Below are 63,256 nucleotides of genomic sequence, written 5' to 3'. Positions count from 1 at the left end.
ATGACTTTATGCAGCTCCTAGCAGAGAAATTCAAGAAGCTCAGTAATGTTCCATGGTTTGTGACCACCCATCTTCCTGCAGAAGTTTTCAAAGTGGGTTCAGGTCTGCAGATTGGGCTGGCCATGACAGGGTCTTCATCTGGTGGTCCATCATCCACACCTTTATTGACCTAGCTGAGTCCAGGAGCATTGTCCTGATAGAAAAACCAGTCCTCAGAGTTTGGGAACATTGTCAGAGCAGAAGTCGAGCTGTTTTCAATTGTTATTTTTTTGATTCCAATTACTTTTGCAGTACTAACAGCACTGTTTTTGCCTAATGTAAGTAGACAGTGATGGCCACAGTAATGTTTTTTATACTTCTCCTTCTTAAATAAGACATGGATCAGGTGTTTATTCAGTAGAATAAGGTGTGTTTGTGTTGGAATTCAACAGACACAGGAATGGAATGGCTGTCATACACGCAGACATGCTGATTTTAGAGGAAATTGCAGTAGTTTCTGATTTTTTTTCCAGAGCAGTAAATCTAATCATGCCTGACTGATGGGCTGGTTGTGTTTGTATACTTACATTTGTTGAACACAGCTCCATCTTCTTCTCCTCTGGGTCGACTATGGAGTGCTCCTTCACGTACGTTTGTGTGTGGTTTGTTCCAAGAATCTACACACAGTAAGACACACAATACATTAGAATCAGCCTAAATATCATCTGATTGTTATGTGACATTGTAGATGCATGGTGTAAATTTTACAGCAGCACCTGTCTCTGTTTGTCTATCTGTACTCAGTGTGTGTGTGTGATCACTGACCGCTCGGACAATCCCTGGGAGGCCCCACTCAGTGCTGAGGAGTCTGTGGCTGTGGAGGCGTCCCTCTGCGTCCAGACTTCGGTCCAACACGTCCACACCGATCACATTGGGGTTCATAGGGTTAGGGTACTTCCTCATCGCAGCCTTGATCACGGTCTCCCATGGGTAACTGCAAAAAGAACACAAATATGACCATTTTAATCAAAATACACACGTAAATAACAAAAGTGTGGTTTAAATGACAATGTTGGGAACAGCTGTATGTACATTTACTGCTGCTTTCTGTTCCTATGATACTGTTGGACATCTGTCTACTAATATAAAGTAGATGGAACTTAATGATGAGGGTCATAAAGTGATGAGATTTAGAGTTTAATTAAAATCATTCATCTCAGCCCTACATCCAGCGTAGGCCTAAAAATGGCATGCAGCTTATTCCTAATACAGTGAAATGACAAACCCAACCTGAAAACATGTTCCGTGCTCCAAATCTTCATTTTCAATCCAAAAAATGTTGACTTTAATGGTCAAATAATCCTCCTCATCCGAAACTCTTCCTACCGGACCATTTTCAGATATGGAAACAGCTCCAGTCCTCAAAGAATAAGGCCTTTGATGGAAGCTCTCGGCCATCAATGAATTAAGTCCTGAGAGCGCATCGGTGCGTTTTTACGCAAATGAGCGACTGCGTAATATTATCTGATCACCTCTGGGATTATGTGCAGAAGGCACAAATCATGGATCGTGTAAATTCTACAGAATAACTCGGACACTGTAGGACAGAAAAGAGAAGCCGGTGCAACGGCAGATCCACCGAAAGTGAAGAGTGACCGAGTGAAACTGCAGTTTGGACAGGGATTTCACAATAAACACCTCTTCCATGCGCACGATCAGAACTTTAGGGTCACAAACACGTCCTTTTCTGCAACATTCACTCAGTATTTATACCTCAGGTCTATTAAAGACTAACTATTTTCCATACTTCCGTGAAAATATATATTTTTTAGTCATTTAGTTCGGTTTACTTCTTTATTTTGAAGGCAAACACACTGCATTTCCTGCATTGCTCTGACTGTTTCTGCCTGGTTCACAAAATTAATAGCGCTACGCCGCCGCATCCGCCTCCACTTCTGCGCATGCGCTTAGCATCCTTCCATCATCCGAAAAGGTAGCAGCTGAGGAGCATCAAGCTGGATAGAAACAGATGGGATGAGACAGGAAGAAGACCAGCAACATTTACAGATTAAAGTGTAGCATACTGGACAGTCAACTGGCTTTACGCACAGCCCCACTACTTCCTGAACTTAAGGCAGCTCCTTTATTTCCTGTTTTTCATTATTGGACACACTGATTCATCCAGGTGTGTCTGTTGCTTCTTGTTGGGACTACTGTGGTCAGACACACCTGGATGAATCAGTGTGTCCAATAATGAAAAAAAGGAAGTAAAGGAGCTGCCTTAAGTTCAGGAAGTAGTGGGGCTGTGCATACAGTCCATTTATGAAGTAGAAGTTTCTGTTCCCTCAAAATAAGATCTTCACTTCCTCCCTTCTGGTTATGGATTAGGCTATATATATATAATTGCATTTACATTTGGGATAGAATATAATAGGCCTATAGGTGTCCTACAAGTGGAATACATCTTTATATCATATATATTATGTATTGTTTAATTAAACTAATATAGGTCATGTAAAACACATACTTCAGATAGTCATATATATATATAAGCTATAAGGAAAGTTGAATACAGTTAGAAATTATAGCACATTATATATTGTAGCCTATTAATGTGGGTTTATATTTAGCACATAGTATATGTTGGAGCCAAAATACAGTTTTGTTTGTTTATTCCTCTTTTTTGTTTTGACCTTAATTTAATAATTGTTTAGTGGGTGTGGCTGTGATGATTGTCACAGGTGCAACTCATCTTGGGTGTGGCAAACTTACATATACCTGCTGTGTGAGGTGGGCGAGGTGTGTGTGAGGACAGCCCCAAACAATTTTCAGACCATGAAACGTGAAAGCGTGAGATTGAGTTGGTCAGCGTTTGAATGTTTTCTTTTGTATTAAGAAGCCTTTTTTGTTTATATGTAGAGAGTATTTGGAAAGACACTTGTGAACTGTGATGAGCTCTCGGACTTTATACTGGAAAATAAATGGATTGGCATATCCAAACATAAAGAAACCCAGCCGGACATTCATTCATTCACGCATCGAAAACACAACAGGTTGAACCCTTCCACACCTATATGTAGTGGATTATGATGTAGAATTAAATAAATGATTCTTATTGTATTTATTGATATAAACATAAATACATGTCATATTAATATAAATTGATACATTTTGTGTGTCGTCTTAATAAGCTGAAATTGTGGTAGGAATGAATAAGATTTTGCTTCAGCTTTTGCTTCATTTTGAACACATTACAGAAATTCAATAAATGTATGCATTTATTTAATTGCATCATTCTAAATGTTTGAAAAAAAAAAAAAACAAAACAAAAAAAAAACAGATTTCATTCAAAACAGCCACTGAAAAATGTGTGCATGGTTTAGTGTAAAATGTCAGCAAATCTCAATATATTACATTATTCCCCTTTCTAACAGGCTTCATGTACAAGGAGAAGGTCTCATCAGTGTCTCTTCAGAAGAGTTCAAAAGCCAAATGAACTGCTCTAGAAAGGTTATTAAAAAGGTAGCACATCTTGTATTTCCAAGTCAAATCCATTACATTCATTTGCATTCACACTCACATTTCATAGAACAACAAACATAATGTGATTTGACTGAGAAATATGAGTATTTTGCATGTTTTCTTGCCATGTCTCTATATATTTCAATAATGTAAAACCAACACTGTACTTATAGATTACATCAGTGGTTCTCAAACCTTTTACAGTGGAGTACCCCCTGAAATATACCTTTTAAGCCATGTACCCCCAACTCTCGCTTCAGCATTTTTGATTGAAAAAGATTAGGTAAAATTTGTTCCTGTGCCAAAGATGTCTGCTTATATTTTCAAAACTTTGTAAACAAACAACATATATTTAACAATAACATATAAAAAAACTTTTTTAAAGTAAATTGAGTGTGCAGAATATAAACTGAAAAGTGCCCCCTTTCATTCATGAGAAAAATAAATAAATTGGTCATTTTTTTTAACCCATAAAGACCCAAACATCCACCGTTGACCAAAAGCATCTACTGATCTAAACTGTTGATCCACTAATCCTATCAATACATGTAAATAATTGGTGTAAAATACAATTTGTCATCTTTTCATGGTCATATGACACATTTGGACGTTCAGAGGCCCCGTAGTTACCGTGGAAACACAGCCATCTTCTACAACACTGATTCACCAGTAAAACCCATGGAGTTGGATCAGTGACAGTGGATGGAGACACTGGGTTTATTAATGAGAATTTTTTTTTAAAAAAAAAAGTTACTTTTTCTTCATTTTTTTTCTGTTTTGATACAATAACCTTTGACTTCAGTCTGAGCTTTTATGAACATCTACATGATCAGTCAATTAAACATAGGAGAATAAATAATTTCCACTGGAAAAAAATAATCAATTCAGATGATAATACAATAATAAAAGGTAATAAATCACTTATGAAAGGTTAAATAGAGAGAAAAATTCATTTGGGAACTGCCACAAAAGTCACACTAGGTTAATAAATGAACCTTTCATTGACAAAAAATAATTACTTAGCCACTCAAATGAACTCATTTTGAAAGATAAAAAAATAGAAATGTTTTAAAATGTTACCAAAGCTTAAACAAGATGACAGACAATAAAACTATTATATGAATGTATTTATTATGTTTAAATTTCAGCATTAATTCTCATTATTTATTTTGTATTAAAATAAGATAAGATAAGATAAGATAAGATAAGATAAGATATTCCTTTATTGATCCCACAATGGGGGAATTCACAGTGTTGTCAGCAACAAACATACACATACACGTAAAACAGTCATATAAATTTGAATAAAAAAGTGTTTAAAAGGAGAGTGCAAATACGGTTTGATATGAATATAGTGCAAATGGTTATAAATATAAAAAAATATATATAAATACGGATTTGAATATATACAGATTTGGACAGGTGCGGTTTTAGATATATAAATATGGTGCCTATAGACAGTGATGCATATAGACAGTGATAGACAAAATAAATGAAATGGAGGGAGGGAGGTACAGTAGATGATAACTTATTTAATTTAAAATCAACTACCCCCTGGGCTTCTTCCAAGTACCCCTGGGGGTTCGTATACCCTACTTTCGGAACCCCATGATAGATCATTTTTACGCATGTATTTTTTTTTATTTTTTTGTTTTATTTTTTTTTTATTTTGAAGGGTTGATCGGAAGTCCAGTCCGTGTTGTGGTTGTCATGACGTGGTGCTGGTGGATCAGAGGAGAAATTTCCTTGAACCAGACGCGCAGTGGAGGCTATGGTCCCCTGACGAGAAATCCGTCCCATCGCCGTTCATTCAGCGGCCCAGTAAATCCACACTGGACACGAAGGAACTGATCCATTTATAGAAAACCTCATCAGTCGATTACAAAGCGAGATAGCTCACAGTGTATGACCTTGCATTGAAAGTCATCATAGACGGATTTCTGAAAGCAGCGTTACGGTAAGGTAATAAGCATCTTATACGCACGACATCCAAACCACATCCTATGGATCTGTACGTTTCCAGTGCGCATCCTTTAGGAGAGCATCTATCTTTACTCCTGTTTTCCAGATCTAGAACGGAAAAAATTTATAGATTTAGAGAAATATATATATATATATTTATAGCTATAGTGTTGATGAAGCCTATTTGCAGGCCGGGCTGTGTGCCGCAGAATGCAGATTCGCTCCTCAAATGAATGAAACACCATGTTGTAAATGTTGGATCATAGACGGAGTCATTTATATGTGTTCAGGGTTCATTCAAAAGGAGGATGGATTGTTCGTTGTAAAGGGTGTTTGTTCGGGGTGTGCGTGCAGGGCTGTATGGCAGATGCTGCTGCAGAGCCTGATCCGCTCCGGGCTGGAGAGAGGGGGGCGTCATGTTTTTAGGATCATTAAATAACACCGTATGTGCGCGCCGCCGCTTATCCATCTATGCGTCAGTCTGGCTCTATTGGAGGTGACCCATTTCAATGGAAAAGTGGGCCACCAGGAAATCCCACCCAATATAAGATCCACCAGGTTGGATGGTGGTCGTGCTCAAGCCAAAAATCTGCTGACACATGCGCTCTGCCGCCCGGTGCGCCCTGCCTTTGTGCGCAATGAAGCCTTTGGCCCATCTATCACGGCCTCATGGGGCCTCAGACTCCTATAGACTCACACCCAGCCCTCTGTTGACTTAGAGTAGTTTCCGGTAGGGCCTCCTGTTATTAAAGATGAATGCTATTAACCATTCCAAATACAAGAATTTAACAGTGTGTTCCATGTATGGTGTCATATTTGTTTACTTACCACATATGGTCTCAGTGGATAACATATTTCTATTTTATATTTCAGGTTATTACCACAGACATGGAGATTGTAACACATCTGATTAATGACACCATAGAGTTCTACAAATGGACCCTAACTATTGCAGGTAATATTTTTGTGTATGTGGTGTGCCTGAAAGTGAGCTTGAGATGTGTTTTACACACACTAATGTATCTCTAAATACACATTTTTATTGTGCCTTTACTCTCCGTGGTAATAATCTCCAAGGTTTGGATGAATGATGTAAGAATAATGTAATGGAAAATCAAAGTAATGGTGCTTCAATAAGATGTGAAGAGTTGAAGTTGCACCGTAGTTGAACAGTGTGTGTGTGTGTGTGTGTGACAGAGGATGTTGTAAGTGACTGAAATTTCCTCTTTACTACTTTCTTTAAACTTGCAAACTTGAAACAAATGCTCCAGAAAATGTGAGAAGAGAACTTGTTTTATTGTTTCTAGGTACGTGTTGGAGTAAAATTAACTACTAGCATTTTTTACCCTAGAATTCTATGTAAATATATTGTCATTCAGAGCATTTATTTGGGAAACTGGTTAAGCTAACAAGAAATGCAGTGTATTCAGACCTTGACTACTGCAAAGAAAGGTGACTCATGTTCATTATTAAGCACAACACTAATGTTTTAATGCAGGAGGAGTTCAGAAATCAGTATTTGGTGGAACAACCCTGATTTTCAGTCACAGATTTCATGTGTCTTGGCATGCTCTCTGCTTGTTTTTCACATTGCTGTTGGGTGTTTTATGCCTCTCTTGGCGTAGAAATGAAAGCAGCTCAGCTTTGTCTGATGCCTTGTGACAGTCCACCCTCCTCTTGGTTATATTCCAGAGGTTTTTTTTTTAAACATATTCAGGTCTAGAAATTGACGAGCTATCCAGAGCTATTCTCTCAAAGTCACATATGCTATTAAACCTGGAGGCTGAGCTCCAGACAGATCAGCTGGAGACCTGTACTCCAGTTCAGAGTCTGTTTGACCTGCACTTCCCTTCAAAAAACTGACACTGAACCCACACAGTGCAGGTGAACGTGGAGAGTAGTTATGTAATGCTATAAGAACATCTGTCCCACAGACAAGCGAGTGGAGAAATGGCCTCTGATGGACAACCCCCTGCCCACGCTGGCCATCAGCACCTCCTACCTGCTGTTCCTCTGGCTGGGACCCAAATACATGAAGAACAGAGAGCCTTTCCAGCTCCGCAAAACACTCATTGTCTACAACTTCAGCATGGTCTTCCTCAACTTCTTCATCTTCAAAGAGGTAGGTTACTCATAGGCTAGGTGTTAGTGTTTACATACATGTGTGAGAAAATTACAGTGAATGAGTTTCAGTTTTTTTTTTTGTTTGTTTGTACAGTTTAAAGCTACAGGGACAGTATATTAAACCCAGTGTGCATCTTTTTTGCTTTAAAAATATAATAATTACTCGGCCTGGCATGTTTTTTGACATGCATATACTTCACTACAAATTCTGAGAAATATGTAATTGAGTCACTATAATGGTATATTTCATGTATGCTATTTCTAAATTAGCATTATCCATTAGCATTATTACCCTGCCCCCTGAAGAGGAGGCAAGGGGTATTCTTTTTAGTTCGGTTTGTTTGTTAACACTCTAGCAGCAAAACTATTGGCTGAATTTTTACCAAATTTGGTTAACAGATTGCCAGTGACCCACAATAGATGCCATTGCGTTTTGGGAACAGTAGGTCAAAGTTAACATTTTTTATGAATTTTTAAATCTCTTTTTTTCCCATTTACTTATAATGGGTGAAATTTCACATGTCTGTAGCAGCAAAACTGTTGGTTGAATTCATGCCAAATTTGGTTTATAGATTGCCAGTGACCCACAATAGATGTGATTACATTCTGGGAAAAGTAGGTCAAATTTCACATTTTTTATGCATTTTTAAAATCTTTTTTCTTCTCCCATTTCCTTATACTGGGCAAAATTTCATATGTCTATAAAAACATCAATTTTTTTTCAATTTGCTTCAAATTTGGCACATACTAAGAGGCAATTGATATGCTGACATCATACGCATATACGTGATGACATCAGCTGGATCGATGCCAAAATAAGATACAATATGTGCGAGGGGTGGGGTTTGTTGTCCCTGGCACCACTTGTTAACATATGTTAAGTCTTTTATTGTGAATACATGATGGATCTTCAATGAGCAGGCTTTAACATCTATGTTTTACTATTGTTTTAAGTGATATTTTTGTGAATGTGCAATACTTACATACATGTAATGATGCTCAAAACCCATTGAAATCCACTGAAATAGGAGCTACAGTACAATAATAATAATAATAATAATAATAATAATAATAATAATGATAATAATAATAATAATAATAATAATAATAATAATAATAATAATAATAATAATAAAGATAAAATAACATAGAGACAGATCCAGGGTGTAAATGGGTGTAACTGGAATAGGTTGAAGTGGTTCAGAAAATGGATGGATAGTTGGATGAATGGTTACACACGTGATTGTCTTGTAATCATGACTTTAAATTAATTTTAAATGAGTCATGTGTGTCCTGTCAAACTGTGATAATGCATCCGGCGATTAAATAAAGGTGTTCTGTTTTCATGTTTTTCAGCTTTTCATGGCGGCACGAGCAGCAAGCTACAGTTACATCTGTCAACCAGTGGATTATTCTAACGACCCCAATGAAGTCAGAGTGAGTACTTTCCTCTGAAGTGGTTTGTGGACTCATATAGTCACATTAAACACATGTCGTTACATTTAATCAATGATGGAAAATTTACCTTAAGTCATTTAACCTAAGTGGCCCTCTTACGTAACTTGATCTGCTTTTACTGACATGTGTCGCAGATAAATGATCTCATTTAACTGTAGTCCTCTAATGATTAAGAAAAAAAATGTTTGTGTTTGCCAGCAAAGCTTCACTCTTAGTGGTTTTAGAAACACGATCGGCTTCAGCTGTTATCAGAAAGCAGGAGCAACGATCATGGAGGGTGTTGGGTTTCACCAGCCTTTCTAACACTCCATGACGTAGTGACACATGAAGCAGGAGTCGCTCGGTATCAAGTCACCCTGAGGTTAAAATGTTACAAGATAGAACGGAATAGATAGGCGTATACATGGCACTACAGTATATATCTTATTGTCTGTGCTTCTGTATTAGCTTTAATCCTCATTTCCTGTGTGTCCTCATAAGGTGGCAGGAGCTCTGTGGTGGTATTTCGTTTCTAAGGGGATTGAATACCTGGACACAGTGTTTTTCATCCTGAGGAAAAAATTCAACCAGGTTACCTTCCTGCACGTCTACCACCACTGCACCATGTTCACGCTCTGGTGGATCGGCATAAAGTGGGTGGCAGGAGGACAGTGTGAGTACTTCATGCAGCACTAGGTTTTAATAGTATGACTGTAAAAGTTCACAGAAATGAAGTCTCAGCCTTGAAGCTCTAATAATTCAGCTTCCTATGAGGAAAACCACAGGGCTACTCAGTGCAGACCAGTTGTTTATATTAGCACAATAAAGTAATTATGCATGTCATTGGTGATAATTAAGTAAACACACATTTGTAAAGACAGAGAAACCAAGAGCTTAAAAACTCACTATTTCCATTTCCACTTCCATCTTGTATCAATAGTGCAGCGGTGTCAAACTCATTTTAGTTCAGGGGCCACATTAAGCCAAATTTGATCTGAAGTGGGTCGGACCAGTGAAACAATAACATAATATATAAATAATGTCAACTTCAAACTTTTCTGTATGTTTTAGAGCAAAAAAAGTAAAATTATGCGATGAAAATGTTTACATCTACCAACTACCCTTTTGAACAATGTGAATGACATGAACAAACTGAAATTTCTTAAGAAAACTAGGTGTAATTTTAACAATATTGTGTCTCAGTTTATCATTTACACATGTACATTACAACTTACAGATCACAGTGGGTCAACAAAAACACAAAACATTTAATAACAGGTAGAATATTGGTAAACTTGCACTTCAGACATTTCAAAATGTTCATATTTGTTCAGGTTATTCGCGTTTTTGTGAAATGATAGTTTATTTTAGTATAAATACAGTAAAATGACATGAAAGTGTTTTCATTTACAAAGAGAAAAAACTGGAGTTGTGTGTATTTATAGGTTATTTTGATAGTATTTTACTGATCTGACCCACTTGAGATTAAATTGGTCTGTATGTGGAACCTGAACTAAAATGATTAATATCTTCAGTGAATTTCACAAATTCATCCCAGGGGCCAGACTGGACCCTTTGGTGGGCTGGATTTGCCCCCCGGGCCCCATGTTTGAGACCTCTGCAATAGAGTCTATAAATGAATACAGTATGTACAGTCACCAAAAAACAACAGTAATAATGTCAAATGTAAATAAATCAACATAGAGAACCTGTAAATATCCCTTTCATTTACTTAACCCTGTAATTTAATGTTATCTGCTGTTATGCATTTTGTCTTTATAGCCTTATATTTTGTACCATTCACTCTTGAAATTCAAATTTGTGTATGTCCCTTTTTGCTTTAAGTGATATATGAGACTACAGTGCCAGTTATTTTATAGATATTATAGCTATTGTATTTATTTTGTCTAGTTTTTGCAGAGAAAAGCAGAAAATTGTGTGAATATCGATCACAATCCAAAGAAAATATAAAATAGGTACAACGTAGAAAAAGTCCATCACACATAAAACTATAACACATCATGTCATATCACTGCCAAACAAGATACAGATACGAATATTACATAAAAACAACTTTATAAGAAAATATATTTGGGTTATTCTAATGAATAAATACATGTAAAATGCTAATTAAAGGTGGCTATGATTACTAATCAAGATACTTTATCGCCACACATGCAAATGATTTTTTGTAGGTACTTTTCTTTCCACAGGGTATTCTGTGTATTTTCCCATGAAAACAGTCGTGTTAACAGATTTTACTGCTAGTTTAATTACTTTAGAAAGCTCTGACACACAAACGACACAATTAGTGTATATACATGCACTTTAAAATGACTAATATTGACTAAATAATAGTATTCTGAATTTGACCGGTGTATTCCACTTGGATATTCCAAATTAGGCCTTTTATTAAATGACCACTTTCTGATTCAGATGTGGGCTCAGCTGATATTCTGCTTTCATGAGGATTCTTGGGACCTGTACACGGTACATTCAGAATATGCACTGTAACTGGGATTTGAACAGCAGTTTGCAACACATGGCTGCTTATATTCATCCCACGCTGTGTAGTAAACAAATCACAGTTTAGAATGGCTGTTGCATCAGTTGTAAGTGTTTGTCCTCATGCATGGCTGTAAAAAAAGATCAGTCGTGTAGAATTCTAGAGCAATCACAACAAGGGTTTACGGCAAAAAAAAACTACGATTCTGGTTTGAAATTCCTTCATCGGTTATGACGTACTACACATTCCATGACTGACGATGTTTATAGGGGGTGTGTTACATTAAATAGAATAGACATGTAAACAAGAATATTAGAGGAATTTGAATTTTTAATAGCCATGTAAACTGCTTATACAGGATATTGTCTTTTTTTACTTTTAGAAGAAAAAAAATCATGAATATTAGTGTGCATGTAAACATAATCAATGTTAAAAGTGAGTATACTTTAAGACAGGGATTTGTTTTAGCCTGTAAATTTAAAAAAGTATGCACTGACCTCAAAACTCTACACAAAAAGTCTTGGCTTTGCTTGTTTTTTCATATGCAATCTGCATATTTGTTCAGGTAAAAGACTGCTTTATAACAGTCAGCACAGTTTTACATGTTTTAGTTAATAACCTACTATTTATTCAGAAATTACCACAAGTTGTGTGAGTGATTAGTCTGACATTTATGGGACTGGGCAACGTGTGCTTTTAGCATTTAATTATACTCATAACTTGTACTTGTATTTTCTTTTGCTGATATTTTATTTATTGTGTTATATTAAGTATTTTTAAGTGGACCTTGTGGAGTTCCCCCAACAATCCCCCAGTTGTGCAATCATTGGAAAATGTGTCTATTCTATTCTATTCTATTCTATTCTATTCTATTCTATTCTATTCTATTCTATTCTATTCTATTCTATTCTATTCCGTTCTGTTCCATTCTATTCTATTCTATTCTATTCTATTCTATTCTATTCTATTCTATTCTATTCTATTCTACGAGACCTACATTCATAACATAACTGTACTGTTTCTAAATGAATGTTAATGGTGATAATTTCTTCTCTTTGCAGCATTCTTTGGTGCACATATGAATGCAGCCATCCATGTTTTGATGTACCTGTACTATGGTCTGGCCTCCTGCGGACCTAAGATCCAAAAGTACCTGTGGTGGAAGAAGTACTTGACTATTATCCAGATGGTAAAATGTTTAATTCTGGTGTGATCGTAGTTAGTTTGATAAGAATCATGTTTTAAAAAGGTGCGAATGCTTATCTGTTCCTTTCTTCTCTTTTGTATTAGATCCAGTTCCACGTCACCATCGGCCACACGGCTTTGTCCCTCTACGTCAACTGCGACTTCCCCCACTGGATGCACTACTCCCTCATCTGCTACGCCATCACCTTCATCATCCTCTTCGGTAACTTCTATTACCAGACCTACCGCCGCCAGCAGCCCAGACGCGACACCTCCTCCTCCAAAGCCAACAAGGCCCTGTCTAACGGGACTCTCAATGGGCTCAGCAAGGCCGCCAACGGAGCAGTGGTGACGGGTAGCAAAGAGGAGAAGGCCCAGGAAAGTTCTGGAAGGAGGAAGAGGAAAGGAAGAGCCAAAAGAGATTAGGGGAAGGAGAGCGGTAGAGGTGAGGTAGGGCTCACAGGCCTTGCTTTGAGGTTGACTTGGTGAAAACATGAGGGACAATTTAACAAAGATATACATGGATGGATGTGTAATGGTGTGTTTTTTCAAGCCGTGGTCTGAGTTGTTGTAGATAAAATATGAGACAGACCTGCCTTGAGTGAGCTGTGAGAGAAAAAAAGAGGATTGTTCTGTCTGCAAGATGTGTCAAAGGTAATGCCTAAGGTGATCACAAATAACCTGAAATACAATAGTGTCTGGTTTGGGATAGATCTTAGTATTCCGTCTCTTTATTGTGGTGCCAAGTATTGTACATTTGGTTCAAAAAGTGGATCTCAGCTACTAAAAAACTGAGCCTGAAATGGAAATCATGGAGTTTTCCTTTACCGGGCCGATTTAGCATGCTGGGAAAGCTCCATTTAACGCACCTGAGCTGCTTAAAAAGATTATGTACAAACGTTGCAAGCAAACACTGCTGTACTGAGACAGGAATACACATCATAACACACGCACAGATATTTTACTTTATATATGAGCTCTTTTTTTTGTCGTTCACCTTTAGAGATATAAAACAGATGATAATGTACAGTATCTTGTCATATTCGTCCTCGTCCCAGCATCTTCATTCATGCTATTACTGATGTGAGGGAGACTTAAGTTTACAGTATGTTTTTTTAAGACACACATCTGCTTTTATCCACTTGGTGTGACTTATTTATACTTGTTTATTTAAGGATGTGAACCAGCTGCCACTCAACTGTGAGCTGCCATCCATTAGACCACAGTATCACTGAAAAGAAGCTAAATAAATCAATATCCAGTGGAAATACGGATATAAGAATAGGAAAAAAAAAAAAAAAACATATTTATAATCCTTTGAGACTTGGATCTGATTTATCCATCACTGGTTTAAGGTGGAATAATCATCAACTGTAGCTCACAGAGGACTATAAATGACATTTTCTATTTCTGTAAGAATACAGCCTGCAGGTTTTATATATCTTTACTTGTATGTCATGTGATGAAATGTAATGACTATTAATCACAGAAATGATGGATCTGATGATAATCTCGACATTTACCCTTCGTTGACAGAAAACGGTGGTTTTGTCTAAAATGTTTGCAGATGTTTGTCTTTTTATATCCTCTCTGACGTTGTCGTTTGTCTTACATGCTGGTAAATATATTGTGTGCCGAACAAAGAAGTGGTGATCTGGGTTCCCTTTGTGTTTATGGAGAATTCAGAGATGTCTTACAGCCAGTTCTTAAATCTACCTTCAGCACTACTGTCCTTTCAGTGAAATATCTTCCTGTAGTCAATCAGTTACCTTTTTCAGGCATAATCCATATCCTCCTCTAGCTGGAATGAGCTTGAATGTAAGTTTATCAAGGGGATAAACTTGGATTAAAAGAGGATAGAGGTTATGATTGATCTAAAACTTGAGATGGTTAACCTCTATGGAGTTATAGTGTGGTATATCACTTTGAAATATCCTGCTCTGCCTGTAGTATAGAGTATAAATCAATGGTGGGCTCTATATCTGCAATCCAGCTTTACGTCATTCGTCAACCAATGCATTATGATGTTATTTATAGGCTGTTATATTTATTCTTTTTTTTTTTTTGTAAATACCAATTGTTCATCCAGCTAAGAGTGATTGTCTATGTATTTGTGGTTTTTTTTTTTTTTTTTTTTTTTTTTTTGTGTTGTACATATTACATTGTGATATTTTGTACACGGCGCATTTGGGAACGTTCCCAGCTTGTTAGCTTGGACATTTAAAACGTCCATGTTGCTTCTGTGTTTTTTTTAAGTATCATAACTTTGAACTCCTCAAATTAAATTAAACTGAATGCCTGTATAAAATGTTGGCTTCCATTTCTGCTTTAATATGTGTCTCATAAAAATAGTACATGCAATTGCAGTTGGGCATTAATGGCAGGGTTTCAACACTAGGGGGCAGTGTGGTTACATTATAAAAATGAAGCATCACAATCAACATGTTCTTCAGTTCAATACCATCTACTGTAATTATGGAAATGAGTTTTCCTTCAGATAAGGAATTTTATCTGGTTTTATTATAGATAGTACAACATAATTTGAAAAGTTTTAAAGGACATTTCTAACCCAAACTTTAGCCTCATTTCCTGGTTATCTGTTTTGTCATGTATGATCAAATTTCATTTCACCCAAGGTCTGCTAAGTAGTTTTGGCAGCTTCTTCTGCAAAACTTTCTCACACACACGCACACACACGCACTTATACAAATCAAATGTACCCAGTTTTGTCCAAATTCGTCCAATTTGCTTAAACAAAACCAGATAAAGTAAAAATCATTGCACAAACCTGTGCCTCTCTTCCTAAGTAATAATTAGTTGTTTTATCTTCTTAAATGACATTAAATATTTCTAAAGTTTTTAGTGGTTTTTCTCAAACAATAACCTTTTCAAATGGCAAATAAGCATTCCAGTCAGCATAAATAGCAGCAGCAGGACCAAATGGGTGTCTCTAATAAGGGGCTGGGTCACGTCTGTCATGTTGTGAATCATATGTTGCTTTTTAATATAACAAAAAAAAAAAAAAAAAGCCACATACACATCTCTTGCCAACAGTTCTCTGAAAATACAATAAAACGCTCTGATTTTTTTGTTTTTACTTCACATCACTTTTTTTTTAAAATCATGACAGAATTCCTAACGTTTTGAGGACTTTAGACAAAGGTTTCCATGGTAACTGTATACAGCAGCTGTTCAACCCCCACCGTCACCACCCTCAAAAACCCCTCCCACCTCCACCCACTTACCCCCTCCTCCAGCATCTTCTCTTCTTGATTCATACTGGGGTGTACGAGACAAACGGCTCCAGTGCTATAAAGTATTTAACAGGGCTTTTCGTGCCTATATGTGTGTGTGCGTGTGGGTGGTTGGATTTGTAAGTGGAGGTTTTGTGTGTGTGTGTGCTTGTGTAATAGGTAGAACGATTGAGAAACACACTTGTATGTGTGTGTGTGCAACTCCCCTACAGAGTTTATGAGTGGGAGGCCTTCAACACGCAGCAGAGGGGCATTACATAGATGATGTTTGTGTTATTCTTCTGCCCAGAGCAATAATTTCACAACGAAAGAACTGAAAACTATGGCCTCGTGATCAGCAAACTTTCCTTTGGATGTTTGGCCTCATTTCCCATAACTGTTTCAACCCTTTCCACTCTGTTGCTTCTGGTTGACAGACATGTCTCCATGGCATGATATCTCCATGAATATAGTTACCACTGAACAAATGATTTATAGCTGTTCGCCTATCTGTCGCTGCAGACTTGTAACGTTTTTCATGTATGCTCAAATGCCTCACAGTACTTGTCAACGCTAGCAGCTCTAAAGCAAGAAAGAAGACTAGTCTATTTATAATGTTAACCTTAACTTATATGCATACCATCCATGTTCAGTCTTCATGGTCATGTCAGGGAGACTTAAGTTTACCATCAATGTTTTAAGACACACCTCTGCTAACAATGAAGATTACTCATTTGGACTTTATTATTATTATTATTATTATTATTATTATTTGGGTATGCAAACTTGGCTGCTGCTCACCATCCATCCAGCAGCATTAAAAAAAAAAAAAAAAAATCATCATCTGTAACAAATTGCAACATTTTTCATGAAATCCTTGGGTATTCATGCTTAACTTCACTGTCAGTCGTGTTATTAATGATATTATGTTGGATTAAAACAAATTACTGCCTCATTAATGCTGTTATTTTTCATGCCAGTCAAGCGTGGGACAATAAACAGCCTTGTATGAAAAGGGACTTTTCTACACCTCCATAAAACAGCTAAATAAAAAATATTACTAGAGACACGAAGCCAGAGCCAGACGAACAGATTGTGTTGGATGTGCAGTATAAGGACTGCAATATACGCTTGGTTCAAGAGTGCTTCGTATACATATGACTCTTTCAATGTGTCTGTACCTGAGCCTGCTTCACTGTATTCCCTTGTGGGTGTCACAGTAAAGCACTGCCTGTCAAAAGCTCAAATGATATCTGGAGCACAACATCTGAGAGCACAGACAGGAGTGTAGGACTGCAGCCAGAATATAGTAGTTCTCAACTGTGTGCATGTTGGAATAAGCAGTTCATAAAGCATGTTTTTTTCATTTCCATCTACTTAAGCTTATTATTTTAACCCATAAAGACTCAATCATGCATCGGGGACCAAAATTATTCACAGATATAAAATGTTTAATATCTATTGATCCACTTCATCTCTTAATACATGTAAATAATTGGTGTGAAATGTAGTTTTTCATCTTTTCAGGGTCATCAGATATAACCCATTTGGATGATCAGAGGCTCCATGGTGAACAAGGAAACACCGTCATCTTCGATAACATTGATTCACCAGTAAAACCCATGGATGGACACTCTTCGTTTATGTTCAGTTCATGATAGATTTACTGAAGAATTCACTTTTTCTTCACTTTTCTCTGTTTTGTTATAAAAATCTTTGAATTTACTCTGTTTTCATGAACATCTAAATTAAATATAGAACATTAAATTCATGGTCATCAGATATGACCCATTTGGATGTTCAGAGGCTCCACAGTTACCATGGAAACACCATCATCTTCTACAGCATTTATTCACCAGTAAAACCCATGGAGTTGGATCAATGACAGTGAATGGAGACATTTATTTTATGTTCAGTTAATGATAGTTTTGCAGAAAAAAAATTATCTTTTGAGTTCAGTTTTTGCTGTTTTGGGTATAATTATCCCCCAACTTTAATCTGAGTTTTTATGACCATCTACATAATCAGTACATTAATTAGAAGAAAATACCTGATTTTCACTTAAAAATGCAAAATACAGAGCATAGTATTAGAGTAAATGGTGCTAAATCATGTAAGAAAGGTTAAAAATAGAGAAAAATTCATTTGGGAACTGCCACAAAAGTCACACGGGGTCTTTATGGGTTAAGAGTAGCTCAATGAGTAAGTCAGTTTTCTGTGTAACTCTGCTTATGTGCATAGTTCTTCCATAAATCTACTCTTTTACACAATAACTTCACTGCATTTGAGGCTAGATTTAATAATGTAGAAGCTACTAAAGCCAGTCAATGAGAAGAAGTGATGTCACGCACATCCAATTGTTAAAATGTGTGCAGGATCCCCCCAAAAAATAGTAGATGAAAAAAATAAGAGAAGGTCCGTACTAAAACCAGTCAAACCATCAGTTACATGTAAATAAATCAGTTATGTGTCATACTGAGAATGCCCAGAATCATTTGATATGTGCATGTTCTAAATGGCAACATGACACAGATGATTTCCCACAATGCAACAGTGACAAGTACAATGCACGGGATCTCTGTGAATACATGATGTTACTGTGACATTCCCGGATAAGGGTGCTTGTGAATAATGGAGAAAGTGAGAATGAGAAAGCGATGTGTGTGTGTTAAATGAATGAGGATGCTATTATTAGCTGAATGTCAGTCAGGGCCTCTCTGTCAGCCTCACTCCTGCCTCCTCATACTCTTAAAGTGCTCACAACAGTAGCAGACTGTGATCAGTATTTATAATTAAAGTGGTGCACAGTGTAATTTCTTTGAATGTACTAAATTAAATAACAACAGAGTGTAAAAAAGAAAAAGCTATTATTATGGATGCTGTCTGTGAGATTAAAGAAAAGGACATCTTTCACCTTCTTTTGTCTTACTATACACAGATTGACTAGTAATCTTGTGTGGCACATGAGAACCCCAGTAATGCAGACATCTGTCACTTTAATGAAAGCAAATGATTGAATAGTCTTGGGGGCAAAAGGAGAAGGTTGTTGGGGGTAGTGGGTAATGTGTATAAATGTGTGTGTGTGTGTGCCTCTGTGAAAAGGACTACAACACCCCAAACATCTGCTATCCTATTCACAGAAATGGATCATCATTCTTGGCCAGAGCCGGCTGATTGGCCCTGCAACCTCCCGTCTCGCAATTAAAGTGTGATTACAATAGAGAACAGACTCGTTTCTGAATGCATCAAGATGTAAAAGCCTGCTGTGACAGAAACAAATGGATAGCACAGAGGTAGACGGCTAAGAGCTGTGGTTACTGGAGTCTTGACAGAAGCTAAAATCCATGCCATAAAACTTTCAGAGCAGAGCAAATCCTGGTTTTTAGTCCAATTCAATTGCTGGCGCTTCCTGCAAACATACTTGTTATTTGACTCACACTGGGATGATGCCTTGAATACTAGTGTGGTGTTTCTTTAAACACTATGAAGCTCTTTGGTTATGCTTTATCTTATCAGGTATAAGGGAGTTACTGGAGCAGAGCCAAGAATTAAAAGCCTTAAATGAATGGTCAGATGAGTGTGACTTAGTGGTCGGGTCTACTGCAATATAATCCAAAGAAGATGCACTGAGTTTATGACTTGTACAAGAGGTTTGGGCTTTGATCCAAACATAACATATATTCCTCCGTAACTGTTTCCATTGAACCTGCTCTCAAACCAAACCAACATCAGTTTTCCAATTCTTGACCAAATAGATGCAAACAAATTTTTGGATAAATATGTTTCCAAATGAGAAGCCCCAAGCTGCATTAAATAAGGCCTACTCCCCTTTCTCTAATAGTCTGACAAATGTGTTTTTTGGGCATTCCTGGAAAGATGATGTGTACCAGCCTGGAAAGAAACAAATGCGTGGGCATCAGTGGAGAAACAGTGAAGAAAGTACCAAACCTGTGAATGTTTTAAAACTGACATATGCCATAAAAATAGCTCCACAGTTCCACCGTTCTATGAGATTTACAGTTAAATGAAATTCAGAAGTGTCAAATAATTAAAGCAGCTGGCTGACAGTAATAGCCCATAAATCAAGGTCAGATAAAATGACTGAATACAAGGTGAGATGAAAGGTGCATCTCCATCCAATCACTGCTGAGAGACAGACATGAAGAGAGTGCAGGGAGAGAGGGAGTGCATCCATCCCTCTTCCAATGAGAGCAGCCTGCTGCGTGGAGCCTCGTTCCCTCCCAGCGATGATGTAATGTCATGAATATTGAAACAGTTTGGCTGGTGGTCGGGAGGCGCTCGAGTCAGCATCCCTTCTGCCTCCCCATCACCACTATCCTCCAGCATCCGATAAAACACCAAGAAAAGGTAAGAATTAATTTCTGCGTCCGTTTATTCCACGTGGCAATCTGTTTTCTTTGAAAACAGACGCGTGTTTTGGATGAATGTGCCAATTAAAACCTGTATGAAGGGCAAATGTCTGACTGTGGTCCACGTTATGTTCTGGACTGTTAGGCCTACAGGGCTGGAGGATTTACTGTTGCTGCCTTTAGTTTTTTTTAAATGTAGAAAACAACCCGGGAAGTAAATAAGTCGGTGCTGAGTTGAGGTTTTGTTTTTTCTTTTTTATTCCATGATTGAACATTGTTTGGGTTCTTTATTCAGGGGGGAGATTGGGTTTGCAGTCGATTCTTGGTGCTTTTAGAACCAAAGGGAAAAAAGGAAAAGTGTTGAAGGTATAAAAGATAATATGACTATTTTTTGCGACTATTTTTAATCTTCACCTTCCATCCATTTGAGTCATCAGTTCTATGCTGGATATGGGAGGTAAGATGACTGCTGGCAGGACTGTGGTAATCCTACAGGGCTAGACCACAGATAAGAAGCATAAAGCATCCTTGGGTTGTGTCCAGCTCGGTCCAGACTAGAGGCAACTCAGAATCTGCTCATTGTCAACCCAACAGGCGGCGGAGTTGAATTAGTTGGCTCCTCATTCAGGTGGAACAGCCAATGACATTGTCTTGCTTTGCTCATTTACCCGTTGCCCTTTCGGTGGTGCACATGACGCAAATGTGGATTGTCTAATTGCCCAAGCGGCAGCTGATCACATATATCTCATCAGACAGGGACTGAATGGCCGCCTGCATATCATTGGTGGTCACGTATTCTCCACATCTCCAGGCGCTTTCCACTAATTAGCCTCATTTAAAGAAAAGCCTAATTGAATGGTGCATCCACAACCACATTATTCCCTTTTTCCAGTGACTTTCTGTCAACTAACTTGGACCTGCAGACAATTTTATATATTCAGTGTAAGAATAAAGGTTGAGTAGTGATTTAAAAGCCAATTGTTTCCAGCCGCAGGCATAAAGTGAAGGGGATGGATGTTGTCGAGGATGATCTGAGCCTTTGACACCATGATGAACCCATCCTCTGCCGAAACGCCGCGGCAGCCAGACAATAGCAGCCGGAAGCAACAGCGGTCGTCTTCCCCGGCCGGGCTCAAAGACGGCGGATCTAAAGCTGCACAGAAGGGCAGCAGCTCGTCAAAGCCCATCACGTCAAAACAAGGATCAGGAGGAGGAGGAGGAGGAGGAGGAGGGGGAGGAAGAAGCAGCCGAGGTCATTCTCCCGTTTCCACAGGCAGGGAGCGGCAGGTCGGCGGGGCTCCGTGCGTCAGAGGCGCGGCCGCTGTCCAGGCTCCTGGTGCTGAAAGCCCGACGCAGAGCAGGCCCGCGGCGGCAGACGACTCCCCACGCACCTCCGCCGATGCCCCGTCACCATCCAGAGCGGACCAGAACCGCGTCGTCTCCGATCAGCCCTGCGCATCCAAATCCCCTAAACTGAGGAGCAAAAATCTGAGGGGATCGGAGGCCACGGCGTCGACGAGCGGCAACAAGAAGAGCTCCAAAAGCACAGTGGGCTGCGGGCCTGGATTCTGGAAAGAGGGATGCTTACAATCGGAGCTAATACAATTCCACTTAAATAAGAGTTTGGGGAAGAAAGGGACAAAGATGCAGGCGAAATCAGCATCTCCACCGGCCTCGGAACCGGAACTGTCCCCAGAAAAGGACAGTCCACAACCGGCTCCACAGCAGGACCAGAGGCTGCAAGAGGAGATGGAGAGGCTGGAGGATGAAAACGAGGACCTGAAGGTAAATTGCCAACATTATCTGTATGTCATGGTCATGTTACAGCATCAGCTATTGTCGCACCTGTTGTATTTCTATGCATCCTGCTCAGGAACACTGCATACCAATAATGGTGTTGGCACTGTCCGGCAAAATACTCTTAGGATGATTTCAGTCTTGTGCGTTTTCTTTGCATGTCTGCGTTTTTTTTTTGTTTTTTTTTTTGTTGCTAGAATGAAATTGAGGAGATGAGGGCAGAGATGGATGAGATGAGGGACACCTTCTATGAGGAGGATGCCTGCCAACTGCAGGACATGCGCAGAGAGCTAGAGCGAGCCAACAAAAACTGTCGGATCCTCCAGTACAGACTGAAAAAGGCTGAAAGGAAGAGGCTTAGGTTTACAGAGAGTGGCCAGGTGGATGGAGAGCTGCTCAGAAGTCTGGAGCAAGACCTGAAGGTGAGTGTGGGATGAGTTCAGCAGCACATCTGTGTTTATTATTAACATTATATTTCTGAGTCTCATCTTGATTGCTCTTCCAGGTGGCAAAAGATGTGTCTGTACGCCTGCACCATGAGCTGGAGAATGTGGAGGAGAAGAGGACCAAGACAGAAGATGAGAATGAAAAACTGAGACAACAGCTGATAGAAGTAGAGGTCACCAAACAGGCCTTACAGAATGAACTGGAGAAAGCCAAAGAGGTAAGGACTGGAGCAAACCATTACCTGGAAACAAACATAACATAAAAGTACCTGGTGCCTTGGTGGATAAATGAGCTTTTATCCTTATTTTATGATAATTAAGTTAATATTCCATTCTTAAATTTAATAGAATATAGAAATGACAGAGGTATCAAACTCATTTAGTTCAGGGGCCACTTACAGCCCCATAATTGATCTTAATGAGCTGGACCATTAAAATAATATCATAAAAACCTATTTAAAAAAATAAAAGTGTAATTTTAACAATATACTGCCTCAGTTTTGTATTTACTCAGGTGCATTATAACTTACAGGTCACAGTTGATCTCCAAATGCACAAAATATTTAGTAACAGACATAATATTATCAAGATTCCACTTGTTTTTCTTAAGGAATTTCAGGTGGTTCATGGTTGTTTATATTATTCACATTTTTGTGAAAGGATAGTTTGTAAATGTAAACAGTCTTATCATGTAATTAAACTTTTTTTTTTTTTTTTTGCACTAAAACGGTCATCAGTGGTAGATTATTATGCACTTATTCTATTTGTCCAAGCCACATGAAATCAAAATTAGCATTATGAGCCTTTCTGAGCTACAATGAGTTTGAATATTTTCAGTGTCATTTTTGCATTTCACGAATTCATCCCATGGACCCTTTGGTGGGTCAGTTTTGGCTGCATGTTTGACACCCTAGTCTATGGACAAAGATTTAGTCTTTTTAGATCTTAGGACATACAGTTGTGGGAAAAAATGATGAGACCACCCTTGTTTTCTTCAATTTCTTGTTCATTTTAATTCCTGGTACAACTAAAGGTACATTTGGTTGGATAAATATAATGATAACAACAAAAATAGCTCATTAGAGTTTAATTTCAGAGCTGATATCTATCCATTTTCCATGGTTTTCTTGATAATAACCCAAATCACTTCAGTTCTTACATCAATATCTATGGCATTGTGCTGACAAAAACAGTGCTTTTAGACATCCCATGTTTTCTTTTCTGTCTGTTTTAGTCACATGATACACAAAGGAGTTAATACTTGCTTGCATAACCATTGTTTTTGATGACTTTGGATGGTCTGATAATTTTTTCTGTGACTGTACATACTCAAGCTTTAAAGTCAGAGCTATTTTTGTGGTGACTTACAAATGAATTTTTCTCTACTTTTAACCATTTCTTATAATATCCTGTGCATTTTCAAACATAAAGAGAACAGCAGATGTAACTCCTTTTTGGTCCATTGTTGCATCTATAAAACATTATTGATCTAATTTGCAATAAAATACTATACTTGCTTTATTTCCACTGTCACCCCTTTGTCACAAACCATATGTCACTGACCACCGTTCACTACAGTACTCTACAGCTAAAACCACATTCGTACTCAGAGAGGCAGGATTACTAGAATATTTTACCAGAAATCTTCTTGAGGTCTCCTTTAAGCGGTCCTGTTTTTCCATTACTGAGCCTTCAGTATTCCATAAATCTGGATGATATCACTGCCTTGAGTAAGAAAGCAGGGAGCTGATGATGATGATGATGATGTAACCACTGTTTCCCTGCAGCTCTCACTGAAGAGGAAAGGAAGTAAGGAAGGGCAGAAAGCAGAGAGAAAGACTCCACAGACTCCCATTGAGGTGAGTCAGCATTTAGAAAGTTGTAAACATCAACTAGAGATGGTTAATAAAGGTTGTGTTAGTCAAGCAAGTGCCAAATTGAAACACATGTAATATACAGAACTCTGAAAAGGTTTCAACTGTATTATTGAAAAGCATAACTATTAATCCATTACAAAATGTGCCGAGGCATTGCAATTGGAGCGTGCATTTTAACCACAGAACCACAGAAAAATACACTGATAACTACTTAGCTAAGTGTATTGAAGCTTATTTTTCCATTCTCTTTCAGGAGGAAAATGAGGATCTGAAATGCCAGCTAGCCTTCATCAAAGAGGAAGCCATATTGATGAGGAAAAAGATGGCAAAGATTGACAAAGAAAAAGACAGACTGGAGCAGGAGCTGCAGAAGTACCGCTCCTTCTACGGGGACGTGGACAGTCCTCTGCCCAAAGGCGAGGCTGGGGGGCCTCCCACCACTCGAGAATCAGAGCTGAAGCTCCGTTTGCGACTGGTGGAAGAGGAGGCGAACATCCTGGGGAGGAAGATTGTAGAGCTGGAGGTGGAGAACAGGGGACTGAAGGCTGAGCTGGACGACATGAGGGAGGACAGGTACTGAGTGCTTATTTATTATGGCCTTGATTATTAACCTATGAGGACCCAGTACTATTATTTTGGCAGTTCCCAAATCAATTTTTCTCTCTATTTAACCTTTCTAAAATGATTTTTCACCATTTATTATAATATTACCCTCTGTATTTTTCATTTTTTCCAGTGAAAGTCAGGTATTTTCCTATATTTAATTCAATGACCATGTAGGTGTTCATAAAAGCTCAGATTAAAGTTGAGGGTTATTAGACATAGACATACTTTATTACCTCCGCCAAGTGTAACAGCGGAGGTTATGTTTTCATCTGGGTTTTTTCTGTCTGTCTGTCTGTCTGTCTGTTTGTTTGTGTGTTAGCAAGATAACTCAAAAAGTTATGGATGGATTTGGATGAAATTTTCAGGAAATGTTGATACTAGCGCAAGGAACAAATGATTAAATTTTGGTGGTGAGTGGGGAGACTGATCTGTCTTGGCAGAGGTCTGTGCTCTTTGAGTGCTTTTCTAGTTTGTTATTAAGATTTGCATCAAAATTAAATTACAATGCAATGGCTCAGTGCACAACAGGAACAATGACAGTCTTTATATAGAATGATAAATATACATATTAAAAATAAAAAAATAAAAATAGAAAAACAACTTCAATTATATCAGAAACAGAGAAAACTGAAGACAAAGTGACTTTTTCAACAAAATATATCATTAACTAAACATAAACCTAGTGTGTCCATCCATTGTCATTGATCCAACTCCATGGGTTTTACTGGAGAATCAATGTTGTAGAAGATGACAGTGTTTCCATGTTCAGTACAGAGCCCACGGACGTCCAAATGGGTCATGTCTGATGACCATGAAAAGACATTTTACACCAGTTATTGACATGTATTAATAGGATTAGTGAATCAGAAGATATTAAACATTTTATATCAGTTGATGATTTTGGTAGATGGTGGATGCTTGAGTTTTTATGTGTTAAAGCAGCAGCTGATTTCTTGAAAGTTGAAAGAGCCATTTATGGAATGGAAAAGTACTATGTGAAAAGAACAGATACAATCCCCAAAGCTCTAATATCTGCATTCATTTATTTATTTTCCATAACCACTTAATCCCCTGGGGGGTGGCAGGGGTGTTGGAGCCTATAAAGTGAAGGCGGGGTACAGTTTACTGCCAGTTTACCACAGGGCTACTTCTGCATTAAAACATTTGAAAACAATGCTATAAAACTATGTTATTACATGTTAACAAATGTTTGTAACAATGTTCAAAATCCAAGAAATCCATAACTTTATTCAATGTAATAATGTGATTTGGTCACCTGTCAATGTAACCCTATCCCCTTTATTAAAATTAATGTTTAACTTACTGCAGCTTATTTCATCTGTAAACATGAGTCACATCAGATAGATTTTATTGCCAAATGGAATTAAAAACAACCACTTACATGATCCCATGCTACGTCACAATGTGTTTTATTGTTATCGTTTTGATTGAGGGACCCCTAATGGCAGAATTCATGAGTATAGGAAGAAAATCCCCCTGATGTTTAAACCAATCTGTAGCCTATTCTATTGAGAAACAATGTTTTTTTCAAACAGATTAAAAATATGCAGCTGTATTTTCAACAACTCTTCTTTTGCTTTGTCACTTCTAGTCTGGCGGCAGCTGGAGTGGACGGCTCTGGCACTGGGGGTCAGCAGTGCAGGGAGCAGGGGGAGGCCCTGTCAGAGCTGAGGCAGCAGCTTCAGCTGGTGGAGGATGAGGCCGAACTTCTCCGCAGGAATTTGGCTGATGTAGAGGAAGAAAATAAAAAGGTAGCTCAGAAAAGTACTAATTATGTCACAGATAGGTCCTAGTTAGTCTAGATCAGGGGTGTCCAAACCTGGTCCTCGAGGGCCGGTATCCTGCATGTTTTAGATATTTCCCTCTTCCAGCACACCTGGTTCAATTATTGATTGGCTCATCATCATGTTCTGCAGAAGCCTAATAATGATGTAATGGCTTCCAGGTGTGATGGAAGAGGGAAATATTTAATACACATAGGATACCGGCCCTTGAGGACTGGATTTGGACACCCCTGGTCTAGATAGTCAGCCTATCTGTCTGAGACTGATTTGTGTTTTTTCCTAATTAAATCAGAATCAGAATGAATTTTATTGCCAAGTACATATTCACATACAAGGAACTTGTCTAGGTGCAATTGGAGACAATTCACATATATTTAGAAAATAGAAAAAAGTATTTATTTAGCCTCTATTTAACCAGGAAGTCCCTTGAGATGAAATCTCTTTTTTGACCAGAAATTAAAAAAAATAGCTAAATAAATAGATAAATAGAACATAAACATATAAAAATACAGAGGAATGTAGAAAATGTGCAATAAGGCATAATTAAAGCATACTTATTAGTAGTAGTTTAGAGGCTATTTGCTAGAATGTGAATTATTGAAAATGACAGTGCTCATAACAAGTTTTCATATTATAGGTGACAAGTGAACTTAACAAATTGAAGTACAAGGCGGGGTCCCATGAAGCTGGTTCAAGACATGGAGGAGGTTTGTTTGATTTGATTTTATTTTCAGTCTCTTTTTGTAAGTAATTGTAAACAGGAAACAAAACGGTTACACTGCAGAAAAAGTAATATCTCTCCTTTAGCTGAAGAAATCTGTGGCAGATGAAAAATGAGCTTCGTAACGCTTCCTGGAGCTGCACATTAAAGTCTCATTTACTGTGGTGTTACATTTTTCAAGTTATCTTTGTTTCAACTCCAGGAGGAGCTGACCCCGCTAAAGTGGAGGCGCTCCAGGAGGAGTTGAAAGCTGCGCGTCTGCAGATCAATGAGCTGAGTGGTAAAGTCATGCAGCTCCAGTATGAGAACCGGGTGCTCCTGTCCAACATGCAGCGCTACGACCTGGCATCCCACCTGGGCATCCGCGGCAGCCCTCGGGATAGTGATGCTGAGAGTGACGGCGGACGGGACGACGACACCCCATCCGCCTCAGCCTCATCCCCTCGCCTCCTCCCACCTCATCGTAAGCGGGAGGGCCCTATTGGAGGGGAGAGTGACTCTGATGAGGTGAGGAACATCCGCTGCCTCACCCCGACCCGCTCCCTTTACTCACCTGTGGATAGCCGTTTTTTATCCAGAAGCCTGAAGGACCGGCAACAGATGATAGATATCCGCATCGAGGCGGAGAGGCTGGGCCGGACCATCGACAGGCTCATCGCTGACACCAGCACTATCATCGCCGAGGCCCGGGTGTACGTCACCAATGGAGAGCTGTTTGCAAGGCTGGATGAGGATGAGGAGGGTGGCAGGTCAGAAACATTCACTGCTTCTCATTTCTCATGTTGTATATCCTCAGTTCCTCTGGCATCTTACAAACACTGGATGTAAGGAAGACAGCAAAGGCAGTAGGCATTTAACAAAACAAGACATCCATAACAAAATGCAGCTAATTAGTGCTACATGAAATGGAATGTTCTTGATGTAATAGTTTGATGGCACCAGCTGTTTGAATATTATAGCAGTTCAACTGGATGCAGTTTATGTTTAACCCTGTAAAGCCTGAACCATTAAATCATTAACAGAAAATTCCAGTTCTTGGAAACCAGAGCCTTTATTGGTCCTTCTGAACAACCAAAAATTAAATTTTTTCAAATATCAATTTTCATGTATGAGTTTCAATTTTGTATCATATTTGATATATCAGGTCTCAATGCTAAAATATTATTCTTTTTGAACAAACAAACAAAAACATAATACAACACAAACATGTCTAACAAATTAGTAATTCCTTTTCAAAATTGGTAAAGTTCTGCCTCCTTCCTCATTAATGACAATCTTGTAGTGTCACTGGAAAGGCCTCTTGTGAATGAATTCCTCCCCCCTGGTGGCTTATCTGAGTATTGCATGTATCTAATTGTATACATCAGGTTTTTTAAGAAAAAAAAACATGACACTGATCATGTAGAGGGCTTCAAAACTCAAGTATCAGATATGATACATTTGGCGTTATGGGGTTAATACTGAAAATATAGGTTAAAGAAAAGACAGTGAGTCATCTCCTATATCTGTGTCCCATATATCAATTAAGAATGAAGAAGAATTAAGCATCTTTATTTGTCAGTAGGGTTCACACATGTTAACATGCACATGCACCACAGACTGAAACTGGTCTCCTGCCTTTAACCCATCACTAGGTCATGCATGCAGCACACACTTCAGACTAGGAGCAGTGGGCTCACCATATCTAGTGTCCGGGGAGCAAATAAGGGGTTTAAGTGCCTTGCTCAAGGGCACATCAGCCAACAACTCTCCACCAATCTGGGGAATTGAATCCATGATCCTTTGGTCTCAAGCCAACTCTCCAGCTATCTATACTGCAGCTGCCCCAAATAGTAGTGGAAAAAAGTTTTTGACATCCTTATCATGAAATATTTGTAGATTTGTGTTTCAAAAGGTGTGACTGCATCAGACAGACACAAAAACATGCATATGTTTTTATTTATTGACAACAAAGAAGAGTAAAATGAATTCCTGACAGTTTCAACATGTCACGTCCTGGGTGTGTTTCATTATCTTGCTGAAACATCCAGTTTTGACTTCGATGGAACAGAGTATGTGCAGAAAGGAACGTGAGGGTTTGGAGAATGGGACATAGACCTACTTAACAGAGTTCAATGACTTAAGTGTTTTTTTTTTCTTTAGTGTTACTTTTAATGCAATTTATTACAAATGCATTGGGTGTCTAAAAACATTTTTCCACCATTGTAGGTTTCAACACACTTTAGGACATGAACACAGACTATGACCAGGTCCTTCAACCCATAGACACTAAAGTAGTCTAAATACTGGACACACTGGGGATGGTATACTTATAGGTAATAAAAACCTTCTATTTTTAGATCAGTGTACCTCAGACTTCCTGGCTGTTGCATTTTGGCACTACTTACTTTTTGAACACTGATTATTATCTTTTTTGTCCTTTAGTTTTTCATGTATTCTTCCTCTGTCCTTGAGCACCTGATTCCTATATATACATCTGCATTTTGTGCCTACTATTGTTTTTCGTTTTTTTCAGTAGATACTGGACCCATTTTTCACAAATGATATTCAGTATGTTCTGAACATTCAGACACTTAAATGACACTAATCAGATAGACAGGTTAGGAAACACTTAACGTTGTTCAAAACCTATAACACAAATCTCTTTTAAAGAAGACAGTCATGATTCATTTAATACCTTCAGTACTAAGACTAGTGAGTAAAATATATGATGTTATTGTATTATTATTTTATTTTTCTTTTCTTACTTTTTCATGTATTCATTTGCTGTTCTCAACCTCTTTGACCGTGTCCATTTAGGAAACAGGAAGTGTATCCATTTCATTCCATTGGTGCAGTGTTTTATCGTAATTGTTGAGGATCTTATATCAAGGTGAAATGACATTAAGGGATGTGATTAGAACAACACATAAGGTGGCATTAAACAAACAATGAAGGTCAGAAATAATACAATTTATGATTACTAAATGAAGTCTGGTATTTGTAGTTTTGCTCTTTCTATGATTTATATCAGTGTTTTTCAACCTTGGGGTCAGGATCCCACGTGGGGTCGCCTGGAATTCAAATGGGGTCACCTGAAATTTCTAGTAATTGATAAAAAATTTTAAATAAAAACTTACTAATAAAAAATATATGGTGAGTTGAGAGAGACAATCACAAAACATAAAATACATGACAAACTGTGAAGCTGAAACTGAAGCACTGTGGTTCTGTTTATCTTTCAAATGTTCATTGTGGTCAGTTTCAGATGCTGCAGCTCTTTCATAATTCATAGTTTGAGTTCTTGTTTGTTCAGTATTCATTGTCAGCCTTGTAAATCTAAGATGGACTGACTGTACATATCCTGACCAAGGAAAATAAAATTCTCACTTTGTGCAGTAATCTACACCTGGTTTTTCTGCCTCCGTCCATAAAAATATACATAATATAGGCTAAATATCGTCTAAAATTAATGTTTATTTGCAACATAGTTTAGCAAACTATTACATGATCAAAAACAAATGAATTTTAGCCAAAAAAAAAAAAAAAAGTCTATGTTTTGAATGTCGAGGGTCGCCAGAAATTAATGATGTTAAAATGGGGTCACAAGCCAAAAAAGGTTGGGAATCACTGGTTTGTATATTCCAGTGTGTCACAGCTCTTTTATACGTTGTTGGTGCTGAAGACTTTCATAAAGGATGCACCTGCACATCCTTGCTCATCGCTCCTCTGACAAACCTCCCCTCTTTGCTCTTGTCACCTTGAGATGCATTTGAAGAATTACAGCAGCCTTCAAGATGGCGCTGAGATCAATTTTAGGGCGGAGGCGAGAGGAAATGGGGAGGCACAAAAACCTTGTCCCTGGTTAAACTACAGTACATCTGTGTTTTGCACTGTCTAACAATGCCTTCCAATTTGTGTTATTGTTACAGTTAATTAATGATTATTCCAATGAGTATAAACACACTCCACCTCTGCACCTCAGAATCCGAGAGCATGAGCTGCTGTATCGTATCAACGCCCAGATGAAGGCCTTCAGGAAGGAGCTGCAGAGTTTTATAGACCGCCTGGATGTACCCAGACAAGAGGATAAAAACGCAGAGGAGCCACTGTCTGTAAGATGATACCCATGAATTCATCATCCTAATTTCTGTTTTCCTCAAGATGCTGTTAATATACTGTAAACTAACTGCTGCTCTGTCTTTCTATCCTCACTTTTCATTTACCCATCCAGATGTTTCAGCCCATTATTTTGCTGATTCTCATTCTTGTTCTGTTTTCCTCACTCTCCTATGCCACTATCTTTAAATTGGTATTCCTGTTCACCCTATTCTTTGTTCTTTAAGGCATAAACAAAGTATATTATGTTAATCTATTTATTTATTTATTTATTCATTATTTATTCATTCATTCATTCATTCGTTTTACTTCTGTTATGTTGAACACATCACATAAGGTCACTCAAGGTACAGGATATTATCATTTTCCACGTATGACCCAAGACACTCATCTACTCAGATGCTTCCATCATTTATTGACGACCACACACCTTGGAACAACAGTGAAGTTATAGGTGAGTACGCCACCAAAACAGCAGATTATGTTTTATATAAATGTAGATTTTCTTGACCTATACAATCCTCATTATCACTGCTATCACCAAGTACTTGTATGTTTCCATTTTATGTGACTTTACACGTCTAATCCACGACAATATATAGACAAATATTGCGCTGTTTACGCAGGTTTTTCACCCCCATCCTGTTCGGTAAAAACCACATTTCTCCCATTGTGTTGATTTTGATTGTTTGATAAACTGGAGGATTAACTGTTCCTTTATCTGTGGAGAAAATTCAGAACCTTTTTAAGCCAAATAAACTCTTCAACCCTCCCCTCAGATTAGCTCGATAATGAAAGCAGACTTGCTTTTATGAGCTCATGAAAAATTGACTTTTTAGAGATATGTGGTTCTCACAGGACAGTGGCGCTACAAACAGGATGATCTTGTGAAATATGATGCACTGCAGTAGATACAACCACCCAGGAGTACATGAAGTCATTTAAAGAAGCTCAGTCTTAACCCATACTGACCCAGTGCTACTTTTGTGTCAGTTCCCAAATGGAATTTTCTCTATATCTAACCTTTCTTAAGTGATTTATCACTATTTTAAATCATTATTTCCTCTGTCTTCTGCATATTATCCCTATAAATTAAGTGTTTTCCTGTAATTAATTTACTGATCATAAAGGTGTACATAAAAACTCAGATTAAAGTTGAGGGTTATTATATCAAAAACAAAGAAAACTGCAGGAATGTTACTTTTTAAGTAAAATCTAACACTAATTGAACATAAACCCAGCGTGTCCATCTGCTGTCGTGATCCAACTCCATGAGTTTTACTGGTGAATCAATGTTGTAGAAGATGACGGTGTTTCCATGGTAACTACGGAGCCTCTGAACGTCCAAATGGGTCATATCTGATAAAGATGTTTTACTAAAAGGTTTGTGGCCACGTACAGATCGGTTTTGCTACATATGCTTAGGTTTTTTTTTTTTAATGATACGTGTCTCAACCTGGTACAAGAGAAGGGAAACTAGTTTAATTTATGATGATTGAAGAGATTATTAAAGTGCAACATTTCCTTCTAGAAATTAGTGTCCATCACTTCTACTGGGTAATTCAGACTCCTTTTTTTTGGAAATGTACCTTAACCCATAAAGACCCAAACATCCATCTGTGCCCAGAACCATCTACTGATCTAAAATGTTTAAAACCCATAAAGACCCAGTGCTACTTTTGTGGCAGTTCCAAAATGTTTTTTTCTCTGTATTGAGCTTTTCTTAAGGGATTTATCACTATTTATTATTACATTTTCCTCTGTATTTGGGACTTTTTCAGTGAACACCATGTATTTTCCTATATTTAATTCACTGATCATGTGGATGTTCATAAAAGATGAGATTAAAGTTGAGGGTGATTATATAAAAAACAGAGAAAACTGCAGAAAAAGTGACTTTTTAAGTAAAATCTATCATTAATTGAACATAAACTAAGTGTGTCCATTCACTGTCATGATCAGACTCCATGAGATTTACTGCTGAATCAATGTTGTAGAAGATGACGGTGTTTCCATGGTAACTACAGAGCCTCTTAACATCCAAATGGATCATATCTGATGACCATGAAAAGATGACAGACTGTATTTTACACCAATTATTTACATGTATTTATAGGATTAGTGGATCAACAGGTATTAAACAGTTTATCAGTAGATTATTTTGGTCAGTGATGGATGTTTGGGTCTTTACGGGTTAAACATTTACTGCAGTAAAATGCAACGTACTCATTTATACAGTAGCAATATGAATCTAGAAACATCATATATAACAAAACACTCACTGGGATCACTTTACTGCACAATGACAAATTATATTTTGCTGATAATACCTACATTTTCTTGTAGTGAAGTACTTCAACTGTTTCGTTTATCGCCCACCTGAAGTTGCTGAGATGATGTCATGTTATTTTTCTGCAGGATTTCCTTGTCTGTCTCAGTCTTCTGCTTCACTGTAAGATTATAACACAAATACATATGGGATTATAAACTTTGTAGAGGACGATATACTTCAGGATACTTCTTCTGCAGCAGTAGTCTGAATTCATAAACATCACACTCCATCACATTTTCTGAAATTGGACCAACTACCCTTCCTCCAAGTTCTGTTTTCTCCTTTATCAAACCAAAATGTCAACTTTATCTGTGACAAATTATCTATATATCCATAAAGTATTTACACTGGGGGCTCTGGCATTTTACCCTTATTTGGATTTTGGTAATGTGACATTCAGGATTGTGTAAAAATACCCTGGGGTGGGTCTGAAAATCAAGCCAGAAATGTGCTGATGGTGGATCTGTTTAACCAACGGACTTGACCACCGGGACGTGGGCGGAACCGGTCCACTTCTTTTCATCCCACCGGTGGGATGTTTGACGTCAGATATTAGAGCCAGCTGTGGACCGAGAGAGAGAAAAAGAGAGAGAGAGAGTGAGTGGGTATTTTATTCCCCTAATGAATGCATCATTTCAGCTGTAGGCTGTCGCTCTCCAGTTGTTTTAACTTAGCCACTGCATTCCAGCCCAGACTTCACTCCAGGTACTTCGCTGGCTAAAATAAAAGCCTTTCCATTATTGTTTCTGGCGGACTTTTAAGTTGCATTCAGGATTTTAGAAGAAGAGGTAGGTCTGCAGCCAAATGACACGTGTTTCGCATGTGGAAAATGTGTTGTGTTTTTTTTTTTTTTCTCCTCGCTGAAGCTGAGCAATGGCAGCCTGTCAGAAAGCAGAGAAAATGAGAAAAGCATACGTTTTTACGCATAAAAAGCTGTTCCATGCGACTTAAAAGTTTCCATACGAGCTTCCGGCTTCAGCTTGGTATCATCTGTGAAATGAAGTTGAATAAAATCCCCTAGTTCGTCGTTTTCCTCGTGATAGTCATCCCTCTCTCATGCTGAAATAGCTGGTAAGAAGTGGCAGAAAGACGGCAGTGTGTTTGTGTTTTCATCCAGAAAAACGCATGGCAATGACAGTTCCGCTCCGACTGAGGAAAAAGTAAAGGTAGGATACAACTTCTTAACGCAAATTTAGTACTTCAACTCCAATTTAATGTAAAGAATAACCACTTTGAGGTTGTGAGATCCGGGTTTGCTGCTATTAAAATTAGTCACACTCTGCATAAAGGTCTTTTTCAGGGTTTAATAGCCTACTCAATCATGGCGCGCCGTGCGTAAAATCATTAGTTGCCATGGGCGCCGCGCACGGTTATCCCACGATGTAATCACAGCAATAAGGTGTTGATGAACGGATGTCCCTCTGCCGCATCTTTGAGCTTCCAGACGCCCTTAGGCTGGCTTTAGGAAAATAAAGTCATGGTTACAGGGGGGGTAAAAATACTCCGCTGCTCATACATCAGAGCGCTGCATGATATTTTTGGGATCTTCTCCCATTCGCGTCGGAGTGGTTGCTGGGTGTTTTGTCGTTGCCAGCTCTGGACTGTCGCGTATAACAACTCTGTGCAGCGGGAAGAGACGCCACAGAGCGTGCAGAAATTTCGACGTAAACATGTAAAAGGGAAAACCACAGAGTTCAGAAGGAGAATAAAAAAAAATAAATAAAGAAGACACCCAGGGGACTTTGGCACCGGAATGACGCCTTGACCTTGTCCCTGTGAAGACATGAAGGGGACCAAAGTGTCCACCCCCGTCGACTGGAAGACCACAGCGGGGACTGGTGCTGCTGCTGTGGGACCGACGGGGGATTTGGCTGGATTTGGATAAAAAGGCGCAAATGCGTAAAACTTTGATGAGAAAGTATCCTGAACTGTAACACCAGATTTTCTTTTTATATTTTATGAAACTCTTGGTAAACACCTTATATGGATTTATCTTGTTGAGTTTTTTTTTTTTTTTTTTTTTCTTGTTTTTGTTTTGATGCTTTGGAGAAATGTGGAGCGCCTTTATGAATGGGTCGGGGCTGCACAGTGGGGGCGGTACCGGAGGGGGTTATGTCCCGTCTCAGGGATGGGAGTTTGTGCCCTGCACCAGGATGGACAGGGCAGACAGAGGCAGGGGCAAAAGCCGTAACCCACTGAAAAGAATCTCCTCTCCGCCCACCGTCTTCAGTCATATCTGCGAGCACCAGTTCGGGGCTTCTGCTGGAGGACTAGAGCCTGGGGCAGGGACGCAGGCTGAAGTCCTCAGGGGCCAAATGTGGCCAAGTGTCGAACCGCAGCAGCAGCAGCAGCAAACACAGCACATTCGACTCAAAAAGAAATTTGAGGATTTGAAAAAGAGACACGTACAAGACAAGGAAGAATGGATGCGAGAGAAGGAATCATTGTTGAGAGAAGTGGCTAACATACAAGTAACTGGATTTATTTACTAGAACTGTGGTGAAAACGGTCCTGCAGTGCGTCTGTGGTAACCATTGTACATTATAGGTGCACTCAGGTGGTTTTACTGTGTCATAAATGCAGTGATATTTTTGTATTTTGACATGATTTCAAGGCTTTACTAAATGTTCCTCTGGACTTAAAAGCTTTAATTTAGGACAGTTATAGTTCATAAGGTCACTGGCAGCCACATTAACTGCACTCAGATGGATTACTGTAACATAATAACAGTGATATTTTTATATTTTGGTGTTATTTCCAGGGTTGGCTCATTTTCTTCTGGACTATAGATGTTTTTTTTTTGTAAACTATCATTATCTTTTGCGTTTTATGTTCATGCAATTGTTCCAAATCTGTGCATGACACATCATTGATAAGGTCGCTGCCTGTGTTTTCATGCAGGGTGGGGAGAATAGAAGGATTCTGCTGGACCTGAAGACAGTTTTGGAGGAGGTACAGGTGGAGGTGAAGAGAGAGGAGGAGAAGAGGAGTGAGCTGGAGCTACAGTACACCAGAGACAGATGTTCCTGGGAGCTGGAAAAGGCTGAGCTTAAACGCAGGATTGCACAGGTGGGATGCAAACACAAACCACTGGATGATGAGATGGAGATGTGTTCAAAAGCATCTGCAAACAAATGATTAGTATGTGTTTTACTTTGGGTTGCAAAAACAAACAATTTCATATTTTACTTCCAAAACACACTGGACCCTTCATAGAGAGTGTTTTCCTTAATTAATCTCTGTATCTCTTTTTCTGTGCGCTATGATAGTGTATTTTCTCATTTCTCGCCTTCATTTTGGTGTAAATTGGACTTGCCATGTTTGCCACCCACGAGGCAGGGTGATAAGTCACCTTGGCATTTATCCAGCTCCAGTCTCAGCTATGCACAAAAGATTTGCACTCACACACATGAATACTCAACTAGACTGTCAGCAACTTACTCTTAAGTAGGTGAAATATTACCATATCGTTACAATGGACATCTAGTGTTTGTTAAAATGGGCAGAAAATACTTCGAGTTCATTTTGCATACCGGTGCCATGCTGTGTCAGGCATCACACGGATCACTTTGAAGAGCCATGCATAGTTGTTCTTCAAAGCATTGTGGCTTTAGGGATTTAACATTTCTTCTAGTTATAACAAAAAATAGATTTGTTTTGCAGATCTAAAGCATTTACAGACCTGCTCAAACTTGTTCACTCTTTGTTGTTTGAGAAAATGAAAACCTTTTGGTTGTTTTCTGTGATGCAGGTTTTATTTATGGGATGACGAACTTTTGCTGATTATATATTTGTGATACTTTTTTTTTTTTTTTTTTTACCAATTATCTCTTAATCTGGCACTGCTTTCTTTTTAATCATCCTCTGAAGATACAATTTTTAAAAAGCCTGTTTAGATATGTTTATTAAAATTTCAAAATCCAGAATACACACAGGTATTCACACATAAAAAAAAGAAAAAAATCAAACAAAACCCACCCAAACTCCTTGCTGTCACCAGATCTATATGCATATATGATGTGGCACTGTAGATATAAATAAAATTATATACACACATACATCTTGACTTGTTAAGGGCCTTGTACATGCGTCATAGGATTGTCAAAAAAGATTAAGAAAGATTTCCACAATTTATGAAACTTGTGTTCAGATCCACATAGTGTTTATCAGATTTTTAAAAAAGCAACAGATTCTTTGAAGTGTTGAAACTCATAAATTCCATAATGTGGTGCTGGAAATTAAGAAGCTGGTGCAATGCTACTACAGAGCAGTTTACTGAGAAATGGGATGACACCCTTACACGGGACTGCAACGCAGTAACACACATTCACCAGATCATAGCCCACATACACAGTATTGGTTGATCTGTCGTTGTGTTATTCCACTGTGCAGTATGTAACAATATAGTACAGTGTTGCTTTAAGCTGTTCTTGTCCTCCTGCTGTTGTGCTTTCTCACAATGTAGTTGACAGAGAGTCTTTTAGAAACAGACATTTACTGTTCTGCTTTGTGTTTGCAAAGCCCAGTGAAGCAGCAAGAGACAGAGGCTTAATCTCCTGCAGGAGTCTTTACACACACATACTGCATAAACACACACACTAGTAACCGAGATGCTAACGCATATGAGGCACAGAAAACTGCCACTTCTGAGAACTTTGCGATTTTGTGGATAGAACAAAGGTTTTCTGTGCTTCAGACAATGTCTTTATGTATTTGTAAAGTGTTAATTGTAGTCTCCATGTGCTAGGTTAATGTTTAAACACTACAGCTATGGAATCCACTTGTTTTTTAATCATGTTCTTGACTTTATAAAGGGAAAAAACACACTGCGGACATGCAGAAACCCACATGCAGTTGTCTATATTGATTGCACAAACAGACCAGGGAAAATGTGACTTGGAGTTTAGCCATGCTAGGCGGGGTTAGCTCAAGTTGTAAAAGTTGTTTTGTCCTGATGCCACATCCTGCCACAGTTTATACTTTTGGAGACATGTTCACTACTACGTGTTAATCTGAAGTTGCTCATCACATTGAAAACACATCAAGTGAAGGACTCTTAAATCATGTTTTGCCCAGAATTAAATGAATCACTTACAGACTTTATATCTAGAAATTACATCTCATGTGTCACTTCGCTGTGTAGAGTAATTCTTTTACAGCTCTGTAATCACGTTTTGGTGTGCCTAGTGATTATATTTGTCATTTGGCTGCTGGTCTAAATGAGTCTGTCCAACTTAAAATATTGTTCCGTCTAATTAACAGTTCAAGGCCACGTGACGGTGAAAAAATAGACGAGAATGCATATAAATCAATACAGGGTCAGTAGAGCAAAGTGGGTGTAACGTCATTTCACTTGGAGGTTAAATGTGAACAATTTCAACATGGGTGAGAGACTCCACTGTCATTTTCCACATGTTGGTTTCAGTGAAGGAGAGAGAGCTCTTTTTAGCTCAGACAGAGCTGAAACAGCAAGTGTTTTAAAGGTAGAATGGAAGTGTTGATCATGGAGCAAAGTTGTGAGTCAAAGAAGTGTTGGATGCTTAAGGTTTTTACAGCTTGTGGGTTCACTGAGTTGGAATTAAAAAAAAAAAATATTTGTAGTTAGATACGGCTCTTTTGTGGTGAAAGATGTCTTTTATGCAAATTACGATGAGACTTAACATGCTGACGCTTCCATTCATGTTTTTTTTTATAGGATACTGTTTTCCAGTGGTGCATGTTTATTGCTTTGGGCCGCAGCTGTCTGACTGGTCCAGACACTCATACTGTGAAAAAGAAGCAGTAAAGGACTATATTATTTTGACTTCAGCTTAGTTTCTACTTTGCCCTGCAGTGAATGATTGTGGTTTGTAGCTTAGAATAGTTCAATTGATGCTATGCAATTTTTAATGCAGCAGAATGGGTTAAGATACCATTGAAGTAAGCATATAATAAGTACATAAGTCAATATATACATACATAACTTATTCCAAAGTATTCTTAGATGGCAAAATATATGACATATTACAACTGTAATTATGCATCAGAATTGCTGCTCATGACCAGTGGCTTGTTAGTGTTATTTATGATAGCACGCCCCTTGTCACAGTGGGCTATGAATGAATGAATGTAACTACTGTAGTGTTGTTTTCACATCCTTTTTGGGCACTTCCACCACCAAATACCAAGCACACATCCAAGGTCCCAGGCAGAGGTCTTAGGCCGGATATTTCCAGGCATATTTCTCCGCATGCCACTGATTTATGAAAGCTGCTGGCAGCTAGGAGACATCTCACTCTGCTTTAGCAGCCAACTCCCCCTCCTGCCTTTACCTCGTCTCCCCACCTCCCTCAGGAATGTGACATTGTACAAGTCTGTGTGCCCACTATTTATAGCGGGTCACCGTGGTGACACAGTTACCTTTATATACCCTGCACCATACTGTGACATACAGGGTGGCCCAAAGACAGAGCAGGTTGATCCTCTGCGCTCTGTGACTGCGGACTACAGTCTGTTGTATGTTTGCAGTCACAAGTGTGTAAAGCTGTTGACCTGGTTGCCGATGCATGTCACTAACTCTGTAATTTCCTGTAAGATTTTAAGAGGATATTTTGTCTATGCCGTCTCAATCAATGGATTTTTCCTCAGCTTTTTTTTTCCCTCAAATTCCTACCCTCTTGTTTGTGCACTTTCACTATTTGTTTACTTTTGGATGCTTAAATAGACTGTGGACAGCACCCATCATCCATCTGTAATTGTGGATAGCTTTGAGAAGTGCCACAAGCAGACAGAAAGGGTTGACTTGTTTTTTCTCCACCATAATTTTTTTGACCCCAGGCCACAAGCAGAAATAGCACCATGACTGGGGCTTGTAAGAAGGCTTTGGTCAATGTCTGTGACTGAACACTGAAATAACACACTCCGGCATGCTCATATGCATTCTGTCCCTGTTAAACACACACATACATATAAACATACACACACAAGCACACACCAAGGCACTTGCATGTATGCATATGCTCAGGCGTTGTCTTGGGTTTATTCCAAAACCAAGATTTTTCCCCTTTTTACCAACAACAAAAATTCACATATTTACCACAGATCCACGGACTAAAAATCCACACCCTTAAATACTTTTAAAGTAGGAAACCTTTTAAACTATAATGTGTAGTATTTCTGTATTAAAGCATCTAAAAATGACTTGGCCTGTGCTCTGTGTTTTGTGGATGTGTACTTACAGTGTACTAAATGATTTCAACAATGCTTGTAATTCAGAGAGTTATATGTGGTGTTAAATGTTAGGGATGCCATATTGCTTTACTATCATTAACATTAATGGTAGTTGTGGCCAATGAGTTTGAATAAAATTATGTAAATTCACACAAAACTTTAGTACATTTGCTCATCTAAGTCACATCAGATTGCAGCTGCAGGAATTTCAGGCTGTATGTACACAAAAAAATAATCTCAATAGAATTAAACTCTTCGATATTATCAAGCTGTTTCTTGCTTTCTGGTGATTATGAGTCTGTTTTAGAAGCATGATGTTGTCAGAGATTTGCACCACAAGCAGTTATAGAAAATGAATGACTAAATCTCAGTACATTTTATTTGTGTGGTCTGTTGGTGCCTTAAGTGTTCTAATTAAGGCTGGACTGATTGTGAAATCATTGGCCATATACCAGTGTTTTCTTTCCCTTTTTTTTTTTTTTTAATTTCCTTTTACTTCTCTTTTTCTTTTGGGGAAATAAAGGAATGTTCATAATAATTCTAACTGAGCTGTTTTAAATCCAAAACACATTTATGAAACAACTTTTGCTAAAACATAACCATATAATGACCAACACTGGCCTCTTCCTTTAGTGATTGTTGTCTTATTTGCCACCTTATTGGTTCTGATCCCACTGATACTGATACTGATAAGTCACTCATGATGAGAAACCGCATGACTCTACTGTACAGTGCCCTGGAAAACAGGTACACCAGACTACTGTTGGACTGTGCATGTGCATCCTTTACAGACATATTTTGCTGTTCTTGAATGTGCCATATCCTTGGCTGTATCCTGTGTCAGTGAGGGATCAGAGAAAAGAGACTTGACCTCTGAACCAATGAACCCAATGTGTGAGTTCTAACAGGATATTTTCATCTCTCAATCCTCAATCCTTTCCCTGTTCCCTCCCCTGAACCCACTCACACTTGTCCCTACGGTGCATTATTCCCCCACTTCCTCCACCTTCTCTTCCTGCCACTCCTGCATTCTCTTAATTCCACTTTTAACAATTTCTCTTGGCTCCAATTCTCTTTTTCTGCAACTGCAACCTGAACTCGTATCAACCGCTGACTGTTTTCCTCACTGTCTCTCCCACTCTTTTGCCTCCCCATCTCCCCACTCTCTTTTTCTCTCTCCTTGCCTCTACTCCCTGTCTGTTTCCTCCTCGTCAGTTGGAATCTAGAGAGGACGGTGGGTTGGTCAGCGGAGGGGTCCAGGCAGCAGCAGGTCCGGCCACTGCGGCGTCACGGAGCGCTCAAAACCAGCAAGGCGAGACGTCAACGTTCCGCCGCGAGAGGGAAGAGCAGAGGAGGCTTCTGGCGGACACGCACTCGGCGGCCATGGACCTGCGCTGTCGCCTGGAACATAATGAGAGGGATTGGTTAAGAGAGAAAGCGGAGCTGCTGGAGCGGTTCGATGTGGAGAGGAGTGAATGGGAAAGCCAGCTGAAGGATATGCAGAGAAAAATAGAAGAGGTGAGGTGATCTCATTGGATATTTGTCAGGTTCTGATGATTAATTGTGTGGAGTAAAGGTCAATGTCAGGATCTGGTTTAGATGAGAGTTAAGGTTAACCCATAAAGACCCAAACATTCACTGTCGACCAAAACCATCTACTGTGAATGTTTAATACCTGTTGATCCACTAATCTTATCAATACATGTAAATAATTGCACGTTTTTTTTCTTTTCCACCTACTTAATGCTATTATTTTAACCCATAACGACCCAGTCATGCACCGGCAACCAAAATTATTCACAGATATAAAATGTTTAATGCCTGCTGATCCACTAATCTTATCAATATATGTAAATAATTAGTGTAAAATACAATTTGTCATCTTTTCATGGTCATCAGATATAACCCATGTGGACGTTCAGAGGCTCCATAGTGAATGTGGAAACACTGTCATCTTCTACAACATTGATTCCCCAGTAAAACTATAGAGTTTGATAAATGACAGTGGATGGAAACACTTGGTTTATGTTCAGTTATTAATATATCTTCAGTTTTCTCTGTTTTTGATATAATAACAGTCAAGTTTACTCTAAGCTTTTATGATCAGTAAATGAAATGGAGGAAAATACTCGATTACACATAAAAAGCAACATAATACAGAAGATAATATTATAATAAATGGTGATAAATGACCTAAGAAAGGTTAAATAGAGAGAAGAATTCCCTTGGGAACTGCCACAAAAGTAGTACTGGGCCTTTATGGGTTAAGGTCCTATCGATAAAATAAAGTCTACATTTCCAGTACTTTGCATATATAGTTTATAATTCTCAGGGGGTTTCCACAGCGCTTAAAATATGACCTCTTAAACACAGAGCTGCCTTCAGTGTGTAACGTTTCCCTCCTACACATCCTGCTCGCCATGAACACTGTCAAAACAACATCAGTGATCAGTGCAGCTGCAGATTATATGGATAGGAAGGAGTGGAAGGAGCAGGAAGAGGTTTCTGTTATTTATGTGAGCTCAAAGACAAAGCAGATGAGACTGTCTATAACCTGGAATGGCTCAGACTTTGAACTTGGCGAGCAGGAGAAACAGAACTTTGCGCAAATGACCAGCTGAAATGACATGAATCTACTCCTCCTCCTTCTGTTCCTGGCAATAAGATGGAATTTTCAGTGAATGAAAACAGAAAAAGTGATTCATTCATAATCAATTTCAGTTTGTAGATTTTATGATGGTAACAATGCAAGCATATGGTGTTTTGGATATCGTCTATGTGTGAAAGTGTACATGCATTTCTGAATGATTCAACCTCATTAGAAAGCTTTTGATCTGCCTGTGTTTATAGAGATTAAAACTAAATAAATACATCATAGTTTTTAGTAAAACATCTGTAAATGCAGGAATCAGGAATAAAGGAGTGTTTAACCTTTTACCCACATGGTGAAAGATATAATAAATCAGTAAGAAGAATAAGAGAAGGTGGGAAATAATCCAGATGAGACAGAAGGACAGAAGTAGAGATAGAGACATGAGTGATGAATCCCAAGTCTTTCCCTGGAAAAAAAACCTGACATGTCCAGAGAAGCAGATTAATGTTTAAATGAGAGAAGCCATACATAAGGAGTTGGACAGAGTGCTAAAACACTGGAACAATTTGCTATGAAAAGAACATGTGGCTCTCATTTGCCCCTCTGAGACCAGAAAATGAGAGAAGAAAACAGCAGAGGGACGGGAGCCCAGAAAACATGAAATAGCCACTATTTTTGGACTCCAAGGGAGGATAGCAGAGGTTATCCAAATTTATTTGAACAAATTCTTTGAATGTTTGTTAAGTATGTTTAAAAGTTTCATTACTATCCTCCCCTGGCTGATTTGGATAAGAGTTTGTGATTTTACTATGTTGATACATTTTATGGTCTCTTAGAGTTTGACGAATATTTCATGCAGTACAAGTAGAGATGGTGCTTAAAGTATTGACCTAATGCAGGGGTCTCAAACATGCGGCCCGGGGGCCAAATGTGGCTCACCAAAGGTTCCAATCTGGCCTGTGGGATAAATTTGCAAAGTGTAAAAGTTCCACAGTCAAGGCTGTCGAACTCATTTTAGCTCATCTTCCACATACAGACCAATATCATCTCAAGTAAAATAACAGCATAATAACCTACAAAAAATAACGACTCCTTATTTTGTTCTTGGTTGATGTGAAAAAAATATTACACTATGCCTATAAATAATGACAACTTCAAATTTTTGTCTTTGTTTTAGTGCAAAAAAATAACATTAAATTATGAAAATATTTACATTTACAAACTATCCTGTAACAATAAAATGTGAATAACCTGAACAAATATGAATAACCTGAAATGTCTAAGGAAAATTAAACACAATTTTAACTATGTTCTGTGTTTACTGTCTTTGTAGATCCAATCCATAATGCACATGTAGAAATGATAAGTTGAGGCATAATATTGTTAAAATTGCACATATTTTTCTTAAGAAATTTCCGTTTTTTCAGGTTATTCACATCTTTTTTGTTTGGATAGTTTATAAAAGTAAGTATTTTCATAATTTAATGGAGTCTTTTTGCACTAAAACAAAGACAAAAATTTGGAGTTGTCATTATTTATATGTTATTATGCTATTATTTTAGTGGTCCAGCCCACTTGAGAACAAATCGGGCTGAATGTGGCCCCTGAAAGAAAATGAGTTTGAGAGCCCTGACCTAATGTAACCTATTTGAAGAAGTGGGTAGAACATCATGCGTATCTTGTCTGATGAATGTGGGTACATTTAATAAAATAAATATGTCTTATTATTCATATTTGGTTCAATGTGCTTGTTTGTGTAAACTGTAAAAGGGCAGTGCTTGTGATACTTAGCACAAGTTTATGTTCAACAAGTAAATAAATTCTAATCTCTATTCGTCTTCTTGTTTCTAGCTGTACTGTGAAGTGAGAGCGAAGCGTGAAGGAACTGGACTGGACAGTGGGAGGCACTACGACGACAAGGCTGCACATCGGCTCAGCATCCGTTCAACCAGCACAGGCTCCAGCATACTTAGCGACAACTACCGCTCTGAGCCACTTAGCAGCAGCAGTCAGTCAGAGCCGGGCAGACACCCAGCATTTCCTGTTTTCGGTCTCAACAGAGTAATCAGTGGCGGCGGCGGTGATGGTCACCACTCCACCTGTTTCCAAGCAGAAAGCTCGTCTGAGTTTAACGTTGGTGGTCACTTTACCCACAGTGACCACACACAACCTGTTCTGGTGGATGGATTGAGATCTAGAGGCACTTGGCAGCAGGATTCAGCCACTGATATCAGGGAAGCTGTTGATACACTGGAGCTGGATGGTATTGTGCACGGAGCTCCTGGATGTGGATCACCCACTAAAAATGCTTCCAAAGGGAATGAAAGTGTCCATGAGGAACCTCCAGAACGTCCTCTTTGGTCTGAGCTGAATTATGGCAGTGACAAAAAGAAGAACACCACTGCTCTCAATGCTGTAAGTAATTTAATCTGTTTACCCCAAACACTGAAAGAACTGTCCTACAAATACATTAGTACAGAAAAAATTATTAGACCATCAAAAACAGTGGTTATGCAATCAAGTACTAACTCCTGTGTGTATCATGTGACTAAAACAGACAGAAAAGAAAACATGGAATGGCTAAAAGCACTGTTTTTGTCAGTACAATGCCATAGATATTAATGTAAGAACTGAAGTGATTTTGGTTATTATCAAGAAAACATGGAAAATGGATAGATATCAGCTCTGAAATTAAACTATTATGAGCTATTTTTGTTGTTATCATTATATTTGTCCGAACAAATGTACCTTTAGTTGTACCAGGCATTAAAATGAACAAGAAATTGAAGAAAACAAGGGTGGTCTAATAATTTTTTCTGCAACTGCGTTTGTCAGCTCTTTCCATTTTTGTGCTGCTGTCACAAAGTTGTTGAGATCTTCCATGAGTTTCATTTCCAATCTTCATAATCCGGCCCACCATCGTCTCAAAGTTATGGTTTACTCTACGCAGGAATTTAGCAGCATACTCTACCTAACTAATCTCCTTGTCTGTGCTCTATCTCCTACTTTTTATCCATCTCAGGCTCTGAAGGAGATCGCCCGTGTAAGCGAGGAGCTTTGTAGCTACCAGGATGAGATCCGAAAGAAGAGCGGGGATAAGAGGTAAATAAATCCTCATCGCTAACTTCCAGACGCCAACATGAAAATATGATTACTGCTATTCTTGACATGCCTCAATGTGCTTATTGTATGTGCACAATTACAGTAATTTCATGTTAATGTCAACATATAAGTCAGTGACAAATAATTTAGTATATTCAAGCAATAGCATGCTTCTATTGTACATTATTCATGACAGCTGCACATGAAACAGATTTAGTTTAAGGTGATCAATTATTAATAAAGGATTGCATGCATTTTTCTGTTTAATTCTGTTCAGAAATCAGCCTGAGTCTCTGCACCAGTCTGAGGACAGAGAGATGCTGCCGGGCCACGTTAACACCAGACTGGAACTTGATGAAGCACCCTGCGATCTCGGTCAGATTTATGACGAACTGCGAGCCTTGGAGAGAGACAACTGGATCACCCTCTCACCAGACAACACCTGGCTGGCAAAGAGAGGTTCACTTAAGTCTTTGGGAGCAAGTACCCCTGATCCTGACGGCCACAAAGATGCACAGACTTGCCCGGGAATGCTTTCTGAGATGGAAACAGCTCCACCCATCCCCCCTCGTACCTCCTCCTGGAATCTTAGCAGCCCTACCCATCCAGACACAGAACTCTACATCCCAGAATCCCCCTTGGCAACTATGAGAAAGTGCCATAGCCCCTGTGTTCTTGTCGACAGAAAATGCAGCAGCCCATCCATTGTCCGGAAGTTTGAGGCTATGTTGCAAGAAAATGAAGGAAAAGTGTTAATAGACGGTGTGGTGACATCATGCTCTGTACCTTCTAACTCTAACTGTAATGTTGGATGTTGCCATAATCGCTGGTCCTGTGATGCAAGCAAGTTCACCAATAACAAGTTATCTACATATGGGACTGTCCAGAAAAGCTTCTCAGAAGTTAATATATTGACTGCTGGGAAAGAGTTGGGCTCAGATTACAACTCTGGTGTTGCTAATTTTAAAAGCTCAGAGATACATCACATGCCTCCAATTGTCAAAGAAATGCCTGTAGATTTGCTCTTATCCTCACTGGAAATAAAGCCTGCCAGCCCAAACCTCCAGGGCTCAAGAAGAAACATAATGCTGGAGCAAAAAACAGCAGAGTTCAACCGATGTTTATTTCAGGCAGAGATGGGCCGTGGGGTAGAAGAACCGCACAGTTTTACATTAACAGATGCCTCTTCTGTGGGTTTAGTGCATTCAGCAACTTTTCCATCAGGTGAGGTTTTACCCCCCATGGAGGCTCAGTATCAACAACATTGTACGGATGTCACCACTGGCGTCCTGGGTGTGGATCCTGAAGTCCCTTTGTCTCTCTTCGCCTCAGATTCCACAAATCAGAAGTCTGAGGTCCAAGCAGGGCGAACCAGATGTGGCCCCAAAAGTCCAGAAATCAGAATGAAGCAAGAAAATCCCTCTGATGTTTCGTCTGAAGAGTCACATGCTGCGTTCTGGGAGGCTACCACAATAACCTCTCAGAACCCTACACACCATTCTGAGGTCAGGCACAAAGTGCAAGTTGCAAACAGTCCTTCCAGGAAAACACAAAACAGAGCAGCCACAGAAGTTCACTTGTCAGAGCATGACTTGCCTGTAAATACCCAGCCGGCTCAGATTGTGGAGGTTTCCAGCTCTAAGAATGAAAACACCCATGAAGCTCAACCTCAGCCAGGCAGGCCGGGTGTCTCGCTCCAACAGCCCTGTGCAGAGAACAAACAAAGACAGATGACACAGCCGGGACACCAAGTGCAGCCAAAACACGTGTCTCCTCCATCTCAGTCTGAAATCACAAGACCTGGACCCAGAGTGATGAACGACCATCCCTGGAAGCCCCTTACGCTGGCTGCATACCCAAAGCCTGAGGGATCCAGGTCCAACTACGGGGCAGTGGAGAGGATTTTGAAGAATTACGAGACTGCAGCCCGGGCTCAACAGAACAGGAATCAACAGAAAGAGACGTCTTCAAGTCCAAACCTGAGCATCACGCAGGAGAACGTCAAACACCTGGACATGCTGGACATGGACACATTACCTTTTACCATGCGACACACATCGACGTCACACACCTCACAGACACACACATTGCATATGCAGCCCAGCAGCCACAGTGCCACGGAGGGGAAAGAGATCCAACTTACAGTGCAGGTGGGTCGAGTTGTCTGTGTTCACAAATTGACTGATAAACACTTTTTCACTCAGCAGGTGTGTCTTTTACTGTTCTTCCACAGATGTTAACATTTAGAGGCATTCTACTGGAATAAAAAAAAAACAGTGTATGCTTTGTTTGACTAAAATGCAGATAAGTCAACCTTTATTTTCAAGGCCAATTACAGGAACTGGAGAACTTTGCACATTTCGTTCTGTCCCATTCCATTCTGAAAGACTAAGAAATTGCCCTTGACTGAGGACAGCTCCGGTGGGAATGTTGTTTATTTCTGGTATGTGCTAAGAGACAGAAGCAGGCCAAAGCCTCCATTATAATCTGGGCATCTGGGCCATTCCATTGCTTAAAGGCTGCTAACAAAAGTAACGAGTGGTGTGGCATATAAAATTAACTTGGCAGGAGGTCTATCGCCCTCGCCATTATCCCCCCCTACACCAAAATTAGTCTTTCATGTCTCAGTTCTTCCACAGGACCGCACAGTGGATGTGTTTTTCTGGCCTTTGTGTTGTAATTACAGAAGTATCTGCAAGAAGCCAGCTGACTAAATGCCCTTGGCAGTCCAAGAAAATGAGAAAGCCTTAGTGATTATGCTGCTTTAAAGTCATGCAAAAGCTAAAGAAATTGTGGAGCCGATTAGAAAGCCTATTTTATTTGATCTCATGAAAAGAATGTAATTGGACAGACTTTAGTTTAACCTCAAGCGAAGTGCACTGTCCAAAACAAAATTTGAATGGTCTCAAAGTGCTGGATGTCACTGCATGACTAAGATATTTCCACTCTGATGCTTTTTTTCTTGACCAAGGGCACAGGTACCTACTAATGTCCCCTGTAGCTTTCAGCGGAGAGTGCAGACTTTATCCAAGTGTTGGTGTTTGAAATATGCCTATTGTTTTCCCCAGGGTCAAGAAGACTACAGATGGAACACGTGACAAAATGTAAAGTATCTGAGTGGCTGAATTTGACAGTTGATGGAATGGTGTGATAATCCTAAATGGTAATTCATTTGTTTCTCCACAGGAAAGCAAAGAGTCTTCCGTCTCCTCTTCCTCCGTCCACAAGAACTTCTCGAGGCCAGCCCGCCCGGCTAATCGGCGCCTCCCCTCCCGATGGGCCAGCCGCTCCTCTGCTTCCTCCAGCTCCTCATCTTCATCTCCCACCCCTCCATCCTTCGCCCTCCAGAAACACGCCTCCTCCTCCTTTACCTACTCACATGCCTTTCACATCGAGACTGTCATCATTTGATCTTCGCCACCCAGAAGCCTTCAGTGATAACCTATGAACTGTGAACTTGTTTTTCATTCATGTTGTACATACCAAAACGCAGACTGCATCTCCACTTGTATTGAGTCAAAGTGCTTTAGTGTGAGTTCACTTAACATTAGAATGTATGTGGCGTCCAGTGGAGCTGACCAAGACAAGAAAGTAATCTGAAACAGCTTTAGTTGCAGTATGCAGCAGTGTGATCCCATTAACCGACCAGGACAACCTGGACAATGAATGCACCACTTTTCAAGGAACAGTCATATCCAGTGCACCTCAAGTTCATGCCAACCATCTAAATGGATTTTCTATGCTCAGGTCTGGATTCTACCCTTGACTAGTGTAGCCTTGCAGATGAATCTACAAAAGACTTCCCTCTGTTCCGTATACTGTATTTACACCTAAAAGTGATGCTAGCTCAGATTAAAATTCATATTCAGCCAAATAAAATCCATCATGATGTATTTATGATGTACTGTATTGTGTATTATGTGTGCAGGATCAGACTTTGTGTTCTCAATGCACAAAGTATTTTGTTGCATACATAATACACACGATCATTTTGGATTTAGAGACACTTGCAACTCAGAAAACATCTTTCCTAAGCATCACTTCCTCAGCATGCTGAATAAAACAGTGTTGTTTTTGCCTTCTGAACATTACTCACACTACATACCTAAGCTGTACCTTGCCTGTGACTAAATCATTCTGCTTTACACTCATGAATGGCTTTACATTTTCATCATTTACTTGATATCAGCAAGTAGTTACAGATTTGAGTTCCTTTTTTTTTTTTTTTAAATAACTTTGTACCAAAGGCTGGTTTCTTTATATGCATTTTTTTGATTTGAAAATTAATTGCATTGTCTGTAATGGCATTCATTTTTGCTGTCCACACATTGCTAATGTTTTCTAATCAAAATGTATGTTCTCTTCTCATTTTTGTGCATAAGAATAAGAATGATGCTTATGAAAAAATAATGTAAAAAAAAAAAAAAAAGAAAAGCCTTTTTTCTACTTTTACTAATTCTGAGTGGTCACATATCAGGACATTACTGAGTAGTGCAGTTTTTTGGGTCAAAGTGGTGAATTACATGATGAAGGTGATGCCTTTGCTGTTCTTTTTTGTGTAATAAATATAAGGATTTAATATTTCTCTTCTCTTTTCACATTTCATACACTTGTATTGGTTTGTGTCATATGGTGTTTCGACTTCAAATGGTTCATATTCTTGGGATCTTAAACCTGTGGGATTGGGCCCTCTTTAACTAGTATATTAATGTTTAGCTAAAGTTGTCTGATTACTAAGTTCACAAAGTACTCAGTCAACTACACCCTTGTGGCTGTTGCTGTGCCAAAAAGCCTTTTCAGTCCTCAAGTAGGAGAAGTTCTGAACATTAATCAAACTTTGCACGTAGATGCTTTTTTTTTTGTCTGCATCAGGATGAGTCCTTGCCGATAATTACTACTTCACCTACTCAGCTGAAATCACAAAAAATGAAGGACCAGAACCAAACGCCTGTCTGGCTCTCTTAATCTTGGCCTGACATCCTGGTGACACTGTGATCTCCTCCTCTGAATGATGACTGCAGAACTACGTGACCATGGGACGCTCCATCACTATGAATGTTTATCTGTGTTTTTGAGATGTTGGGTTTTGTATGAGCACTTAATGTTCACATACAAAGCTGGAATAGTTTACACATTCCATAAAAATTTCACACATTCCTTTCCAGATGTTTGTGATTTTGTTATGATGTGATTAGCTAGGGGCTCGCAGTTTTATGTCTTATGTTTCTGTTCTTGTAAAACATGATAGTTATTTCAGAATTCGATCAAGCTCTTTTTTTTTGTGTCTTCATACACACGCATTTCCATTCACTTACACAACACTTACACATACACACCCCCTGCCCTGAGTGGGATGGACACCTGACCCCTCACCCTGAAACCTTGCACCCCTGGCTGACTGAAATAACAGGTGCGACAATGTTATGGTGCCGGAAATCCTACCCTGGTGATGATATAAATATAAATATTATCATCCTCTGCTGATGCCCAGCCTTGCACCGTGTTGGCTGTCTCACCCTGTTTTCCTGTTTCAGGGCTGGACAGGAGTGTAGATTCCCAGTACTGGCCTGTGCTCAAGTCTAGAGAATTCCAGATGCGGAAACCATTATATAAGCAGTAGTAGCTGTTTAATTCCAAGGCTTAAAATATAATCACACTGGAAAGAATTTGTGGAACTGTTTCATCATACCAGCACTAAGGCCGACAACAACTACTTATTAAACAATTATGTAAAGATGGAGAACATACACATTTCTTTAAAATATTTAGCTTTTTTTTTTTTTTTTTTTTTGGGGGGGGGGGGTCACATCCAATTACAACACAAAGATGAATCCACCTTTGGAAAAGTAATTGTTTAATTAGGACTGCTGTCATAATGCCACATGCAATTAAGAAAGTTGTAAATGTAAAACCTCTTTGTACTGTAATACTGTATATATTACAATACAGTTAGCACCACCAAAGTGATTTTTCCCACATCTTTTGGTATTTTTTAACAGTAGCCTACATAATGGGCAACTTCTCAAATTTAAGAATTAGTTTGATATCTACAGGTAATTTATTTTGGCTTATGCACTGATCAGCCATAACATTTTGCCACTGACAGAAGAAGTGTTAATTATATTGATTTTTTGTAACAATTTTTTTTTTTTTTAATTTCTCATTTTTATCAGCACAATACAATCTCCTCAGGCTGAGGAGCAGGAAAAGAAACAAAAGAACAAAAAACAAACAAACAAATGAAAAGAACAGCCTGTGTTGGTGTCAGAATATTTTAGCCCTGTCATGCATAGTGGTCACTACAGTGGACAGTTATTCTACAGCTGTTCTCTTTTATATTCATGGGTTTTGTTGTTTTATTTGCATATCAGACAACTTTGCTGTTCTTGATAAACCTGATCTGCAGTAACATGTTTGAGAGTAAATCAATTGCTATTTGTTATTAGACTGTAATTAACAGTTTTCTTAAACAAAAAGTTTTTTTTTTCCACATTATCTCCATGAAGTGAGTAATAAATAGTATTAAAGTATGCTAAAATGTGAGAAAACATCAGATTAGCTGCATTAAAATAATATTTCATAGTTTTCACACACATAGTTTTATCACTTTCTGATACTGCATTTTGAATACATGTTTCTTTTCTTCAAAAGTTAAATGCATGGTGTCCAGCTGAGTAGACATTTTTTGTAACTCCATAAAAAACAGGTTCATAAAAAATTTCAATCACAGTGTTTTTTTCATGCCTAAAGAGGAATAAAAAACACTCAGGAAAAAAGTCTTGACAAAGGACCTCATAATTCATGCATCAAAGGGTTAAGGTCCCTTAAAATTACAGTGGTACCTTTCACTGGGTTGGAAATATTAGGCAGGGAGTGAATATTTAGTCCTTGAAGCTGATGTGTTAGAAGCAACAAAATGAGCAACACAAAGAACTGAGTGACTTTATTATATAGGATCCATATTGTAACAGTGATGACTGGATCAGAACATGTCCACATCTGCAGGTCTTGTTGGCTATTCCTACTCTGTAATGGTTAGTACCGACCAAAAATGGACAAAAGAAGGACATTCCAATCTCAGGGCAATTGATCATCTGTGGGAGGTGACTTAAGCTCTACTTCCAGGACTTCAGGGATCTGCTGCTAACATCTTGGTCCAGATACCACATCACACCTTCAGAGGTCTGGTGGAGTCTAAGCCTCGGGTCAGAGCTGTTTTTGTGGAAAAAGTGGAACCTAGACAATATTAGACAGGTGTAATAATGTTTGGCTCCCATAGATGCTTGATTTTAGATCTGATTATTACTCTTTAGATACTTTTGGTTGGTACTAACCACTTTAAACGGAATGAACAACAGGATCTGGAAATGCTCTGACCATTACAATTTATTCCTTGTCTAAGTGCTGTGGTATGTGGTACAGGGGGGGCTCAGCTATGGAACAGTGCTATTCAAATCACATCTCAGTCTACTTCACTTTTAAGTATACGCTTAGAACATATCTGATGAAACAAATTAAAATATTCCTCAGACATACACACATTAACACATACTCTTCTTCTTTTATTCTTTGTTTACATTTTTGTTGTTATTATTTAATTTTTATTGTCTTTGTTTTTGCTAATGTTGTAATGAGGTGAGATTAATTTTATAAGATCCATGGGGTTTTCTGATCTCACCTGTTTAAAATAAATATTTAAAATAAAATAAAATAAAATAATTAAATAAAATAAGTTGCTGAGATCCCTATTCTTGATTATTTTGCTGCTTCCAACACATCAATTTCAAGGGTTAAATCACAGGTGTCAAACATGTGGCCCGGGGGCCAAAACTGGCCTGCCGAAGGGTCCAATCTGGCCCGTGGGATGAATGTGTGAAATGCAAAAATTATACTGAATATATGAACAATCAAGGATGTAAAGAATCATTTTAGGTCAATTCAACCTAAATTGGGTCAGACCATTAAAATACTATCATAATAACCTATAAATAATGAAAAACACATTTTTTCCTCTTTGTTTTAGTGTAAAAAAAAACAAAAAGTCAAATACCCAAAAAAGTTTGTATTTAGACTAGCCCTTTTACAAAAAATGTGAACAACCAGAATAAATATAAACAACCTGAAATGTCTTAAGAGAAGTGTTAGAATTTGAATAATATTCTACCTGTTATTAAATGTTTTGCATATTTGTAGATACACTGTGATCTGTAAGTTACAATGTTCATGTGAAAATGATAAACTGAGGCAGAATATTGTTAAAATTGCACTTATTTTTTCTTTAGAATTTTCAAGTTCATATTTGTTCATGTTATATTTATGTACAGTTCGTAGATGTAAACATTTTCATTAAGGAATTTGAATTTTTTTAAATTCAAAAACACTTAAATACTTTGGAGTTTACATTATTTATAAGTTTTTATCCTGTTATTTATATTATTTTTCTGGTCCGGCCCACTTTAGATCATATTAGGCTGTATGTGGCCCCTGAACTAAAATGAGTTTGACACCCCTGGGTTAAATGTTTACTTGCTGCCTCACATCTCCCATCCACTGACAGGTCCAATAGTAAGGAAATAATCAACATTAAAACTTTGTTGCCTGTCATTAGTCATAATGATATGGTGCCTGTATGCCTGTTTTATAAAACTGTGCAACAGACAATAATAGACGCTGTGAACACTAAATACTGTAATTACTAAATTGTAGACACCCCTTCAGTGTGAGGCATCTGCAGTATACATCACACTGCCATTCATTCACTATATGATCTCTGATTTAATTTGTCTGGACCAAAGCAGGTCCTTGATGCAGCCTCAATCCTCAAATGTCCTTCAGTAAAAGAGCGAAGACTATCTCCTCCCTCCATAGAGTACTGGAACTCCAATTAACGTACCCCTTTGGCTGTCCTCCATCTGCACTCAGGCAACATTTCAGTAAGTGGTTGTTTATGTCACAACTTGTTATCACCACAAACATGATGAAACTACACAGTCTGCTAGATGACTGACACTGAACGGGCTGCACAGAAGCTGCTCTAAGCTATAGTTAGCCTTTTACCCATTTTATGAGCAGACCTCACTGACTTTAGTTTAGGACAAACTGAGATCACACTGTGCTTAGCTGGATGTATTCTCTGTGAGTTAGAAGTTCTTAAGTAAAAAGTGCTTCTGATATAAATGAGTGATGCTGTAGCTTAATATAATATCCGTAATGAAGGTTCATTTTGAAATGCAATATGTAACGGATTGAATGGATGGTAACTCCCTAAAAAATGGACTGAATAATCCAACTATTTTAATGACTTTAGCTAAATAGTAAAAGTTATTATGTACATACATTACTTTTGATTACCTTTCTAACAAATGTTTAAAGTGGGGAATAAAGCTGACATTTAAATATACATTTATACCAGGCTTTGTACATATCACAAATGTACTCAACCCTTATTCTCCAAGGTTTATTAAAAGTTTCTCAATATAACTTGAAATAATATCATAATTCTAAGTGTATTTCTTTCCTGTCCTTTTTTTGGCTAATATATGTAGGGTATATTTATGTGTGCAGATGAACATATGTATGTGTGCGTACATGCATTTGCATATCCATAGATATCTACTTGCTTTTGTAAATATTATACAGTCATTATGTTCTTTTGTGATTTTTTTTTTTTGCACATGCTTGAAATAAATGATTATCAAATCACATGTTGTGGTTTTAATAAATGAAAATATGTAGATCACAACTGCACTTTTTTTACTGAATGAATTTATTGCGTGCTGTAATACATTTGGATGTACACTATTGTAATCATAATAGGTATGTAATTAATCTTTTTTTTGTAACTTTCATTGATTACATTCATTTATTCATTCATTCATTTTTGTGGTTGTGGAGCCTATTGCAGCTTCCACCAGTTGAAGGCAGGGTTACACCATCAATGTGTCACCAGTTCATCACAGACATATACAATTATTTTGTAATTTGGAGGTGACACATATTTAGTTTTTGCAAGCTTTGCTGCCTCAACATATAATAAGTTCATTCATTCATTCATTATCTGACCTGCTTTATCCTCATTAGGGTCGGAGGTCGCTGGAGCCTATCCCAGCTACTTATGGGCGAAGGCGGGGTACACCCTGGACATATCGCCAGTTCATTGCAGGGCTTATAATAAGTTTCAAAGACTTTTATTAGTTATTATATCAGATTTATGCAAAGAGCCACTTGTGTCACTACCCAAACTGACAGTCCATGTAACTAGTTACTCTCCAACTCAGCATATGACTATATTTTGTTGCTTTCTTTTTAGTATGTGAACACTCACTCAGCTTTTTGCTTTAGGACATGTGTTAAGTGGCCCTCTGGTGTCCCCTGGCCCCCTGTCTTACCTCTTCAAAGAAAGCCTCAAGACCCCTGAGAACCACCGACACCTGCTAACCCCCCAGTCCTCCCACCCTGAAATAGACTCCTACAGGCCCTTACAGTATCTGATCTGTGCCTGTGTGTGTTTTCTTATCTTGGTGAGTTGGTGTAGAGCCATGCTGACTGCAGTGCATTCCCTGACTTCCTGTGGAGCCCTAGACAGCTGCGTATCGATTAGTTCTGTGATGCATCACTTAAGGGACTATTCACACACACACACACACACACACACACACACACACACACACACACACACACACACACACACACACACACACACACACACACACACAGTCTCACACACAGACATGCATGCAGTCACATCTGCACATGTGGACACAAATATGTGTATAATGTGCATGGACCTCTGAGTCTCTCCCTCCCATTAGACAGGTTGTAATTTCAGACAGGCGTCCATTATCAGCTGGAGACTGTGGCTGCATCAGTGATACCGGATGGATCATAAAACAGCAGGGTCGACTTTAATCAAAATGACTGAAAGGGGTGAGCAGACCATGAATGGAAGTGGTCAAAGATGAATGAAAGAACATAAAAGAGGAACCACCCTCTGAATGAGATAGACTCTGGCATATAGACATCCCCCCTTTTGAGAGTGGAACACTTGATTTCAGAAATTGTGGTGAATTATTGTTATTATTTTCAATGCTGTACATTAATGTGTTGTTATTATCTATATATCAATATTTGCCATGTGGTATCAGGAATTGTGTAAATATACATGACACTTTCAATTGGCATGTTATCTGTACACATTATAAGCTTTCTCTGTGTGTGTGTTCACACTGCGTCAAATACCATGTGATTAATGGTTTAGGTTAGGTTAGGTTTAGGTTTAGGTTTAGGTTTAGGGTTAGGTTTAGGTTTAGGATTAAATTTAGGGTTAGGGTTAGGGCTATGTTTAGGGTTAGGTTTAGGGTTAGGTTTAGATTTAGGTTTAGGGTTAGGTTTAGGGTTAGGGTTAGGTTTAGGGCCAGGGTTAGGGTCAGGTTTAGGGTTAGCGGTTAGGGTCAGGGTAAGGGTTAGGGTTATGTAAACCAAAGATCTTGGTGTAAATTGACACGCGATTAAATGGTGCTGAATACCATGCAAAAGGATGAAAATATGTACATATAGCACACCAAATGCCATAAGATCTGACATGACATACAATGCGATTTCATGAGATCAGTCTGTATTTTTGCATGCATTTATGGGGAGACAATTAATGTAAAGGATAAGACATAATTCAATGTAAATGTGAATATGATGTATTTACATGAGTGACAAACTCATTTTCATTCATTTCTAGCTTATATGTGTGTGTTTTAGGATGATTTTTAGGGATACAGGACCTGACTGAAAACTACAATAAACCTACATCACATTTGGACCACAACTGATAAAAAGAGAATGAAAGCGTGCTAAAATTTGTATAAAAGATTCAGTCATATGCTGAAAGTAAAATAGGCAAAAATTAAAGACCTGCTTTGAATAATGTTAAGGCACTTTTTGAGCGTTTTGTTGAGGATGACAGAAGGATGAATAACCTTATTCAGGTACACTTATCCAGTCAGAACATCCTTTATACACTCAGCTATGTGTGACTTCAGTGCTATGCAAATTCACCTAAACCTCTGAGCCATTCCTCAGGTGTAACACTTCACAAAATGATCCTCAGAGACAGGTTGCCGGCTAGCTGAGCAAGCTGAATGTACTGTACAGAGCAGGAAGAAGAGTCAGCGAGTCTGGAATGCCTGGGAAGAGTCCACCGACCTTTTTGGATTCCTTCCTCACTTTTAAATAGACTCGGTTCAAAGCAGAGTTGGCACTTACACAGGCTTTGATTCATTACACTGTATCCTACTGAAGATTTTTAATGTGGACCCATGAAAAAGTTTGTACATAGCTGAATAATCAAAGTAAATGATGATGTTTGGGCGTAAAATATGTGAAATAAAAGGATCCATGTTATATGTCGTTATATAATCTACAACTCACAAATCATATCCCAAAACTCAACTCAAACAGTGGCTAAAAGCAAACCGGTTTGGTGATCAGTTTTATTGTGTTGTACTTTCATCATGTTGTTCTTTTATTGTGCTATTTAAATGTTTTAATGGTGACGTACCTGGAACCTGCTTTAATCCAACATATTCACATCTGCTGTTGTTCAATACAGATGCTCATTATTGTGCACCGTCCCTAAATAAACTAAATAAAAAATCTGAGCTAATTAACTTGCCACAGAGATCCAGTAAAGATGCCTCGGCAAACCACATGTGCAGATAATCTCATGTTTCCGCCTCTGTAATTTGTTTCAAAGCTTAAATCCTGCATGTCTCGACACTCTCAGTAATCCAAGCGAGGCAGTAAAATATTTTTGGTTTCTTGGTTTGTTTTCACAGAGATGTTCAGGGCTGTGAATAGCTGTAGAGGATGTGTGGATAGAAGTGAAGGATTTATGCTCCTGGTTGCCATAGATCAGCCCACAGTCCAGGAAGTGTCTCAGCCTCCTTCTGCTTTGGGCTCTTTCCCTGTTTTCCTGCAGCATCTCCTGCTCTTTATGTCACTCTTCCTTCTGTTTTTATATCTCTATCTTTTTGTATCTCTCTTGACCCTTCGACACACAGCAGACAGAATGTACCGGCCATTACAGACTACATTATTTTAATAATGCACCTGCAGGATGACAGTGGTTTATGTCTGTCTGTGTTTGCACAGTACTGTGATCCCAGAGCAATTCACACTTTTTACTGCCCCACTGAAAGGTGTTAATCCCCTTTGGTGTGATGTTACATGTTTCTAGGAGTTTTTTCCATGACTTTAAGGAATAGTTTGTAGAAGGCTTAGCAACAGAGCAAAGCCTTAACACAAACCAATGAGACTATATAGTTTTATGAATGTGATGTATATTGTATTAATGCTGATGTATTCTGTTTTTAGGGCGACTCTCTATTCTGTCCAGGGGAAACAGAAAAAAAATATAAAAACTAGAACATGAAAACATGAAAAATAGCCATTAGGTCAGTGATTCCCAACCTGTTTTGGCTCTTGACCCCATTTTAATTTCACAAATTTCTGGCGACCCCAGACATTCAAACAGAAACTTTTTTTTTGGCTAAAATTAATTTGTTTTTGATCATGTAGTAGTTTGCTATACTACGCTGCAAATAAACATTAATTTTAGACATCATTTAGTCTATATAATGTATATTATTATGAACAGAGGCAGAAAAACCAGGTGTAGATTACTGGACAAAGTGAGAATTTTATTGTCCTTGGTCAGGATATGTACAGTCAGTCCAGCTTGGATTTACAAGGCTGACAATTAATACTGAACAAACAAGAACTCAAACTATGAATTATGAAAGAGCTGCAGCATCTGAAACTGACCACAATGAACAGTTGACAGATAAACAGTACCACAGTGCTTCACTTTCAGCTTCACAGTTTGTCATGTCTTTTATGGATTGGGATTGTCTCTAATATATCCATATATCTTTTATTAGTAAATTGTTTTTTTTTTCTTTTTTAATCAATTATTAGACATTTCAGGCGACCCCATTCAAATTCCAGAAGACCCCAAGGTTGAAAAACACTGTGTTAGACTAACTCTGGTCCATTTACAGTAATGTTGATGAATTTACATTGTCCCTGTCAAATAAACTAATGAAATAAACAAAACATTTTGCTTAGAAACCATAAAAAAGCAGCTTTTCTCATTGCTACACATTAGTTTTTCTTACTCATAAAACAACAACCTAATCCTAACCTCCAGCTGATTACACTGGTCTACAATTTTTTAAAATTAATTAATCTATTATTTTTTCCGGAGATGATCTGCCTTAGAGGTTAAATGTGCTAAATCTCACATACTGTGAAACAAATGACAAAAATGCCAGTTAGCGATCAACACAGATTGGTTGAGTCTTTTTTTGTCTGTCTGTTTTTTGTATTTGTATATATATATATATATATATATATATATATTTGGTGTTCTGTGAGTGTTTCTGTGGATGTGTTTGTGGGGATGCCACCTGGATGTGGTGGGGGGCAAGTTCACAACTTTTGTAAGAAATGCTTTGATGATGTCAATGTTGTTGGTATGGAAAACTGATAAAGTTGTAAAAAAAAAAAAGTGCTGGTCAGCTGATGTTTTCAGTGTATACAGTAAAATGTTACTCATACAGTATATTGGTTTATGTACAATTATTCAGTAGATTTATATATCTTCCACCAGAAAGAACCTGTAAAGTGAAAGTATTGTAATGTGCAGACAGTTTTTTGAAGTAGTTCTAGCAGCTCTGAGACAACCCATTCTAAGAGTTTCACATTATGACCCACAACTGTATCTTGGAAACAACAGAAAAGCATTTTTTTCTTTATTAGTGACTCATACTTGGTAAAGTTTCACCACTTTTCTTCTGGAGGCCTTTTACTAGTAGACCAGTGTTACTGTTTTGGTTGTTTGAGTTGGACAGACATGAAACCAAATCTCTGTACACATTATTGTTTGACAAGGTTTTGACACAGTGAGAGACGTGGAGGTGTCTACTGTGATGCTGCATTCAAATTCAGTCATATCATTGGTATCAAGGGCTGCATTGAATCCAACAAACCAGGTTCTGTGATTTTAGTTTGTCACAGAAATCTACCTCTGTCTGTTAACCCTTCATTGGGCAAGTGACTGTTTCTGGTAATTTCCACATACATTACAAGACAGTGACAGCAACAGTTATAATGAGGACAGTGAGTCAACAATCTCAAGTCTAATGTGGTCTACAGGGTCTGTAAGGTCCACCTCTGAATGAACAGTGAGTGTACCTGCTTTGTTAGGTACCATGAAGTAATGGTACTGATGTAAGGAATGTAAGATGATTTATTTTTGCCTTGTTAATTTTATTTGTATATTTTAACTGGGTCTGCATTGCTTCTGTTATTCGGGACTATTGTAATGGATCGGCTGAAGGCTACTGTGGGAGAGAAGGTCATGTGATAGAGTTCAAATGAAGTGACAGCGGTGGAAGACTAATACAGATTCTTCCTGTGGCGTTATTCCTTTTCTGCATCTTGCTTCTTCATCTACGACCTCCTAATTTTGGATAACACCTAAACTCACAAGTGTTACAGTAATTATGTTCAAAGGGATAATGTGGATGTGGACAGGTGTCTGGATCAGCACTTATGTTGCTCTAATGCTCTAATGTCCTTAAATACATGTTCTTTTCACCTTACATTATTTTTCGTGTATTTTTTATATTTACTTCTTGTATTTTATTTATTTATTTTAAATTTATTTTACCTTTGTTTAACCAGGAGTCCCATTCAGATTAGGAATCTCTTTTACAAGGGCGACCTGGCCAAGGTAGCAGTCATACAAAGTCCAAAAAACATAAAACACATACATAATACACAATATACACAATAACAACTATTCATCCATAATAATCAAGAAAAACAGAGACATTCCTCTTTGACTGCTTTCTCCATGATATGTTTAAAATCATTAATAGAAATGAATATGCATTACAGTTTATATTTCATTATCTTTTTTCCATGTACAGGTAAGGAACCAGATATAGTAACTTCACTGACCTTGATTTTCACAAGACAACAACATTTTTTTTTTTTTTTTTAATTTCACAAAAGTAATAAAGTCTTGTTATGTCCTCCAATAACACACTAAGGTTTTGAATTTCAGGGTATTTCTATGAGTGAACTATAAAGGGTTGGTAGTTCATGTAACTGCCAGGTGTCTGTGCCAACTCTGTATTTGAAGGCAATAACTTGTAGGTGTTATTTAAGTCTCTCTGTCAATACTACTGAATAAGGACATGTCTCCTGAGCCAGTTCCTCAGTCTGCTGTGTTTATAGAGTTATGACAGACACAAAGCAGATCTCTCTCTGAAGTGTACTGGCTTAGACTAAAA

At 38.4% G+C, this 63,256-nt stretch overlaps 4 protein-coding genes across 6 annotated transcripts in view; 3 read left to right on the top strand and 1 right to left on the bottom strand.

The window, feature by feature from the left end:
• The window catches only part of prelid3a (PRELI domain containing 3A), a 4,518-nt gene extending 2,885 nt beyond the window's left edge, over positions 1-1,633 (bottom strand). For both annotated transcript variants that reach the window (XM_030157189.1, XM_030157190.1), the window contains exons 1-3: positions 1,270-1,633; positions 805-973; positions 567-656 (exon numbers count right to left, since the gene is read on the bottom strand). In XM_030157189.1, coding sequence (XP_030013049.1) covers positions 567-656; positions 805-973; positions 1,270-1,301 — 291 coding nt within the window. In that variant the 5' untranslated portion in view covers positions 1,302-1,633. The remainder of the gene's footprint in view (positions 1-566; positions 657-804; positions 974-1,269) is intronic.
• A 3,585-nt stretch (positions 1,634-5,218) lies between these two features.
• On the top strand, positions 5,219-15,023 carry elovl4a (ELOVL fatty acid elongase 4a). The gene is made up of 7 exons (XM_030157188.1): positions 5,219-5,458; positions 6,337-6,418; positions 7,398-7,585; positions 8,944-9,024; positions 9,526-9,697; positions 12,592-12,719; positions 12,821-15,023. The coding sequence occupies exons 2-7, from the start codon at positions 6,352-6,354 to the stop codon at positions 13,139-13,141; spliced, it is 957 nt and encodes a 318-aa protein (XP_030013048.1). The 5' UTR covers positions 5,219-5,458; positions 6,337-6,351; the 3' UTR covers positions 13,142-15,023.
• Positions 15,024-20,223: 5,200 nt separating this feature from the next.
• Positions 20,224-32,121, top strand: mtcl3 (MTCL family member 3). Its single transcript, XM_030157187.1, has 11 exons — positions 20,224-20,316; positions 21,307-22,103; positions 22,313-22,537; positions 22,621-22,779; positions 24,349-24,420; positions 24,692-25,011; positions 26,657-26,816; positions 27,487-27,556; positions 27,773-28,319; positions 31,535-31,664; positions 31,784-32,121. Exons 2-11 carry the CDS (start codon positions 21,366-21,368, stop codon positions 31,892-31,894), a joined length of 2,532 nt encoding a protein of 843 aa, XP_030013047.1. The 5' UTR covers positions 20,224-20,316; positions 21,307-21,365; the 3' UTR covers positions 31,895-32,121.
• A 3,058-nt stretch (positions 32,122-35,179) lies between these two features.
• Positions 35,180-51,487, top strand: mtcl3a (MTCL family member 3a). Of its 2 annotated transcripts, XM_030157186.1 has the most exons (8): positions 35,180-36,471; positions 36,902-37,069; positions 42,425-42,727; positions 45,654-46,217; positions 46,825-46,904; positions 47,182-49,054; positions 49,973-50,008; positions 50,091-50,229. In XM_030157186.1, the coding sequence occupies exons 1-7, from the start codon at positions 36,052-36,054 to the stop codon at positions 50,000-50,002; spliced, it is 3,438 nt and encodes a 1,145-aa protein (XP_030013046.1). In that variant the 5' UTR covers positions 35,180-36,051; the 3' UTR covers positions 50,003-50,008; positions 50,091-50,229. The 2 variants fall into 2 exon arrangements, with proteins under 2 accessions (XP_030013046.1, XP_030013045.1); XM_030157185.1 differs by lacking the exon at positions 49,973-50,008 and having other exon boundaries at positions 50,091-51,487.
• The last annotated feature ends 11,769 nt before the right edge of the window (positions 51,488-63,256 follow it).

Source organism: Sphaeramia orbicularis, chromosome 16 (genome assembly GCF_902148855.1).
Source record: "Sphaeramia orbicularis chromosome 16, fSphaOr1.1, whole genome shotgun sequence".
In the NCBI taxonomy this organism is placed as follows: Eukaryota; Metazoa; Chordata; class Actinopteri; order Kurtiformes; family Apogonidae; genus Sphaeramia; species Sphaeramia orbicularis.
Note: the sequence above shows the minus strand (reverse complement) of the source record. Positions and strands in the feature narration are given on the sequence as shown.

Excerpts from the sequence above, each read along its gene's own strand:
- elovl4a (XM_030157188.1), top strand. The coding sequence starts at position 6,352 with ATGGAGATTGTAACACATCTGATTAATGACACCATAGAGTTCTACAAA. Across the intron at positions 6,419-7,397 it reads ATGGACCCTAACTATTGCAG|ACAAGCGAGTGGAGAAATGG; the intron begins GTAATATTTTTG and ends TCTGTCCCACAG. Across the intron at positions 9,025-9,525 it reads ACGACCCCAATGAAGTCAGA|GTGGCAGGAGCTCTGTGGTG; the intron begins GTGAGTACTTTC and ends TGTCCTCATAAG.
- mtcl3a (XM_030157185.1), top strand. The coding sequence starts at position 36,052 with ATGTGGAGCGCCTTTATGAATGGGTCGGGGCTGCACAGTGGGGGCGGT. Across the intron at positions 37,070-42,424 it reads TTAAACGCAGGATTGCACAG|TTGGAATCTAGAGAGGACGG; the intron begins GTGGGATGCAAA and ends CCTCCTCGTCAG. Across the intron at positions 46,218-46,824 it reads ACACCACTGCTCTCAATGCT|GCTCTGAAGGAGATCGCCCG; the intron begins GTAAGTAATTTA and ends TATCCATCTCAG.
- mtcl3 (XM_030157187.1), top strand. The coding sequence starts at position 21,366 with ATGATGAACCCATCCTCTGCCGAAACGCCGCGGCAGCCAGACAATAGC. Across the intron at positions 22,538-22,620 it reads GTCTGGAGCAAGACCTGAAG|GTGGCAAAAGATGTGTCTGT; the intron begins GTGAGTGTGGGA and ends TTGCTCTTCCAG. Across the intron at positions 28,320-31,534 it reads GAGGATGAGGAGGGTGGCAG|AATCCGAGAGCATGAGCTGC; the intron begins GTCAGAAACATT and ends TCTGCACCTCAG.